General features: G+C 37.6%; 4 protein-coding genes, 1 long non-coding RNA gene and 1 pseudogene across 8 annotated transcripts; 2 read left to right on the forward strand and 4 right to left on the reverse strand.

Moving 5' to 3' along the window:
• Positions 1-1,570: 1,570 nt before the first annotated feature.
• Positions 1,571-2,041, reverse strand: LOC110919526 (classical arabinogalactan protein 4-like). Its single transcript, XM_022163793.1, has one exon. The coding sequence runs from the start codon at positions 2,039-2,041 to the stop codon at positions 1,571-1,573; it is 471 nt and encodes a 156-aa protein (XP_022019485.1).
• Positions 2,042-5,103: 3,062 nt separating this feature from the next.
• LOC110916317 (probable glutathione S-transferase) lies at positions 5,104-9,777 on the forward strand. Of its 3 annotated transcripts, none has more exons than XM_022161060.2 (9): positions 5,104-5,308; positions 5,413-5,493; positions 6,590-6,738; positions 7,221-7,401; positions 7,491-7,555; positions 7,755-8,032; positions 8,515-8,714; positions 9,226-9,387; positions 9,459-9,777. In XM_022161060.2, the coding sequence occupies exons 3-7, from the start codon at positions 6,663-6,665 to the stop codon at positions 8,563-8,565; spliced, it is 651 nt and encodes a 216-aa protein (XP_022016752.1). In that variant the 5' UTR covers positions 5,104-5,308; positions 5,413-5,493; positions 6,590-6,662; the 3' UTR covers positions 8,566-8,714; positions 9,226-9,387; positions 9,459-9,777. The 3 variants fall into 3 exon arrangements, with proteins under 3 accessions (XP_022016752.1, XP_035841097.1, XP_022016753.1); XM_035985204.1 differs by having other exon boundaries at positions 5,170-5,308; positions 6,544-6,738; XM_022161061.2 differs by lacking the exon at positions 6,590-6,738 and having other exon boundaries at positions 5,170-5,308.
• An 18,043-nt stretch (positions 9,778-27,820) lies between these two features.
• On the reverse strand, positions 27,821-29,324 carry LOC110917440. 2 transcript variants are annotated; one of them, XM_022161992.2, is made up of 6 exons: positions 29,193-29,324; positions 28,890-29,113; positions 28,698-28,790; positions 28,512-28,616; positions 28,148-28,423; positions 27,821-28,064 (listed from the first exon to the last, which is right to left on the reverse strand). In XM_022161992.2, exons 2-6 carry the CDS (start codon positions 29,067-29,069, stop codon positions 27,963-27,965), a joined length of 756 nt encoding a protein of 251 aa, XP_022017684.1. In that variant the 5' UTR covers positions 29,070-29,113; positions 29,193-29,324; the 3' UTR covers positions 27,821-27,962. The 2 variants fall into 2 exon arrangements, with proteins under 2 accessions (XP_022017684.1, XP_035841098.1); XM_035985205.1 differs by having other exon boundaries at positions 28,890-29,091; positions 29,193-29,313.
• On the reverse strand, positions 29,258-33,854 carry LOC110917439. The gene is made up of 7 exons (XM_035985487.1): positions 33,723-33,854; positions 32,051-32,249; positions 31,839-31,976; positions 30,287-30,537; positions 30,028-30,211; positions 29,816-29,949; positions 29,258-29,428 (listed from the first exon to the last, which is right to left on the reverse strand). The coding sequence occupies exons 1-7, from the start codon at positions 33,852-33,854 to the stop codon at positions 29,375-29,377; spliced, it is 1,092 nt and encodes a 363-aa protein (XP_035841380.1). The 3' UTR covers positions 29,258-29,374.
• A 3-nt stretch (positions 33,855-33,857) lies between these two features.
• Positions 33,858-36,774, reverse strand: LOC118488093. The gene is made up of 3 exons (XR_004883674.1): positions 36,678-36,774; positions 35,648-35,737; positions 33,858-33,970 (listed from the first exon to the last, which is right to left on the reverse strand). It is a non-coding gene; the product is annotated as an uncharacterized LOC118488093 (long non-coding RNA).
• A 5,235-nt stretch (positions 36,775-42,009) lies between these two features.
• On the forward strand, positions 42,010-45,010 carry LOC110917387 (annotated as a pseudogene).
• Positions 45,011-72,089: the final 27,079 nt, after the last annotated feature.

A 72,089-nucleotide genomic window follows, 5' to 3' on the forward strand; every position in this document is an offset into this window, starting at 1 on the left:
ACCTTCATCCCCGTATACCCCATAACCCGGATACGATTGCTGCGACGGGTAATATGGTTCATCAACAGGTGCATTCTCAACACCGTATCCACTTTGTTGCACGTACGGAGATTCATACCCGTATCCGTAATCTGGACACACTTGATGCGCCGGGTAATTTGGTTCATCAACAGGTGGAGTGGGAGTCTTGTTCAAGTCTGGCAACTGTGTTTCTTGATTAACAGGGACTCCAGACACAACCTCCTCCTCCTCATTGGCAGCATTTGATCCCCATGTGTCGTTAGAATAACGATTACCGAAATAATTATCCTTCCAAAATGATGACATTTTAACAAGGTTGAACCAAAAACTAACAATTTACTGAAGAAGAAGATGAAAAGGAAAGCAAAGTATATGTCGGGTGATGGGTAACAGATATGAATGGAGGGATAAATAGACTTTCATCTGGCATGTCAATACGCAGCGTATTGATCCCTACTCACCGTATTACTTTATTCACGTGCCCTGGACAACATCGTATCAGGTCAAATCAGTCTATCAATACGGTGCGTATTGATCAATACGCACCCTATGTAAGACTGATTTGACATGGTACTAGGTTTGACTGTCTGGTCGTGCACCTACCACTTATATACGCTGCGTATTGACCAATACGCAGCGTATTCAGGTAACCCTATACGCTGCGTATTGACCAATACGCAGCGTATGCAAACCCTAATTGTGCAGATAGCCTGACTTGGTGTGCAGATAGTGAGAGCCTAGTTAAATACAACAGTGATTGATTTTAAGTTAGTGATTTATGTGTTGGTGTAGGGTGTGATAAAGCTGATGGGCTTTTAAGTGATTGGTGGGGGGTATTCTGGGACCATTATACTTCAAAGACACATGCTGGATCTAATGCTGGTCAGGATATATCACGGAATCCTCTGCGCAGGTGATCATTAATGGTAATCTGAGTTGATCTCTGCGCTTGTGTGCTTGTAGATTAATGTATATTGTATGTATTTGTGCATATGTTATGTAGGCTCAAGCTGATTTTCAGGGCCTGTCTCAAGCCCAGGCCCAGACTGAGATTCTGGCTCATGTATGGACTTTAGCCAACAATCGGATGTTAGGTTTTGATACTTATGCTGGGACATTGGGACCAATATGGTACAACAATACTATGCTAAGAATGTGAACATGCTGAGTGAGCCTATGCGGACTTCTACATGGAATGATGATCAGTTTGCCGGAAAAGGATGTTATGTACCAATCGGTTGATAGATAATCCGTTGAGTGGATCAAACTCAAAAGAAATTAGCAAGAAGCAAGAGTAGCAATTTAGAGAGAATATTAGACTTTCATAATTTTCATTCATATCTTTTCATAGCAAACCAATAATACATATATAGGAAAAGCAAAGGAAATATCAATGCCTAAAATAATGCAGGTAATGGAAACGTGAGAGATAAAAGCAAACATTAAGGGAAACATGTAGAAGTGGAAAACTCCACTCCTATTATTATGCATGAAACATGGGTAGGCACATATCATTCCACCCCACTTAAACAATCCTTGTCCTCAAGGATTAAGTCGGATCATTAGCGGTGCACCACGGTGGCCGCCACTCGGTTCTCCCAGCAGCATTCGGAGCAGTTTTAGTGAAGCCCCACGGTGGGCGCCAGTCAAGGTTTGGGGTTGCTTTCGCTGCAGACGGTGTGGGTGATGATGCCCGTTTCACAGCTAGTGTCGGTACAACATAAGGAGCTTGTCTTGGTGTTGGTGTAGGGACTGTTGGTTGCGGTTGGGTAGCGGTTTGTGGTGGTGTGGTGGGAACGGGTGACACGGCTGGTGGTGTTGCGGCAGAAGCGGGTGACAGGATAAGTGGTGCAGTGGCGGAAGCTTGTTTCGGTGGTAGTGAGGCAAATGGTGGTGTCGCGGCGGAAGCGGTGTGGCTGTAGGTTGCCCATCTTTGGGACTCCATTTTTAGAAGATTGATCATCTCTAAAAGAGTCGACTCAATCCGACTAAATGTAGCCTTCACTTCAAGAGCGTCCATTGATAGGGATCAAGACCGCTCTGATACCAATTGTTATGTACCAATCGGTTGATAGATAATCCGTTGAGTGGATCAAACTCAAAAGAAATTAGCAAGAAGCAAGAGTAGCAATTTAGAGAGAATATTAGACTTTCATAATTTTCATTCATATCTTTTCATAGCAAACCAATAATACATATATAGGAAAAGCAAAGGAAATATCAATGCCTAAAATAATGCAGGTAATGGAAACGTGAGAGATAAAAGCAAACATTAAGGGAAACATGTAGAAGTGGAAAACTCCACTCCTATTATTATGCATGAAACATGGGTAGGCACATATCAAAGGAGCTCCCTGAAGGTCTAATCACTCTTGAAGATAATCCTTTCTTCTATCTCAATATGGTGTAATTGGTTCTTGTCATTACAACTAGAAACAAGTGTAGACGGTGTTTGTTTTTACCGCGAATACAATTGGCAAACTTAATTTTTCACCTCCTTGAAGGGACTACAAGTCCAAGAAATTCCTGAGTCATTTGGTACTATGATATTACTAGGAAAATGGGAGATGAAGCATGCTTTACTTTATCTAGTGAAATGCCTAGTCATTTGGTATTTTGATACTCTCCCTAATTTGTAACACCTCTTTTTAGCTCTTGTTTCCTTATTTCTATTTTATTGGATCTTCTTTATTATTGTAACCAGAATTCCATATTGGCTTACTTGTAATAGGTTTGGTCATGAGAACGCTTATAGTAATCATTTATAACATGTTGATTTTTCACAGCGCTAGTACAAGAATCCGGTACTATTTGACTGCACATGGCAATGTTAAACTTTAAAATTCTGAAATTTCATTCAATTCAACTATACCTCTTATATCATTTGTAAATGAATGATGCTTTTACTGTAAACTTTTTTGAGATATTGTTGATTTATTATCTGATTTCGCTTGTACTTTATTAATGGATTGTTGATTCTGGAATATAGACCGTATTCCTATTCCTATTCCTGTACACAATGGTGTGTATGAGCTGAATCCGAAACCCGACATTTTCAACGCATACGAACTGTATGATCCTATGAGCAAAGCTGATACGGTCCGTATTATCCTAAAACTAATAATATGTGGTGACCTCACTATGCGGATCGTAGGGTCTGCTGACCAAAAGTATTATTGTCTGTATTGCAGTGAAATTTAGATTATGTGACAATGTCATAATTAATACAGATCATATGTCCAGATGATCAAACTTGATAGAGTCTATATTATGCTTTTGGCATAAACCAATCTTGCTAGGATAAGCATTTTAAACATGTTTTAAACCCGCAAAAAGATTTAAATTAAATTGTAAATCTGAGACATAAAACACAAGGTTAAGAGGATCAAGGAAACTAAGGAAACACCACACTTGTTTTACTCAATGCCGTTTACAAAAAATAATTAATAAAAAGTGATTTGCCAAAACTTTGGAAAATAAGCCGACACAAAATGGTAGTAGGTATGGACCTAAACAACATCGAGAAGTTTCTTTTTCAAACAATCACAGGTGAAGTGATATTCGAGATCTTTGGTCTGCAACTGCTTTGTGAACGGAAATTACTCGTGTATGAAGAAAACTGTCAATTAGATTTCATCATATGTGCTGTAATACAGATCTTTGATATGCACACAAGTGAACTAACAAATCTAACTCTTTAAGATGACAAATTAGTAATCGGATTTTCATTTCTATAAAATGAGTTAGTAAATTAATCAAACTCATAATTTTAACAATAGGACCGGATTCGGATCTTGAACACAAGGATTGTAGGTCCCGATACGGATTGTTGGACGAACGTGATTTCTTGTTTCGGATGCCGTAGCGAGTGCGGAATCTAAGCTACGACAGAAACCAAGCGAGATAATGTAATACACAATAAGATTCACCCTTAAACGATTCTGTGTATTGATTTCTACCAAGTTTCGGTACAATATTCAAACAATACAAAGCTCCGATCACTCTCACACTCTCAATTTTTTGAATGAATCCTATCCTGTTGTATTTATAGGCGATACATCACGTTACACGCGAAAATAAAATACTACGCATGAAACAAGACGAAGCAGGCACGGAATATTTGCTATATGTTACACGAACTAGACCATGTTCACACATATATTTGGTGTGTCTCATGTATTTGGTGTTGCATGCATGTTTACATATATTTGGTGTGATTTATACAATTCATGCACTCCTGTTTCGTGTGTATTTATAAAGATACAGGCATGTGTTCAATAATCATGACATCATCATCGTGATGTCATGATGATGTCAGTCTCGTTTCGTATCGTATGGTTGTCTTCGTCACTTGTATCTCATATGCCGAGTCGAAGAACTGACGGAGGAGCGCCGTCGACTTCGGTCGCGACTTGAACAGTCTCGAACGTTACTAGTGGCATCCACACTAATTGCATCAACAAACTCTCCCTTGGATGATGCTCATGATGTTCGACTTCACACTGATGGATCTTCAGAACATCTTCACTTGTCACAGACAGTAGGTGCAACAAGTTCCCCCTTGAATGTAGCTTGTGAATCTGTTGATCTTCAAAGCTTCATATCCTCGTGGTGTTGATGAGTGGTCAACTGCAACTTGATTATCTTGATCCACTGATTGCATCCATGTTGTATCGTCAATTCATAGCTTGTGAGGTGGCAACTTTCATGGGAGACCAACTTTCATTCAACAACCAACCGTCAAAATTTTGAAAGTTTCAAAATTGTTCAATTTTAGATCTTTAACTTTCAAAATTTATCAACTTCGACCATTTATGAAGATTCGATTGTTTTCCGGCTTACAAACAGGTTTTAGATGGATATGATTCGAGTTCCAACATCGGCCAATAAAAAATAAGGTAGAACAAAATGGCCGAGTTAGTGAGATACGTGATCTGATAACGATTTGGGTATGGAATATTGCACCTCTCCTCAAATATTCTTTTTTATGTGAGGTGGCATCATCTTTCTATTAAAATCAGAATGCATATAAGTTATCCGCACATATATATATTAATGAACATCCACAAATTTAAGGGGTAAGTGATGAACAAGACTAAAACAAAATATAAAATGGAGGGGGTAGAATAGTAAATGTCACACCTTACCCATACACACGCACAACCATAAAAACCTAGTTTTCAACAATTCGACCTACGTATCTTTTTCAGCCAGTGCCGCCGTACACAACCCTAACTGGTAACGATCATTAACAATGTTAGAGGAAAAGAGGCGACGTGATCTCAGGGTAAACCTTCAATCTTGTTTGCTATTATTATTATGACGAGATTTCCAGTTTTGTATTTTCATAAGCTTTCGGTTTTCTTACTTGTATTTGGTTTAATCATGCAGGGAACTGAAGAACTTACATGTTACTCGATCATAACATGTTGAGAATTCATAGGTTATAACAAGTTTCCTGGACTGCACACGGTAATGTTATTTCTGAAATTTCAGTTCAAGTGCCTTTTAGATCTGTTGAAAATGACTATAGATTTTGTTGATCTTCCATCTGATTTTGCTGCTGCTTAGTTTATTGCAAACAGACCACATTAATTAGAGATCGCTTTGTTTTCACCACCAATTCACAGTAGAATATATCTTAGTTTCTGTCTATGGTTGGTTTCTCATGCTTGAATGGATTGTTGGTTTTCTATGTTTGGATCCATGGATAGCTATGTCGTTAGAGCTTGGTTTTCCTCAGGGATTTTAATTGATTGTTTAATACAATGGTAGTTGAATTTCTAAAGATATGAAGAGAGTTAGATAATCTTTATAAGTAATCTCTATTACTGTATAAAGCATCTCCTTAATCATATTTTTATTGTTTCATCCTGAACTTTTTTATTTTTTTTTATCTTTGGTTTGTATATTGGTATGCTATGGGGATTCTTTCCTCGTATTGATGATGCTAAAGACCCAACCAACTATAATTCAATACTAGAAACACTACTAGAAAAATGATCATTTTTTTCCAACGGAAAAAAATGCGTTAAAAATTTTGGAAAAATTGCAACGCATTGCAACACATTTCCAACAATCACTTATTAGAATATCTCAAACAATGATTAATAAAGCTATCAAAAGTTCCGTTGAAAATCGTCACAATTTGTAACACATCTGCAGATGAATCAGAAAGGATTGATTCATGAGGTTATTTTCGGCCTTTGAGCTGTTAATTTATTATTATTGTGTCATTGAAATTGGAATTCGGAAGTTGTCGATTCATGAGGTTGAGTTGATCAAGGAGGAGTGTGTGGAATTGTTGTATAACTGGTGTTATAGGTAGAATGTTGTTTGGAAGGGTATAGTGTGGGTTTTTGAATCCTAATTAGTAAGTTTCACTGAGGTGGGGCAGAGTATGTAGCATGATTGTCTGATGAACAATGTTTTATGGTGGTGTTTTGTTATCTGGTTTGTTGGCTGTGAAAATTCCCTTTATTTTTTTCATTTTGTATTGTAATTTTGTTTTCATTTTTTCAGTTTCTTCCATCCAAATTCTCAACTATAGTTTGTTCATGCATTGCAGCAAACGAGGGTTGCTGCTTAATGGGAAGACTCTTTTTGATTTTATTCATTTTTCAAAAGAGAATTCACCTAAAATGAGTATAGGAGGGAGAGCTCAGTTTATGTCGACTATCAGCTTGAAGTCGTGTTATATGAAGATAAACTCTTTAAGCACGTTTGGGCTTTCCTTTTCTATTTTTGTTATATTTGAGCTTTCCTTTTTATTTGCTACTGAGATTTCTGTATCCACGATTTGTGCCATAAATCTTTCAGTTAACCTTTCAATAATTGTTTTGATATAGTTTACTACTATTAAAATATTTTTATATTTTGACTTGTTTATATCTTATTTTCTTATTTATAACAGCTTTTATTTTTCTTATATGAATTATATATATATATAATAATTAGATTTTTATTGTATTTGTAAAATAGTATTAATATAATAATTGTTAAGGCCTATTATTAAACTAGCTCTAAACAAGTCTAAAACCCCTAAAACTAGTATTTTTTTACTTTGCGCCTCACTTAAAAAAGCCCTCGCTTTTTTAGCGCCTTGCGCTTAGGCTCCAGGCGAGACATGTGTCTTAAGTGCGCCTTGCGCCTTTGACAACGTAGCTAACACGGGATCAACTTAATGTTTGGTTTTGCAGTTGAGCTGTTCAGATGTGGAGAAATGCCTATCTTTTCGGTTTCCACAAATTCTGAAGCTGTTGTATTGCAACAAGTACGCGTTATTGTTACGGCAGCAGAGCTCGGGGAAAAAGATATATCGCCTTTGGACGTGCATTCATACAACAATACTTCTACTGATAAGCTTCCTGAAGATCAAAGGTAGTTAATGGTTGAAGTTTATGTAATATGTATCTGTTCTCATTGCATTCTCGAAATAAAATTACAGTTTGCTATGCTTTTGTTTTCAGGCCAAGAACAAGAGAGGTCATATTCTTCTACATATACAACAATGATAGGTTGCACAAGACACAAGGTACTTCTTATTTACTGAAGAGTAAGTATGCTTGTACATAAAGCAAAAAAGACCGAATTGCCCTTTACAGCTTGATTGGTTTCAACTTTCAAGCCTTTTAATGAGTCAATCCCTCTATAAAAGAGAGCCATAAAATGAACATTTAGGCCAAGAAAGTTAAGAAATATGGGAGAGGTGAAGCTTTTCTGGACATGGACAGGCCCATATGCTCAGAGGATTGTTTGGGCACTCAAACTGAAAGGCATAGAGTATGAAACAATGTTCGAAGATCTTGCGAACAAGAGTCGTTTACTACTCGAATACAATCCTGTTCACAAGAAAGTCCCGGTTTGGTTGCATGATGGAGCACCCATATGCGAGTCGCTTCTGATTCTCGAGTATGCTGACGATAAATGGAACACAACTGCTCGCTTATTACCCGACGGTCCGCTTGCCAGAGCCACCACACGTTTCTGGGCAAAGTTTTGTGACGACCAGGTAAATCATCAGTGATTGGTCTTTTGTTAATTACCATATGTGTACACAATACGGTTCGGTTTTGATAGTCTGACAGTTAGGTTGCTGTTTGGAACTTGGAGCTCTAATCTATATTAGTTAGTTAATTCTTCATTTTTGGAATGTGCAGATTATAATTATAAATGGAAAATCATCGATTTATCATTTTACAGCTTTAACCAAACTAACGATTTAAAAAAAAAACAGCCAGATTGTCAAAACCATCAAATCGCTAAAACCAACCGACCTGTACCATGAACAAAACTGCAGTTAGCGACTTAGCAACTGATAGTGTTTATCAGGTTGTGTTTGTATCTGCTAAGTTCACTGCATCCTCCTGTGCGGTCATACTTCTGTTTATGCTCTTCAATAATAGTTAATATATGCAGGTTTTTAGACTATGAATGCGTAAAACGGATGCAATTTCTTCTTTTTTAATTACATTCCATTCTTCTTGAAATCAGATAGTTGGAAGAAAGCTTTATCCTCGAGAAAAGGCGTTTAACTTCTGGTAAGTCACGAGCTGTATAAGGCTGTAATCGAGCTCAAGCTCGACTCGTAAAAACTTCGAGCCGTAACTGCAAGAACAAAGAATAAAGAACAAGAGCGTCTTCGTGTTGATAAAGAGCTCGGTAATATCCGCACTCGTTTTTGAAACGAAAAGGTTACTTTCCTCTTTTATATATATGCTATAAGTATTTGAATACTTTTATTTTTGATATATGCATTTTGCACAGTGGTTAGTGTAACTGAAATTGTGAATTAGTTTAGGTTAAATGTTAAGCCAAGTGAATTTTGCAAGTTAGGTTAGGTTTAGGTTGATTGAGGGAAATTTTGCAAGGGGAACGTTTGTAATTGAACTCAATTGACCTAAAAAGGTTGAGTCAACGTAGCTAAGAGATTCAGAATGCTTAATTGTGAATAGAAATAGTGTGTATGTGAGATGAGGATATTTGAAATAAGATTGTTGATCAGTGTGAATAGAAACAGTGTGTATGTGAGATGAGGATATTTGAAATAAGATAGTTGATTAGTGTGACATGAATTGAAATTTGAAAATCAGTTGTGTTTACCTAGCTGAGATGATTTAGTCATGTTTACGGCACACATTTTGGATGCATTAAGATCTTGGAGGTGTAGAACCACTCTTTACATCTCTCACTGGATCTATGCAGTTAATATCACCGGTTTTCTGGTGAGATATTGGATGCGTTGCTGTTGGCACACCCGGACGTGTTTTTGGCATGTTGCGCAGATAGTCCCTTCGTTCTGATTACATCAAGACGTTTGCTCTTGATGAGGCTGATGAAATGGTTTCAATGGGGTTCAAGGATCAGGTATATATGGTCAAATTATTACATTTTAATAGGAATAATCAGTGCGTAAGAAGTGGTTTTTCTTGTTCCAGATCTATGATATCTTCCGGTTGTTGCCATCAAAGGTTCATGTTGACGTGTTCTCCGCAACAAACCAGTTAGGATTCTTGTGAAGCGTGATGAACTCACTTTGGAAGGTATTAAAAAAAGTTCTATTTGAATGTGGAGAAAGAAGACTAGAAGTATGAAACACTCTGTAACCTTTGCGAGACGTTTGTTTTGTGGTTTATCATATGTTTGTCTTTTTAGACATATACGCATGTTAGTTTGTGGTTTAAAAACACTAGAACTTGCGTTATGTATTATTTTCGGGTGAATTTAAAGCAGGTTTTTTTACTCTTTTCTATATAATTTTTTGGTGATTTTTCATGCAATTTTCAGCAAAAAGAAAAAAAAAACAAATTTATACAGTAATTAAATTTTCGAGTTTTTGTTTAAATTTTTTATAAATATTTCGTTACAAATGCGTTGCAAACTCTTTAAGAAATGGCGAAGGAAATGCGTTACAAATAAATTTCCAACGCATATTTCTGTTGCAAACACGTCACAAATCTTATGCAAGAGTAATTAAAGAATTGTAGGAAATGCGTTACAAATTTCCAACACAATATTTTCGTTGCAAATAAGTTGAAATTTGCGTAGTAAATGCATTGCAAAAGGTTTTCCACAGGGCTTTTTCCAACATTAGGTTTTTTTACAAATGCGTTGCAAATTCAGATTTGCGACACATTTGTGACGGAAAAACATGTTGAAAAGTTCCATTTTTCTAGTAGTGAAAGATTGTCCTTAAAGGATTCGTACCATATGTGTAATCAATGAAGTTGGTTGAAGGTGATTATGGAACACATGTTTATAATGACTGATTATGGAACACATGTTTATAATGATTGTTTTGTGATATAGATGGCATTTGAGTAGGTTGAGTGATAACTTGAACTTTTAAATTGTGTAGAAAAATGTAAGTTGCGGTCACCTGTAACCATTTTGATGTTCAACATGGTATTTGACCATGTGTTAGTTGTTGATCATTTGCTTATGATTAGATCATTATATGGTAGGCATTATTTATGTGTGGTTAGCAATTGATATTCAATCTATATATTACGTCCAGCGTTTCTACTTGGAATACCATTGTATATTTTCTTTTTCAAACTCTATTACTAATATGATTGTAAAGGTTTGACTCTCATTTTTAGGAGGTTCATAATATCATCCAATGCCCATCAGCTACACCTCAAAGCCCATCTCCAAATGAACATGACACAAGTGGTAACCATGAAGAGGCACATGTATAAATGTGATTCAAGGAAAGTGATCAAAATCAGTTGAATGATGTGGCGGGAGAAGAACCATAATGAATGATAAGCAAATTCATATTGTGGTAAAGGAGAAGAGGTTTGAAAAGGTGTAGGTCCGGCTAGCGGAGGATCTAGTCGCCTAATCCTTGTTACCGAACACACCCGGTTGTGCGGAAACCAACCGGAGATGCAAACCGAGATCGAGATCGACACGAGAACTACACAGAGATTCACTGATTAACACACTTTATATATATAAGATGAGTTTAAGTTACACGATTACAATACAAGGTTCACACACTAAACTCTCTCTAGTTCTCTCTGGTTCTCACACTTGTGTCTCTCGTTTTCTTCTGTCTGATATGTGCTGTTTATATAGGACCAGCATCGACGAAATAGAAGCAGGTCTCGACGAAATGCTTTGATATCTCGACGATACAAGCAGGTCGACGAAATGACAAAGTCGAGTCTTCAAAGTCGACGAAACACATCCTTGTTTGGTCGACATGCATGGAAACAAATGGGTGTTCGGCCCAGGTGAATGGTTTCGGCCCATGTTGCATTCTGATTGGCCCAAACTCAATTCACATGCACGCACATATAGCAGATTTCTTCATGAACTTGTATTTAGTCAACATGTGACATCATCATGACATCATCATGATGATGTCATGATGATGTGTACACGGGATTTGTTCGCGGCTCTCCGTGCTTCGTGTGTCGAAACTCTGGGGCGCACGACGGAGGAATGTCGTGACGTCGGGCTTGAGCCGGACCTAACCGTGTCGAAACCAAGTTGAACCGAACCGAGTCGAACCGAGTCGAGTCGCGTCCACAAAAGGTGTATCAACAAACTCCCCCTTGGACGCTACTCGTGAGGTTCATCTTCGATGTCTTCCATGTCGGAGGATCTTCAAAGTCTTCACGCGTCGTAAGCAGAAAGTGTATCAACAAACTCCCCATTTTATTTAGGAAGTGTGTTAACAAACTCCCCCTTAAGAAAAGCTCTCCTTTGAATTATGCTCGTGAATCTTTTGATCTTCAATACTTCCTTGTGGTGTTGATGATTGATCAGCGGCAACTCGATCATCTTTATCATTTGAGTGCCTTCACATCGTGTCTTTATTCCGTAGCTTATCATCGAACATGTTCTCCTTGCCTTTAGCATCTGCACATGCAAGAAAGCTAAATGCGTAATGAGAACAAACGCTTGGAATATAGTTAACATAAACAAGCGACACACAAGTGACCACATTTCAATCAACTACCGTCCAACAGTTTGAAAGTTTAACAAATTAATCAATTTTAGTTGTTAACTTTCAAAACTTGCAAATTTCGACCGTTTATGAAGATTTAGTCGATTTGGTTTTCATCAGGTTTCAGGTAACGAAGACTCGAGATCCAACATCATACAATCGAAAATAAGATAGAAATAAAATCTTTTTGGATTTTATAAAGTTTATATTAAAACACACCTAAAATCTTTTTGGAAATTTTGAATATTTCAAATGTAAAGACAGAACGCAGTAAATAAAGATATACAAAGATGCAAAAACTGAAAGCATTAAATAAATATTTATAGACATTCTTTTTGTGAGTTTCGAGGGTAAGAGAATCATATCAGTGTACAGTCACGCCAAAACGCTCTTGTTGTTCAGTTAGTTAACATTTAGATAAGCATCCTATAACGATTATCGGTATTATTGTCCACATAAACTCAACTTATTATATGTAATCATGGCGAGGGGATACATTAAGGTATGATTTATACTTACCGACCGGTGTTCATCCACACACGACACATTCCCGTATCAAGGTATGCACGAGGGTTCGTCTTACTGGTGAGTATACCATTTATTATCTATTTTGATGCATATGAAAATGTGAGATACTCACTTATTGAGATTGAAAACAAGCCCTATGTGATAGAATCACTTATTGATGAGGAACTTGATTTTCAGATGCATGAGGGCACATGAGTAAGTCCGTGAACAGGTCAGTACTTTCGTACAGCAAAGAGACGAACTTGACTCCCGGATAAATGTGATATATTATCACTTATTTTGTTCGGACATGTGATTGTTGATCACTTATTGAGGTCGTATGCAGTATGTACACGTATGTATGGTCTCATGGAAGATCTAGACTTCGTCCCCGTTTTTTTTCAGTAAAAGAAACAACCATGATACCCAGATGATAAACAGCATAAAGACCACATATCTCAGAACCTCGGCAATCTATCAAACGAAATTTCGGTACTAAGACCATATGCCAATGAGCGGTTCCCACCCGGTCTTCAGTCGATTTAGATTTATATCACCCTGCACACTTTAAAATGATTGTGAGCCTACCGATACATCTTATATAGATCTGCTTATCGCTTTTTAGTTTAGGTTTAAAGAGGTTTGGACAGACCACTGATGTACTATCATTTTCTCTTTTGCTCGCCAGGAAACTCATTTTTGTTTTTCTATTGTTTTTGTGTTTTTGAAATTTTTCCATGTTTTTGGATTTTTAAAAATTTGGATTTACTCCCCCTAAAATGTAAAAACTATAACGATAAATTAAAAACACAAAGATATTTACAAAAATGATTTTCAGATGTTGGTTTTACTCTTGCTTGACCTTAATGCTGTTAACCAATAATAAAAAGTCAAATCTTGATTTGTCAAATGCTTTGGTAAAAAGGTCGGCACGTTGGTCATTGGTGTGGACCTTAACAACATCGATTAGCCTTTTATCAAAGCAATCACGTATGAAGTGATATTTGATTTCGATGTGTTTGGTCTTTGAATGCTGCACGGGATTTCTAGTGATCTGTAAGGCAGCAGAATTATCAACGTAAATAGGAGTGTTAGGAATTCAAAACCGTAGTCGCGCATTTGTGTTGGATCCACAGGACTTGGGAACAACAACCTGAGGCAGCAATGTATTCAGCTTCACATGTTGATGTAGCGACACAGGTCCGCTTCTTGCACTGCCATGTGACTAGGCAATTTCCCAAAAACTGACATCCAGCTGTTGTTGATTTGCCGTCAATTTTGCATCCGCCAAAATCAGAATCACTGAAAGCGATCAAATCAAAGTTATTATCCCTAGGGTACCATAGACGGGTGTCAGGGCAACCCTTCAAATAACGAAAAATCCTTTTTACAGCTGTAAGATGTGAGGCCTTAGGGTTGACTTGATATTTGGCAAGCAGGCACGTTGGGTACATTATATCTGGTCTTGATGCTGTGAGGTACATAAGAGATCTGTTGATACATATTTGTGGATGCGACTCGGTTCGACATGACACGGATTAAGCCACGACATTCTTCCGTCGTGTGCTGCAACAACAATGGTGGGCCAAGACATCAAGGACATTGAATTAGTCCTTGGGCTGAAAACAACTCGGCGAAACACTTCTAGTGGGCCTCAACTTTTGGGCCTAAGCCCATAACGGCGAAACAGAAAGGATGTCGACGAAACTAGACTTGTTTCGTCGACTTGATTCCCTTTCGTCGAATGATCTTTTGTTTCGTCGATCTTACATGTGTTTCGTCGAGATCTGATCCGTTTCATGGTGGACCTATGTTGCTGGTGCTATATATAGACAGAAGAAAGATAGAGAGCACACAGAACACACACACGAGAGAGTTAGAGAGAGTTTACAGAGAACATTTGTAAACCTTGTGCTGCAACTGTTTTTCAAGTATTAATACATTGGTATTAATTGTTGAGTCTCGTGTCTATCATTTACGTGTTCGATCTCGGTTTGCTATCTCGGTTGGATTCCGCACAACCGGGGTGGTTTGTACACAAGGATTAGGCGACTAGATCCTCCCCTAGCCGGACCTACAAGTGGTATCAGAGCCTTGGCTCTTCTCCTTGTTAAAACCGAGGTGTTTTCGGAGTGTTTTTGGGGTTTCAAAAGTTTATATTTTCTGAAAAACATTTTAAATCGGGTCTAATCTTGTTGTTTTTGCTGTTTTGTTTTGTTAAGAACCGTGTTAAGCACATGTTTTCATGATAAATATTGGTTTTTATTAAACAGTTCAAGCAAAATCGCGTTTCAGAAAGTTGTCGGGACACCGGAAAACTCATAAGTTTGCCGGAAACTCATCCAGTTAATATCATATTTATAAGCGTTCTTCTATTTTCAACTTTTTGATCTTGGTCAATTATTTGTCAAAGTTGTTAGTGTTTTGAAAATTGTGAGTGGATTAAAATATTGTATAGCCATGCTTTGGTTGGTGAATTGATCATGGTGTAGCCGAAAGCATGTCCTTGTGTCAGTTAGGATAAGATTGAACCAAAAAGTCACAGCAACTTTTCACCAACTCACTGAATTACTTTTCGACGAAACGAACATCGACGAAACAGAATTTCCTTTCGTCATCAACATTCTCGACGAAACAAGTTTCGGTTTCGTCGACATCTTTGGGCCTGGTGTTTCGTCGTTTAGGAGCCCAAAAACATTCTGTTTCGTCATTGGGCTTCGTCATTGGGCTTAATCCTGTTTCGTCAACCAGTTATCAAGTTCTGTTTCATCAACCACCATTCAACTTCTGTTTTGTCTGTCAAAGCCCAAAAAGAGGTTAGGGCCTGGGCTGTTTCGTTGACTGGAGCCCAAAAGAAAAACTCAGTTTCGTCGTCTAATATCTAAACCTGTTTCGTCAAACAAACATTGGGCCTGTTTCGTCAAACATACATTGGGCCTATTTCGTCGCTTAATCAGTTTCTTCACACGTGTTTCGTCGGGATTATTGTCAAATTTTTAACAGAAGGTTTACATAAGTGGTATAACTGTTTGTTTCAAGTGATTTGTTCAGGTATTCGTCATTAAACATCCAAAATGAATCCAAGTTGGTGGGGTACTCCCTCTGTAGATGAAGGAAAGTATAGAAGTACGGGTTTGTCGCCTTCATGGGCCGAGTCTCCCGTACCAGTATCTTCGCAAGCTAATGCAATTTCTACCGGTCAATGGGCATTCGTATCAAACCAAACCCCAAGTATTCAAAGCATTCTCTTAAGCGAGAGTGAAACTGGAAGTTTGAATCGGCCTCCAAAGTTGATGCATTTAAACGAATATCCGGGATGGGTTGATAGATTCTATACATACCTCCTTGGGCAAAATACAGAATTGTGGTTACGTTTCACCACAGATTTCGATCAAGCTATAGAGGTTGCCGCTTCAACTGCTGCTACATTTGCCGATCTTCCTGAAGATCAGAAAAAGACATATGATTTGGAAAAGAAGGCATATGCCATTTTTACTCAGGCATTAAGCAAGGATATTTACCATCAATTTGTCAGTTTCAAAACAACAAAGAAATTATGGGATGCGTTGAAGACAAGAGGGGTAGGAAATGAAGCAACACGCTAATTGCGACACAACTTACTCAAGAAAGAATTTGATGGCTTCACGTGTATGGAAAAGGAATCTTTGGGATATATGACAAGTCGGTTCTATCATTTGCTTACTGAATTGGGTAATTTTGGGGTAGTGACAACTCCAGTAGAGGTAGTGAAAAAGTTTGCAGAGGCGTTGCCACCTCAATGGAATAGTTTCTTGGAGATTCTGAAATACAATGGAGTGTTGGCTACAACAAACATCAATGACTTCGTGCAGCTCTTGGAGAACAAAGATCAGGAAGAAACTCTAAAGGCAAAGAAGGTTCCAGTACCACAGAATCCTAAGATGTATTATGGAACCTCCAGCACCTCTTCTGCAAGACCAGTCTCTTATGCTCCACTTCAAACAGTTTTTGTCACAAGCACAGACTTATGTGGGAATCCAATACAAGTCCCAGTAAAGCCAGCTCCAACAACAAACTTGTATGGAAATCCTCTACAGCCAGCTCCACAACAACAAGTCTATCGGCCATCTACCGTAGCAACTGATCTATATGGGAATCCACTTCCTGTTCAACAACAACAAGCTTGTTATGGAAGCACATCATCTGCTGATCAACCATCAAAGTCAAATACAGTACGACTCGACACTTCAAGCTTTTCGAAAGTAACTGTGGAAGTAGCAAAGGAACATATGGAGCTACTAAACACCTTGGTGAGCGCGTATTGTGGGTTAGTAGAAGGTCAGATTGGGAACATTAATCTGACACAAGAAGACTATCAGCAGATTGATAAGGAGGAGATGGATTTGATGGACATCAAATGGGCTTTCGCAAGTGCTGTAAGGAGGGCAAAGGATTTTATGGAGAGAACGGGCAGAACCAGCTTGGAAAGCAAGAAAGACACCAAGAATGTGTTCGATAAACAGGCTGTCAAGTGCTTTAACTGTGGTGAACGGGGTCATTTTAAAAGGGAATGTACAAAGCCAGCTCAGCATGAGAACCAGAATCCGTTCAGAAATCAAGGCAACCAATAGAATCAGAACAAGAACAATGATCGTACGTTAATACCTGTCAACAACCCAAGTCAAGCGGGACCATCAAATGCCAACCAGGCTCTTGTGGTACAAATAGATGAAGGTTGTGATTGGTCGATTCAATTGGGAAATGATACTCCTGATGGAACAACATGTTTTGCTGAAGTTGTCAAGAATCTTAAGCACGGCAGTGGTGGAGAATCTTCCACCAATGGTGATGAATCTTCTGAAGACGAAGACAGTTCTGGATACAGTAGAAGTTCAGATGAAGAATCCTCGAGTTCAGGCGATGATCATTTGGATGAAACATCAAGTGCGTCAGTCGATGCAGATATTGATGAACTATTGGAGGAAGCTGCAGCAGGAACTCATAGGAGATCTATTTTGGTGGATCAAGCTGCATATTCTTCTTCTTCTTCTCTCCATTCAGCCTTTATGGCTAATGTCTACGCTTCATCAAGTCAGGTATGTGTCGATGAACCCACTGCTGTTAATTGTGATAATTGTGCTAGATTAAGTGTTAAATGTGTTGATCTGGAGGCAAACATGTCTGAGTTGCAAGGCAAACATGATGCTTTAAAAGCTAGTTTGTTTGACTTGCAAGACAAACATGTTTCGTTGAATGCTAAGTGGTGTGAGTTGTAAAGCAAACACGAGGCTTTGCAAGACAAGTATGATGTGACATTCATCCACAACCAAAAGTTGACCGTGGATCTTTCTAAGTGCACAGAAGCCAACATGTTTTATGAAAACCATGAAAAGGAATTTAAATTGGTGATTGAAAAATTAAAGAAAGATAAAACCGAGCTGACAAAAATGGTTTCCAAAAAACAAACTGACATAAATTTGTACATCACTCGCCTTGAGATAATGCAAAAAGAGATGGCTTGTGTTAAAACTGAAAGTGAGGCGATCCAGCTTAAGTTAGACAGTTATTTAAGCTCTAGCTATGTGTTGGATCACATCATTCATGTTCAGAAAGAGAAACGGGATGTCACATGCATTGGTTACAAGAAATGTCCACCACCTGTGAGACACAATTATGATGCCATGCCTGATGAGGAAGACAGAACTTACTTTGAACCATCTGTTCCTTTAGATGTTAAGGAATTTGCAACAGGACTTGGATACAAGAAAGAAGTATCATCAAATTCAGATGTATCAGCAGATACATGTGTGTCTTCTGTTAAACCGAATCAGGATCCTCCAGTTATTATTGAGGATGCTGATTCTTCTGATGATGAATCTGATGATACTAACCCAGCAAAGTCTGATGTGGTAATCAAAGAAGAGGACATACCTCTTGAGAATCATATTCTATGTGATCCTCCTGCAAAACCCGCTAAGACTGTTGCAATCGAGTCCTCGTCTGCAAAAGAGTCGGAGAGTGTGAATTTGCTGTACACACTTGTTGGTGATGATCAAGTTTATTCTGACAAAGATTTTACGATTAAGAATGTAAATCAATCTTTAATCAGTAAAATTTTTGAGGATTCAACAAGTAAGTTTTTGGGAAACACAGGATCACACGTTGTGGTAACACAGTGCCCTCCTATCCCAAAAGCCGAAGTTCGAAAACAATATGGCAATCAGAAATTACCAACAGTGAAAAAGCAGCAAAATCATACCAAACTAAAAGGTGAATCACCGACTCAAGGTCAAAAGAAACAAACCCAAAAGAAGAACAAGAAGGTAAACTTTGTGAAATCAAAGGGTAGGGACAAAATTGAGACTTTTGAGAACAAATCTAACTTAGATTTTGTTAAACAAGCAAAAGTGTTGAAAAGAAATGAACCAAACAGTTCAAAACCTAGTACCTCGGGATCCCAAAGTTCATCATCGACAAGACAATCACATGATACTTCGGGGTTTGTTGAACGAAGATCATGTTTTGAATGTGGCGAAATTGGGCATATAATTTGAAATTGTCCATATCTTCATAAGTTGAAAGCAAAGGTTGATGATCCCCATGAACGAAATCACCAAAAGCGATCTGTTTCTTCAAAACAAGATCCCCGACTTGTAAGAGAAAGGGAAAAGAAACAGAAACGTCAACAAGTCAAGGCGATTGAGAAAGCACTTAAAACTGATGTGGTTCAAAAACAATCTGTTCCAGTTAAACCAGAAGGTTCAAAATTTTCAAAAAACTTCAAACAATCACGAAGTTAAATTTTCAAACAATCAAACTGGTAAAACTCAACAGACATGGAAACCTAAAATGACCACAAATTCAGGGGGACCATCACAATTTCCTAATCATCAAAAAGTGGAAGTTATTGTTGTTGATGAAAATGGAAGACCCAAGACCACAATGGCTTGGGTCCCCATCTCCAACTAATCATGTGAGTTCATGTGCAGGGTGTTCCAGGAGGAACTATCAGTAGTCATTGGATTGTTGATAGTGGGGCATCCAGGCACATGACAGGCGACATGAAGCTTCTCTACGACGTCAAATCTATTAGAGGAGGTTATGTTGCTTTTGCTGGAGATAAAGGTGGATATATTACTGGTGAAGGAATGATATCCAACGGGGTTGTAAGCTTTGACAAGATCAACTTTGTGCAACAACTTGATCACAATCTTCTCAGCGTTTCACAAATCTGTGATAAACAGTTTTCAGTACACTTTGATGCAAATGGATGTTATGTGCTGAAACCCGGCTTCAAGATTCCGAAAGAATGGATTCTCTTATCTGCTCCAAGGATAAATGATTTGTATGTCCTTGATATGAGCCAAGCTATTACAACGTCTGCTCAAGCAACTTGTTTCGTTTCCAAAGCCACAGAAAAAGACTCAATCTCTTGGCACAGACGAATGGGTCACATTCACTTACGCAAAATGAATCATTTGGTGTCAAATGAATTGGTGAATGGTGTTCCTCTTAAAAACTTCCATCTTCAAGATGTCCGTGTTTCGTGCCAGAAAGGAAAACAAACAAAGAAGCGACACCCGACTAAGAAGATCAACACGGTGGCTGTTCCGCTAGAACGTTTGCACATGGATTTGTTCGGTCCTGTCAAGCATAAAAGCATCCGAAATGATCAATATTGCCTCGTGATAACTGATGATTATTCAATATTTTCTTGGGTGGTTTTTATGGCACACAAGAGCGAAACTTTCGGTATTATCAAAAACTTGATCATTCAGATTGAGAATTTGTATAAGTTGAAGGTTAGACGAATACGCAGCGACAATGGTACTGAATTTAAAAATCATGCCATGGCGGAGTTTTGCACCTCAAAAGGCATTCTCCACGAATTTAGTGCGGCTTATACTCCTCAACAGAATGGCGTCGCTGAACGTAAGAACCGTACATTGATCGAGACTGCTAGGACTATGTTGGTAGAGTCGCAGTTGCCCATTCCATTATGGAGTGAAGCTGTGGCCTCCGCATGTTACATGTTGAACCGAGTCCTTATAGTCAAAAGGCACAACAAGACCTGCTATGAGCTTCTTCACAAACGGAAACCAGATTTGTCATATCTTGAACCGTTTGGAGCTCCGTGCACAATAATCGGTCCTAACGGAAAGTTTGGGGCAAAAGCAATTGCAGGATACTTTCTTGGGTATGCCACCCCGAACTTAAGAGTCTGGAATCTAGAGACTAAAAGGGTCGAGGAATGGTCTGAGGTCAGAGTACAAAGGCACACATTGCCAGTCAAATGTCCTGGTCAGCCATGGATGTTTGAGTACGATGACTTTTTCAATCCGATCAATGTTGAAGCAGTTGAAGAAAATGCTGCGGCAAGGATGTTTTTCGAGAGTGACAATGCAACAGATTCACCGTTGGTTTGTCCAATTATTGTCAATCAAGAACCATCTTCAGTGAACAATAATGCTCTCGACAATGAGGATTTTCACGATGCTACCGAATTGAACGAATCTTCAGAGGATAATGAATTTCTCGATGCAGATCAAGCAGCTCCAACAACAGCAGTTCATGGTACTTTAGAGGGTACTCCTCTAGTGGATGCCCCTAGAACAGGTGAAGCTACTGCATCATCCTCTTTGACAATTCTGGGCATTGAACTGGTTGTTGATCTCAATCTCAACAATCTGGGTACAAATATTCCTGTTCAAGATAATCCAAAAACAAGGATTCATAATACCCATCCTCAACAAAACATCATCGGAAATGTACAAAGTGGCGTTCAAACAAGAAACATGTTGCGAAACAACAACAATGCAGGCTTGTATGCAGCTATTCGAGAATCTGGGCAACAAAACGATTGGTCTTTCGCGTGTTATGTCTCACAGGAAGTGCCAAGAACTTGGAAAGAAGCTATGAAATATAACTCTTGGGTTGAAGCAATGCAGGAAAAACTGCAACAATTCCAAAAGCTTGGTGTCTGGAAACTCGTAGAGAAACCTGCTGGTTACAAGAAGATTGGTACCCGTTGGGTGTTCAAATGCAAAAAGGATGACCGTGGAGTAGTTATCTGAAACAAAGCAAGATTAGTCGTTCAAGGTTTTCGTCAGATAGAAGGGATCGACTACAACGAAGTTTATGCACCTGTTGCACGTCTTGAAGCAATTCGGATCTTTCTAGCCTATGCGTCCTTCAAAGGATTCAAGGTTTACCAGATGGACGTCAAAAGTGCATTCTTACATGGTGTGGTGGAAGAAGAGGTGTACGTCGAACAGCCTCCAGGTTTTGAAGATCCTATCCATCCCGATCGGGTTTGGTTGCTCAACAAAGCTCTCTATGGTCTACATCAAGCACCACGAGCTTGGTATGCAACCTTATCTAATTATCTGCTGGAGAATGGATTTCGCAGAGGTCTTATCGATTGTACTCTTTTCATCAAAGAACAAGATGGAGATCTTCTATTGGTACAGGTATACGTTGATGAAATTATATTTGGTTCTACTAATGATGTTTTGTGTAGGAATTTCGAGCGTATTATGCAGGATAAATTCGAGATGAGTGCTATGGGGGAAAAGACCTTCTTTTTGGGCCTACAAGTGCAACAAACTGAGTCTGGGATATTCATCCATCAGACTAAATATGTTGGTGACATCTTGAGCCGGTTCCAGATGTCTGATGCAACGCCCATCGGTACCCCACTGCAGCAAAATCACGGAATTACTCCAGACTTGAAGGGTGAATCTGTTAGCCCCTCATACTACCGTGCGATGATCGGATCTCTTATGTACCTCACAGCATCAAGACCAGATATAATGTACCCAACGTGCCTGCTTGCCAGATATCAAGTCAACCCGAAGGCCTCACATCTTGCAGCTGTAAAAAGGATTTTTCGTTATTTGAAGGGTTGCCCTGACACCGGTCTATGGTACCCTAGGGATAATAACTTTGACTTGATCGCTTTCAGTGATTCTGATTTTAGCGGATGCAAAATCGACGGAAAATCCACAACGGCTGGATGTCAGTTTTTGGGAAATCGCCTAGTCACATGGCAGTGCAAGAAGTAGACGTGTGTAGCTACATCAACATCCGAAGCTGAATACACTGCTGCGTCAAGTTGTTGCTCCCAAGTCCTGTGGATCCAACAACAATTGCGCGACTACGGTTTTGAATTCCTAACTACTCCTATTTACGTTGATAATTCTGCTGCCTTACAGATCACTAGATATCTGGTGCAGCATTCAAAGACCAAACACATCGAAATCAAATATCACTTCATACGTGATTGCTTTGATAGAAGACTAATCGATGTTGTTAAGGTCCACACCGATGACCAACGTGCCGACCTTTTTACCAAAGCATTTGACAAATCAAGATTTGACTTTTTATTATTGGTAAACGGCATTAGGGTCAAGCAAGAGTAAAACCAACATCTGAAAATCATTTTTGTAAATATCTTTGTGTCTTTTAAATTTATCTTAGTTTGTTGATTTTAGGGGGAGTAAATCCAAATTGAAAATCCAAAAACATTGAAAATTTTCAAAAACACAAAAACAATAGAAAAACAAAAATGAGTTTCCTAGCGAGCAAAAGAGAATATGATAGTACATCAGTAGTCTGTCCAAACCACTTTAAACCTAAACTGAAAAACGATAAGCAGCTCTATATAGATGTATCGGTAGGCTCACAATCATTTTAAAGTGTGCAGGGTGATATAAGCCTAAATCGACTGAAGACCAGATGGGAACCATTCATTGGCATATGGTCTTAGTACCGAAATTTCGTTTGAGAGATTGCCGAGGTTCTGAGATATTCGGTCTTTATGCTGCTTATCATCTGGGTATCATGGTTGTATCTTTTACCAAAAAATAACGGGGACGCAAGTCTAGATCTTCCATGATACTATACATACGTGTACATATTGCATTCGACCTCAATAAGTGATCAACAATCACATGTCCCTCAAAATAAGTGATAAAATATCACATTTATCTGGGAGTCAAGTTCGTCTCTTTGCTGTACGAAAGTACTGACCTGTTCATGGACTTGCTCCTGTGCCCTCATGCATATGAAAATCAAGTTCCTCATCAATAAGTGATTCTATCACATAGGGCTTGTTTTCAAATCAAAATAAGTGAGAATCTCACATCATATACGGTCAAACAGATGATAATCGGTATACTCACCGGTAAGATGAACCCTCGTGCATACCTTGATACGGGAATGTGTCGTGATGTGGATGAACACCTGTCGGTAAGTATAAATCATACCTTAACGTATCCCCTCGTCATGATTACATCTGATAAGTTGAGCTTATGTGGACAACAATACCGATAATCGTTATAGGATGCTTATCTTAATGTTAACTAATTGAACAACAAGAGCGTTTCGGCATGACCGTACACTGATATGATTCTCTTACCCTCGAAACTCACAAAAAGAATGTCTGTAAATACTTATTTAATGCTTTCAGTTTCTGCATCTCTGTATATATTTATTTACTGCTTTCTGTCTTTACATTTGAAATATTCAAAAATTCCAAAAAGATTTTAGGTGTGTGTTAATATAAACTTTCTAAAATCCAAAAAGATTTTATTTCTATCTTATTTTCGATTGTACGATGTTGGATCTCGAGTCTTCGTTGCCTGAAACCTGATTGAAAACCAAATTGACTAAATCTTCATAAACGGTCAAAATTTGCAAGTTTTGAAAGTTAAAATCTAAAACTGATAAATTTGTTAAACTTTCAAACTGTCGGACGATAGTTGATTGAATAATGGTCATACGTGTGTCGTTTGTTTATACTAACTATATTCCAAGCAGTTGTTCTTAGTACGCATTTAGATTTCTTGCATGTGCAGATGCTAAAGGCAAGGAGAACATGGTCGATGACAAGCTTCGGAATGAAGACACGACGTGAAGGCACTCAAAAGATAAAGATGATTGAGTTGCTGCTGACCATCATCAACACCACAAGGATCTCAAGTACTAATGATCAAGTCATTCACGAGCATAACTCAAGGGGGAGCTTATGTTAAGGGGGAGTTTGTCAACACACTTCCTACATGAAAAGGGGAGTTTGTTGATACACTTTCCGCTTTCAACGCGTGAAGACTTTGAAGATCCTCCGACATAGAAGACTTGGAAGACGAATCTCACGAGTAGCGTCCAAGGGGGAGTTTGTTGATACATATTTGTGGACGCGACTCGGTTCGACATGACACGGACTGAGCCACGACATTCCTCCGTCATGTGCTGCAACAACAATGGTGGGCCAAGACATCAAGGACATTGAACTAGTCCTTAGGCTGAAAACAACTCGGCGAAACACTTCTAATGGGCCCTAACTTTTGGGCCTAAGCCCATAACGGTGAAACAGAAAGGATGTCGACGAAACAAGACTTGTTTCGTCGACTTGATTCCCTTTCGTCGAATGATCTTTTGTTTTGTCGATCTTACATGTGTTTCGTCAAGATCTGATCCGTTTCGTGGTGGACCTATGTTGCTGGTGCTATATATAGACAGAAGACAGATAGAGAGCACACAGAACACACACACGAGAGAGTTAGAGAGAGTTTATAGAGAACATTTGTAAACCTTGTGATGTAACTGTTTTTTAAGTATTAATACATGGGTGTTAATCGTTGAGTCTCGTGTCTATCATTTACTTGTTCGATCTCGGTTTGCTATCTCGGTTGGATTCCGCATAACCGGGGTGGTTTGTACACAAGGATTAGGCGACAAGATCCTCCCCTAGCCGGACCTACAAGATCCGATCATTGCACGGTAGTATGAGGGGCTAACAACTTCACCCTTCAAGTCTGGATTAATTCCGTGATTTTGCTGCAATGGGGTACCGATGGGCATTGCATCAGACATCTGGAACCGGCTCAAGATGTCACGAACATATTTAGTCTGATGGATGAATATCCCAGACTCAGTTTGTTGCACTTGTAGGCCCAAAAAGAAAGTCATTTCCCCATCGCACTCATCTCGAATTTATCCTGCATAATGTGCTCGAAATTCCTACACAAAACATCATTAGTAGAACCAAATATAATATCATCCACATATACCTGTACCAGTAGAAGATCTCCATCTTGTTCTTTGATGAAAAGGGTACAATCGATAAGACCTCTGCGAAATCCATTCTCTAGCAGATAATTAGATAAGGTTGCATAACAAGCTAGTGGTGCTTGATGTAGACCATAGAGAGCTTTGTTTAGCAACCAAACCCGATTAGGGTGAATAGGATCTTCAAAACCTGGAGGCTGTTCGACGTACACCTCTTCTTCAACCACACCATGTAAGAATGCACTTTTGACGTCCATCTAGTAAACCTTGAATCCTTTGAAGGACGCATAGGCTAGAAAGATCTGAATTGCTTCAAGACGTGCAACAGGTGCATAAACTTTGTTGTAGTCGATCCCTTCAATCTGACGAAAACCTTGAACGACTAATCTTGCTTTGTTTCGGATAACTACTCCACGGTCATCCTTTTTGTATTTGTACACCCAACGGGTACCAATCTTCTTGTAGTTCTCAGGTTTCTCAACTAGTTTCCAGACACCTAGCTTCTGGAATTATTGCAGTTCTTCCTGCATTGCTTCAACCCAAGAATTATCTTTCAAAGCTTCTTTAATAGATTTTGGTTCTTCTTGTGAAATGTAACACGCAAAGGACCAATCATTTTGTTGACCAGATTCTCAAATCGCCGCATACAAGCCTGCATTGTTGTTGTTTCGCAACATGTTTCTTGTTTGAATGCCACTCTGTACATTTCCGATGATGTTTTATTGAGGATGGGTATTGTGAATCCTTGTTTCTGGATTATCTTGAACTGGAATATTTGTACCTAGATTGTTGAGATTGAGATCAACAACCAATTCAATACCCGAAATTGACGAAGAAGATGATGCAGTAGCTTCAGCTGTTTTAGGGGCGTCCACTGGAGGTGTAGCCTCTGAAGTACCATGAACTGCTGTTGTTGGAGCTTTTTGATCTGCATCGAGAAAATCATCATTGAAGATTCGTTCAATTCGGTAGCATCATGAAAATCCTCATTGTCGAGAGCATTATTGTTCACTGAAGATGGTTCTTGATTGACAATAATTGGACGAACCAAAGGTGAATCTGCTGCGTTGTCACTCTCGAAAAAAATCCTTGCCGCAGCATTTTCTTCAACTGCTTCAACATTGATCGAATTAAAAAAGTCATCGTACTCAAACATCTAAGGCTGACCAGGACATTTGACTGGCAATGTGTGCCTTTGTACTCTGACCTCAGACCATTCCTCGACCCTTTTAGTCTCTAGATTCCAGACTCTTAAGTTCGGGGTGGCATACCCAAGAAAGTTTCCTTCAATTGCTTTTGCCCCAAACTTTCCATTAGGATCGATTATTGTGCACGGAGCTCCAAACGGTTCAAGATATGACAAATCTGGCAATTAAGAAGCTCAAAGCAGGTCTTGTTGTGCCTTTTGACTGTAAGGACTCGATTCAACGTGTAACATGCAGAGGCCACAGCTTCAGTTCAGAAGGGAATCGGCAATTGTGACTCTACCAACATTGTCCTAGCAGTCTCGATCAATGTACGGTTTTTAAGTTCAGCGACGCCATTCTGTTGAGGAGTATAAGCCGCACTAAATTCGTGAAGAATACCTTTTGAGGTGCAAAACTCCACCATGGCATGATTTTTAAATTCAGTACCATTGTCGCTGCGTATCCGTTTAACCTTCATGGTATACAAATAATTGGAGGATCATCATCTGAAGAATCAACATCCTCAACAATAATTGGAGGATCCTGATTCTGTTCAGCAGAAGACACACTTGTAACTGCTGATACATCCGAATCTAATGATACTTCCGGTTTGTATCCAAGTCCTGTTGCAAATTCCTCAATGTCTAAAGGAACAGATGCACTACAAAAAAACTGTCATTTAGTGACACACAAAAAGTGCCACAAAAATCCATAAAAGTGCCACCAAAGACCCCTTAAGGAATGAGTGGCACACAAAAAAAGTGTCACTAGAAGCAGTGCCACTAAAAGGCTTTAGTGGCACTTTTTAGTGTGCCTCTATAATTCTTTTAGTTATTAGTGGCACTTTTCTTTTAGCCACAATATAAAAAAACAAACTTTTTGTGGCACAAGTTTTATGCCAGTAAAAACTAATCCTAGTAATATATCTATACTACTTTTAGTGACACATAATTTTTGCCACGAAAATAAAATGCCACTATAAACATTTATCATATTAATTTCATTAATTTAGCTGTTATTTATTTACGATATAATATAGAAATAAAAATGAAAACATGTAGCAAAATAATAATGTCATCACTTCAACTAAAAGTTCGATCCAAAACATACTATAAGTGTTAGAAAACAAATTAATGTCTACAAAAGAAGTCAAAACGTTCTTTCGATACGAATCATACTCTAAAAAAACTTAGTGCCAAGCAATCCATTAATCTTGTTATCTCTATTCCTCCAAGGCTTCACATGTTTTCAGCTCTGTCATCAATATCGTCACTTCTTGAAGATGATAATTCGTTACTAGGTAAAGAGTTGCTAGGAGCCGAAGAACCGACGCGGGGGACCTAAAAAATTTTAATGAGAATAAATGCTAATACAAAGATATATATATGTAAAAGACCACATAGTAGTACATGTATGTAAGTACCTGTATGTTCATATTGCTAAGAACTGTAGGCAAGTTTGCATCGGGGATACGTTCTTGGATAATGTTCATCATAACGTTCACAACACTCTGAAGCTGATGAATAGTATGTGAATTAGTCGAAGAATCACCTTTACTTTTTGTGGCTGGCATTCTTCCAACTAATCGAACATACCCTCTTTTCTCCGGGCCTTTAACTTTTGAGTATTCATCATTTGTAAAATCATGCGGATCTATATGTTTGCTTGCAGAGTCACTTGCAATAGCTTTTAGTGAAGCCTAAATACATAATAATATAGGTAAGCTTATAAAAAAGTGAACACGCACATGATATGTAAAAATATTTTAACGCATAAAAATACATTACCACAACATTAGTTGCTTTATCATCAACAAAACTTCCATCTTTACGAGTGCGAGTTGTTATATACATTTCTCCTCGGGTCGGGTATACACCATCATTCTTCGTTGCCTATAATTTTTGCTTAATGATTAGTAACAGAAATGAAAAACTAAATTTTACAATAATATGTCAAAATAACTAGAATAATACCACTTCATGAGCAAGTCTAGCAAACGACTTTGTCCCGGTTACATGAGGCTCCTTCATCTTTGAGCGACTCAATCTTTTTGCAGCGCATGTAGTCTATAGTAAATGGTAGTTTAACACATGATAGGATTTCTTTCATCTAGTTTCAAAATTATATATATTGCATAAGAAATCAAATTTACATATCATTGTTACCTGAAATTTCGGAGTGAACCAACGAGTAACAAGTTCTTTAAATTGAGTTGGATTCACTCTATTGTCATTATTAGTTTGTTGCGTCACAATTTCGTCAATAGTAAGGCTTGGATCATATCCACGTGACTTTAATACACCTTTCCACGTTCTCCATTTTTTCCCATGTTTTGGAATATCCATTCTTTAATCTCACTTGTTTCAACTGGATGAATAGCAAATTTGGACTACAAAAAGTTGCAATATGTTAGTGTATACCTCTTACCTTAATGAATGGATGCATATCATGTTTGATAAAAGACATACCTTAACAAGCGAATACATATCCTCTTTATTTTTCATAGGAACTTTTCTCCAGTCAGAATACTCAATTGATACATGATCAGCCATCCTCACAAGTGTCCCAAGATACTGAACAAGTTCTTTGCCTTCTTCCCCCACTGGTTGTCCATGGTCGTTAAATGTGACATCTATTCTTTCAGTAGTATTCATTTTCCATATTTCGGCCTTTTGGGTATGACCTCTAACCTTTTTGGGAGCACCTAAACAAGTTTCGATAAAATAAGACCTATAAAAAACATAGTCTATGTGTATTATCATCTTCACGAAGTCACAATAATAATGGTAATTTAGTTATATATAGATAACGAGTCGCTGAAGTAAAAGGTCAATATTTTTGAAAATTGAAAGATATTGTTGGTGTAGGCAACATAGTGAGCTTTTGTACTACCAATTGGACACCAAGTTCTAAAGCAAGTGAAGATAAACAAGTGAAGATGAGTTTGGGGGATGATGCGTGGAAGTGGAATAATTTTGCTTTATGTTTTTACTAGGACCATCGGTGGAATGCATATACCATTAGATGTTCGAAAAAACTTATATGTACTATTGAAAGAGAACATAATTTTGTTAATAAGTTTAATCAGAACCTGTTGCTTTATCTTTTCCAGGGCCATGCAATTGTTCTTGATTATTGTTTTCATCTTCAGAATAGTTGGGATCTGCCATGATTCCATGCTCATCATCTCATCAGCACCATCTACTTCCATATCCACTTTATTACCTTCTTAAAGCATAGAAGAGTATATCAATATAAAAGGTACTTTTAATTGAATAAACTTTATGATTAACAAAATAATACCTTGAAATATTTCCTCGTCCTCGTCATCAATCATCCTTCTCTTTGCTACTTCTTTATTCGGTTTTGTTGCATTTGAAGTAGACAGAACCTTTTGGGAGACATTTGGAGCAAGCACCCGACGTAGTTTCGTTAGATTAGCAGTTCTACTCATGGACATTGGTGGAATATATTGTGAATGGTGTCGCTAAAACATATTTATTTTCATTAGATGTCATTTCTATATAAAATAAAATAAACAAAGTTTGAATAATCATATTACCTTTTTGGGTACTACAATACTTCTACCAACTTGTTGGTTATCTTCCTCACAATCATCACCTGAATCTTCACCTGGATCTGTAATATAATCTACATCCCCCGCACGAGTGTTCCGTTTCACTGGTTTTTTCTTCATTTTGTTACTGTCTACCAAACTTGTCATAGAGTCCACAACGTTTTTAACTCCTAATTCTCGTAGTCTTTTTTGGTTCTCCTGAATCCTCGCTAGTCTAGCTTCCATGTACACATTACCTAGTCAAAGTCAAAAACTAACCAATGAGAAGAGAAAAAAAAATACATCAGAGAATTCGGATAATTTGCATTAGTTCCTTGTGCATCAGAATTTGAATTTGCTGGATAATCTTGTATTTTACTGATGTCGGTAGAAGTGATATGTAGTTGTTTGCGCCTACCCATATTGTCTATTCAAAAACATACAATACAATAACAATATTTAGTATATAATATTATAATAACATGCAAGAAACAAAGTGCGTTCGAAGAAGAAACGAGGGCTGCGCATATCAGGTATCAACATCAAGGAACTGAATATGGGTCTAATCTCCAACCGGTGGTGGCGTATCAAGGCCTTCGGCTCCCAACTTTTGGCCTTAGTAGTTAAGGCGAGGTAACATTGGCTGCATTAAAATGATTCCGAGTAGGGGTGCAAACGAGCCGAGCTACTCGAGCTCGGCTTGAAAAAAAGCTCGAACAAGCCAAACTTTAACGAGCTCGAGCCCGAGTCTAAAAAGAAGCTCGTTTAGTAAACGAGCCCGAGCCCGAGCTTTGCTTACCGAGCTCGAGCCGGCTCGCGAGCCTAAATGAGCTTTCTGTTTATATATTTTATATTAAACATATATTTATATAATAATAATTACCATTTATATAAATAGAAAAAATAACTAAATTATATGTATAATAATTATTAATTAATATAAATTATTTAATAAATACTAAACGAGTCTAGCACGAGCCAAGTTCGAGCTTGAAAAATTATCGAGTCGAACTCGAGTTTAATTAGAATCAAAGCCCGAATCGAGCCGAGCTCGAGCTTTCATATGTTAAACGAGCTCGAGCTCGGGATCGGCTCGACTCGTTTGCACCCCTAATTCCGAGCAGCAATGACGGGGTTTAGACTATACCACAGCAGTTAACAAGGAGCTTGGGAAAGTTAATTTGGATCTCAATAAATACATCAAGTGTGATTGGAAAGGGCGATTCAGCCTTGTTTTGGTATGACAATTGGACCTAGGGAGATGCGCTAAAGGTCCGGTTCTTGTGCCTATTTCAACCGCTTAAAGACAAAGCAGCTTACGTTTCTCATTACTCTAAGGAGATGGGATGGGGGTAGTATAATATCAATGTACTGGTGAGTCAAGGGTGGTTTTATGGGTCATGCTGGGTGCTGGTGCCTTGTTAGCATCTTGCTAATGGGTACTGTTGTAATTCTTTTGACGTGGTGTGGAATAAAAGTTGTGTTTGGCTGTTAAAAATAAGAAATACAAGTATCCTAAATATAATACATACACATGTATAGTAAGTTTAATCAGAACCTGTTGCTTTATCTTTTTCAGGGCCATGCAATTGTTCTTGATCATTGTTTTCATCTTCAGAAAAGTTATGATCTGCCATGTCTCCATGCTCATCATCTTCATCAACACCATCTACTTCCTTATCCACTTTATTACCTTCTTAAAGCATAGAAGAGTAAATCAATATAAAGGTACTTTTAACTGAATAAACTTTAAGATTAACAAAATAATACCTTGGAATATTTCCACGTCCTCATCATCATCCTCATCAACAAGAATCATCCTTCTCTTTGCTCCTTCTTTATTCGGTTTTGTTGCATTTGAAGTAGACGGAACCTTTTGGGAGACATTTGGAGCAAGCACCCGACCTAGTTTCGTTAGATTAGCAGCTCTACTCATGGACATTGGTGGAATATATTGTGAATGGTGTCGCTAAAACAAATTTATTTTCATTAGATCACATTTCTATATAAAATAAAAGAGTAAATTGCTAAAATCCCTGACGTTTGTTCACATTTGCTAGATCCATCTAAAAAAGGTTTTTTTTTCTCATAGGAACCACTGAGGTTTCAAAAAAGTTGCTAAATCCATCCAAAAAGACTAACACCCTAACAAAACTAACTTGACAGAGGGTTAATTTAGTCATTGTCTTAATATATTTAATTTACCCTTAATGGAAAATGCAGCGAAAACATCAAAGCTATTAAAGCTATTATTAGTGGACTTGAATCAAATCAAAACTTATATCAAATCAGTGGACTTAAATTAAATCAATCCTTCGATTGTTGATTTCAAGCAGAAGGCAATGTGCTAGCTAGACATTGTGATTTTTTTAGTTTTATGGTGTTTATAAGATTGCACATCCAAAGGACTTGCTAGCACCAACTTCAATCTTTTCAACAACGAATAAATATTTTTCAATCATCTATTTGGGTGTGCATTATATATTTTCATCAATCATCTATATGGGTCAAACAAACAGGTCTTGAAACAACTTACAGGTCTGTTAGTTGAAGGCCAGCTAGATAGATTACAGGTATGTTAGTTACAGGCCAGCTGATATGGGTCAAACAAACAGGTCTTGAAACAACTTATGATCAGCTGTAATGCAGGTGTTTAACACACCACTGTCGCATCATGCGTTGTTGTAAACGGATACATCGTTGTTTCAAAGAATTTCTATTGACATAATTGAACGAACACAAATGAACAACGATGTATCCGTTTTACATTTATTTGTAAGTTGTAACCACTCATTGCATTTTGAACGAACATTCGAAGTTATAATGTATCCACCACTGCATTTTCAGTACCTATTCGACTCACAGAAAGACACTACTGTCATGAAATGTGGACACACAATGCGCTCTCAATGTTGTAACGAGATGATAAGCCGTAATAAGTAAGTATTTATATGATTCTTTGGTTCATGTATTTATCTTTTTGCATTTTTACTAAAATTTAATTCTTTTTTTTTTCAACAGATTCTCCTGTCCTATATGCTCCAAGTCAGTAATGGATATGTCTATGATTTGGAGAAGACTAGATGAGGAGGCAAGTCTAGTTAATCATTTTTATCTTCGTTGTAAACGGATACATCGTGAGGTCGTAGCTTCAAAAATTGGGTTTTAGGGTTTTGTTTATAAAAGGGTGGGGGGCAAGATATAACTCTTAAAAAAGGGTAAATTATATATTAAGACAATGACTAAATTACCCCTCTATCAAGTTAGTTTTGTTAGGGTGTTAGTCATTTTGGATGAATTTAGTAACTTTTTTGAAACCTTAGTGGTTCCTATGAGAAAAAAAACCTTTTTTGGATGGATCTAGCAAATGTGAATAAACGTCGGGGACGATTTTAGCAATTTACTCAAAATAAAATAAACAAAGTTTGAATAATCATATTACCTTTTTGGATTCTACAATACTTCTACCAACTTGTTGGTTATCTTCCTCAGAATCATCATCACCTGGATCTGGATTTGGAATATAATCTACATCCCCCGCACGAGTGTTCCTTTTCACTGTTTTTTTCTTCATTTTGTTACTGTCTACTAAACTTGTCATAGAGTCCACAACGTTTTTAACTCCTAATTCTCGTAGTCTTTTTTTGTTCTCCTGAATCCTCGCTGGTCTAGCTTCCATGTACACATTACCTAGTCAAAGTCAAAAACTAACCAATGAGAAGAAGAAAAAAAAAATAATACATCAAAGTAGAACTGGCAAACGGATCGGTCGGGTCGGGTCATGGGTCAAAACAGGTTCGGGTCGAAACGGGTTCGTGTCCAAACGGGTCAATTAAAAAAGGGTTGTTTTGGTTCGGGTCGAAACAGGTTCGGGTCAAACAGGTTCGGGTTGGAACGGGTTCGGGTCAGAACGGGTTCGGGTCGGAACGGGTTCGGGTCGGAACGGGTTTCGGGTTGGTTAAAAAAATGATTTTTTTAAAGTGATTGTACATCAAGGGGCAATTTTGTCGGGTTAAAACGGGTCCGGGTTGGTAACCTTCGAAAAAGTTTCTGTGAGATACAGTCCCGCATAACTCCCTTTCACTCTAAATGATAACCGGCTGCAAACACTTGTATCGATCCTAATCACTAATCTTTTCACCCGTTTATTTCAGATTCAGCCGTGAATTCTTTTTTGTTTTCTAATCACAGACGCAAGCTGCAACTATCAAACTAAATCAGTCTTTTTCTACGTTCGAAAACCCGACTACAGAAATCGAGTTAGCTGTCGCAGACGCCATTAACATTGAAAAGTCAGTTGCTGATAGATCAGCAGTAAATTCGTAAAATCCAATATAATATGTCGAGTATTGAACCCAAATCAAATCCAGATTAACTTTGTAAATAACAGCAACAACACAACTCAGATTCATAACTAAAATAAGCCGTGATATGCGTGTATAACTAGATTTTCTTTGATTTAGTTCCTTCTTTGAACCAAACTCAGATCTTAATCATCAAACTGATCTGATTTCGATTCAAAATATTCTTTCAGCCAATTTAAACATACAAGAAACAGATCTAATATCGATGTTCTGATTTTGTTCTTAAAAAAAAACTAAAACTAATCGAAACAATCAACTGAATTCACAATCACTGAAACTTATTTCACTAAAATCAACAGAAACTAATCGAAACAAACTGAATTCACTATGTACTCAATTCAGACTTAAATTTTGTCTGTTATCATTTCGATCAACGACAACAAAATTTAACTTTTCAGTCATTAGTTAGATTCAGTGTATAACAATTTCAGTCGTTACTCATAGAATACTGGGATGTGAATCAGTTTCAGTTGTAATAACGCTTATACAGGTCTGCATGTATTAGGGGTACGGGTCGAAATGGTTCGCGTCGAAAATGGTTCGCGTCGAAACGTTCGAAACTCGTCCCGACCCGAAACTCGTCTCGTGCGGAAACTCGTGTCGGCCCAAAACCCGTTGTGATCCGAAACCCGTCCCATGCAGAAACTCGTGTCGGCCCGAAACCCGACCCGAACCGACCCCGTTCCAATCCAAAACCTACGTCGTGCCGAAACCGTCTCGGCCAGAAACTCAATTTGAACTGAACCCACTCCGATCCGAAACCTGCCCCGTTTATTTAAGACACTAACCCACATCGACCCATTTCTTTAATGTTGTCGACCCGCTTTGACCCGAAAATAACAAGATGGAATTTCAAGTGACCCATTGTGACCCATTTAATTAAAATATCTTAGCCAAACCAACTCACATAATTTTAAAAGCAACCCAAACTGACCCACTTGGAAGGCTTTGGGTCAAGAATGCCCCCTCTACATCAAAGAATTCGGATAATTTGCATTAGTACCTTGTGCATCATGAGAATTTGATGGATAATCTTGCATTTTACTGTTGTCCGTAGAAGTGATATGTAGTTGTTTGCGCCTACCCATACTGTCTATTCAAAAACATACAATACAATAACAATATTTAATATATAATATTATAAGGTTCGAAGAAGAAACGAGGGCTGCGCATATTAGGTATCAACATCAAGGAACTGAATATGGGCCTGATCTCCAACTGGTGGTGGCGTATTAAGGCCTTCGGCTCCCAACTTTGGGCCCTAGTAGTTAAGGCGACGGTAACATTGCCTGCACTAATGTGATTCCGAGTAGGGGTGCAAACGAGCTGAGCTACTCGAGCTCGGCTTTAAAAAAAGTTCGAACGAGCCGAGCTTAAACGAGCTCGAGCTCGAGCCTAAAAGTAGATTGTTTAGTAAACGAGCCCGAGCTTTGCTTATCAAGCTCGAGCCGGCTCGCGAGCCTAAACGAGCTTTCTATTTATATATTTTATATTAAACATATATTTATATAAATAGAAAAAAATAACTAAATTATATGTATAATAATAGTTATAATTAATATAAATTAATTAATAAATACTAAACGAGTCTAGCACAAGCTGATTTCGAGCTTCAAAATTACCTTCGAGTTGAGCTCAAGTTTAATTAGAAATAAAGCTCGAATCGAGCCGAGCTCGAGCCTGGTTGAGCTCGGACTCGGCTCGACTCAACTCGTTTGCACCCCTTATTCCGAGCAGCAATGACGGGGTTTAGACTATACCATAGCAGTTAACAAGGAGTTTGGGAAAGTTAATTTGGATCTCAATAAATACATCAAGTGTGATTGGAAAGGGCGATTCAGCCTTGTTTTGGCATGACAATTGGACCTGATGTAAACCAAAAGAATATGTATATGTATGAACTTATCTACTCATAATGAACACAACAATTGTGTACAGCTCTTTTCAAAATCTACATGGCCGAATTCAGCAAGATTGTTTCTTTGAACATATTTAAATAGAACATAATCATCTATCTTTTACAATTTACTGACCTAAAATTGAAGGTGGTTGAGGTTGCGATTGAACCAATGGTAACCCTTCGATCACTGGCAGTTGACTCCTTCCAGCGAATGAACAAGTTCGTCAAGTTCTAATTTTCCCTGGATCACTGAACTAGGTTGAGAAATGCGGTTTCATAGCGGTTTTAATGAGAAAGAGGGAAAACAAAAGCTTTTAATTCTAATTGCCGCCTAATCTCTTTAATAACCTGCATCCCAGTTAAAAAGATAAGTATTAAAATTTAAATAAACTTTTTTACTCATCTCTATCTATTAATAAACCAAATCAAATAAATAGTGTTTATATTACTATTTGGGGGCGGTCACACCACGCGTCATATTATTATTATTATTATTATTATTATTATTATTATTATTATTATGGTAAATTACTTTTTGAGTCCAGAGATTAATCTTATTCTGAATATCAAATATATGTATTCATTTTTCTTTTATTTTTTATCGTGAGTATTATATAAAAAGATTCTAATATATCACTATACATATAATTTATAAACAACGATTGTGTTAGTAATAATACTATTTTAGTTTCCATCCTTCTACTATATGTTATAACTAGTAATAAGACCCGCGTGCTTTGCGGCACGGGTACCTCGCAAATATCGAATGGATTAATCCAAGCATTATGTGATGTGTTAACGATATGGAAACGCACATTTTGAAGTATCTGATTGAACTCAATCTATCCTATAGTTGTATTGCGATTGAATCAAACGCAATAGAGTATTACTAAACCTGGAAATAGAGTACTAAAAACTCGGAAATAAGGTATAGGAAAACCCAAAAATAGGTTATTTTAATACTCGGTTTCTTAAGAACCGAAAGTGAACCCTACCCGGAACCGTGCACATTGGGTATAGTTTTTTGGTTAAATAACCGGAACTAGAACCCGTTCCAACCCTTAAAACGTGAAACCGAAACTGGTTATTAAAATTACCCAGTTTGTGCTCCTCTATGTGTCACTGGCCACAACGAATTTCTATATGAGCACAAAACAATGGTTTTAGACTATTAATCTAGAGTTAATTGCCATTTTAGTCCCTGTGGTTTGGGTCATTTTGCCAGTTTAGTCCAAAGGTTTCATTTTTAACATCTGGATCCAAAAAGGTTTCGTCGTTGCCATTTTGGTCCAACTAACTTAACCCCATCCAATGAACTCTGTTACTCAGGGGGCAATTTTGTCATTTCATATTTTTTTAAAATTTCACTTTATTTTTATGATTGTTAAAACCATTTCTTTGTTATAATATATAACATATGATTATATACATACAAAGCTATCCCTGATACACTCACCTCCACCTCCGGATTCCCTCTCCACCACCGCCTCCCTCTCCACCACCGCCTCCCTCTCCACCACCGCCTGGTCACTATGCCACACACTGCCACCCATCTCCACCTCCGATTGGCTTTGATACTTGTAGGTTGCAACAGATTCTATGGGCCGATTGGGTTAAACACCTGCGGCTAGGGTTCCACCACCACCGTTGACGGTGGTTCATGTTTCCGGCAATAAACTTAGGGTTCCAGTGAGTTTGCACTGTGCTTTTTTCAGCGACTGGGGTTGTTCTGTGAGTTCCGAGAAACGATCTAGCCAGTGGTAACAGACTAAGAACCCTAAGGCTCCGATAGTTTTCCGACGACTAAGGGTAGGGGTGAGCAAATTAACCACCATAACCGATAACCGAACCATAACCGACATAACCGAACCACTAATAACCGATAACCAATATAACCAATGGTTATGGTTATGAAACTTTGTATAACCGCTCAATCGGTTATGGTTATGGTTATGAAGTTTTGGTTAACCGATATAACCGAAACCGAACCGAACTTGTAATGCTAACTTTATATAATGAATTTGTGTTTTACAAAACCACATAGAAGGTTTTTACTAAGATAAAAGTATGTTAGTAACAAAATGATCTTGATGTAGATGCCATTTATTTTAATAAAGAACTAAGGTGTGATGTCCATAATATTTTTTGTTTGAGAATTACCTTATTAAAAAGAACCCCAAATCGGTAGTTTAACCAAAAAGTTTAGTCTTGGTTATCTTATAAAATAGGCTCAAGCTAAGTTCAAATCGTGCACAACCCTATTTATTTCAAACCTTGCTTGGTTACTTAACCGAAATTAACCAAAACCGAACCATAACCGACTTCATAACCGATTAACCATAACCGAAGTTTGGTTATGGTTATGGTTACCAAAACTCTATAACCGAACTAGCGGTTATGGTTATGGTTAATAGTAAAAACCGAACCAAACCGACCCATGCACACCCCTAACTAAGGGAATCCAAGAGCATCGGTGGTTTGATTTTGGGTCTGATTTTGATATTTGGTTTGAATTTGGGTTTGATTTTGATTTAGGTGAACCGTTCAACGGTGGTCTAAGATGTTGGTGAATGGTGGTGTTATGAGATGGTGGTTAACGATGGGTGAACGGTGGTGTTATGAGATGGTGTCGGATCGGACGCCGAAAGGGTTCGTCGGAGTTCCCAAAGTGGCAAGCAGTGATGGTTTTTCATCAAGAATGATGGGTTTTTTCATCCAACCTGAGGAAGACGATGTGTTGGATGTAAGATATTCAACAGGATTTGGCTCGTCGATGAAAAGGGGTTTCACTAGAAGGGGGATGGGGCGATGGTTTCATGCGGCGGTTGGAGTGGGTGGTGGTGGCGGTGTGGGGTGGGTTCTTGTTGTTGGATCTGAGCAACCATCAACATCTACATCTTCTAGTTTTTCCGGTGGGCCAACGGTTGTGGATGGTGGTGGTTTGTCTTGTAATACAACGAAATGGGTGACCGAAAAATCTATGTGACCTGGGTTTGGAGGGTATCACATGGAAGAAGATTTAGTGGAAGATGAGGCTGAGTTGAGGGTTTTTGTTAAATTTGTTTGATTGTTTTAAATAAATTAAAAAGGAAATGACAAAATTGCCCCCTGAGTAACAGAGTTCATTGGATGGGGTTAAGTCAGTTGGACCAAAATGGCAACAACGAAACCTTTTTGGATCCAGATGTTAAAAATGAAACCTTTGAACTAAACTGGCAAAATGGCCCAAACCACAGGGACTAAAATGGCAATCAACTCATTAATCTATGTTACATAACATGTAGGGATAAATTCGGTACCAGAACCAAAAGTACTAAATTCAAGGTCATGGATGTCCCATTATGGTCAATTAGGATTAATGGTAGTCGATTAGAATCATTGGTGGTGGATTAGTCAATGGTAACCAATTAAGATAAACTTGGTCAACCACAATCAATGTTGGTTAAAATGATATTCTAGTGGTACATTATTATCAAACACAGTGGCTTATAGTCATATGCGGGTGTATATGACCCATTGTGACTTCTTTATGGAGTGTTATTGACTTATAATGGATCCATTACAACCCATCATGCTGATATATCATGATTATAAATAACAGTCAACTAAAAATATTGATGTTAATTTAAGGCAAATGATGGTGAATTAGGGCGGTTGATGTTCTATTATCACCAATAAAGGTAAATCAAGGTCATAGATGGCCAATTGTGGTCAATTAGGATTAATGTTGGTTGACTATGGTTATTGATGATGGATTAGAGTTGGTGGTGACCAGTTAAGGTCAATTAAGTAAAATTTGGTCAACCATAATCAATGTTGGTTAAAATGACAGGCAACAGTGGTAAATTATTATCAAACATAGTAACTCGTAGTCATATACGAGTGTATATAGGGTATACATTTTGAACTTAATACCTGGGACCGAACCAGAATCGGTCATACCCGATTAATGCCCGAAACCGGACAAGAACCAAAACCGATTATACTCGGCTATACCTGATACATGATTCTAATATTTATCCTTTAAATTTATGTTAGTGCATTTATTTTAGTTTTTTTTACATTATACAATGCGTATTTATCAATAACAATATTAATTATTATAATAAACAGAAAGTCGAAAAAATAAGGTAATACAAACGCAATAGAGTATTACTAAACTTGGAAATAGAGTACTAAAAACTCCGAAATAAGGTATTGAAAAACCCAAAAATAGGGTATTTTAATACTCGGTTTCTTAAGAACCGAAAGCGAACCCTACCCGAAACTGTGCACATAGGATATAGTTTTTTTGATTAAATAACCGGAACTAGAACCCGTTCCAACCATTAAAACGTGAAACTAGGGGTGCAAACGAGCCAAGTCGAGCCCGAGCTCGACCAGACTCGAGCTCGAGCTAGATTAACTTATGAGAGCTCGGGCTTGAGCTCATCTTGTTGGTATTTTCTTAAGCTCAAGCTCGGCTTGTTTATTATCTATAAATTAATATATTAAATAAAAATAATATAAATAGACTTTTTAGGCTCGCGAGCTCGATAAATGAAGCTCGAGCTCGTTTACTAAAGAAGCTTATTCTTAGGTTCGAGGTCGGCTTGTAAACAAGTTTAAATAAGCTCGGCTCGACTCGACTCGACTCGGCTCGTTTACACTATGGCTCGTAAGGTTCGACAAGCCTAACGAACTTCACATGTGAGGCTCGAGCTCGATAAACAAACGAGCTTTATTTTAGGCTCAAGCTCGGCTCGGGCTTGATAAGGCTCGGCTCGTTTTGAGCTTTTTCTAGAGCCGATCTCGAGTAGCTCGCGAGCCGCTCGGCTCGTTTGCATCCCTAGTTTCAAACTAATTCAAATCTTCATCGGTTTAAATTTAACCTTTTATTGATATATATATATATACTTAAATTTAGTTTGTAAAATATAATTTATATCTATCATACATTAAAGGAAAATTGGTATTTAATAAACCAACCTTTAACCAGTTGGTAAATAATAATCCAACCTACAGAATTGGTATATAATAATCCTACCTATCAACATGTTGGTACTCAATGAACTTTCGTTAATTTTTTTTAACTTAAGTTAGTTTTTAAGTTTTATTTATTATACAAACAGTCTCTGTAGTTGTAATTTACTAGTTTTAACTATTTTATGAAGCAAAAAAACCACTCGAAAATTCTCCTTTTCCTCGATTTAAGGTTTATAAAATAGTTAAAACTAGTAAATTATAACTACAGAGACTGTTTGTGTAATAAATAAAACTTAAAAACTAACTTCAGTTAAAAAAAATTAACGGAAGTTCATTGAGTACCAACATGTTGATACGTAGGATTATTATATACCAATTCTGTAGGTTGGATTATTATTTACCAACTGGTTAAAGGTTGGTTTATTAAATACCAATTTTCCTACATTAAAATAAAATATTTTCTGAAAGGTTTTGTAATTAGTTTGAAACTAATTTACCTTCCCTCCTTCCCAAATTAATTCCCGCACAATCCTTCCGCCCAATATTTGGATTTCCCACACACCAATATTTGGAATTCCCGCACAATCCTTCCCTTTCCCTAACCTAATTTGTTCACTTCTCCCCAGGACCCCAGCGATTATCTGTGTTTTGCCTCCATGGCATCAGTTCTAGGAAGCAACCATGAAGGAGATTCCAGAGCCTGAAAGACATGTATGCTTCACTATTGCTACTGGTTCTATACTATATTCATTGTTCCTTGTTTTTAATTTGATTCATATAACATTATTTAGAGGACTTTGTTGATGATGTACATAAATTTCTTGGTTACCAACAACATGCCCACCAAGTGTTCGATGATTTGCTTACCACTAGGGCCTTGATTTGTTTGTTTGTAATCCTAAAACACTGATGATTCATGAATGTTTATTCTGATTTTCAAATTGCTACTCGAACTTTGTGTGTTTTTAATAATCTTATCTTACTGTTTTTGTTTATTCCTAATTGTAGTTGTCTTGTGGTACGCTTTCAATGCTTTCAGTTTGTCTACATAGAACTATAGGCACTGATTTTTGTTCTTTTAGGGTTGTGGAAGAAGGTTGTGAGGGTTTTTTTTTTTTTCAAATAGTCACCTTGTAAAAAGACTTTTTTTTTGTAGTACTGGTGTGCTGAGTTGTTCCCAAAAGCAAATCAAAATCGCCGGTGATCCAAGGGATACCAAGCACGACTAGAGGATCGCAACTTCAACTCCTTCAATTTTAGGTCAGTAATTGTTAAAATTTAAAAAAATTATGTTCAAATGGTCAACAATGTGTGATTGTGGGTATATGTGCAACAATCATGATGTATTTCTGTGATTTTTATCGGTTTGAATTGAAACTTCGTTGTTGTTTTGTTTATCAGTGTGTGTGTGTGTGTGTGTGCATGTGCAATAATCAAGTTAGTCGATCATAAATGCCTTTTGTTTGTTCATGAATTATTCACTGAATTTTATAACACCTAGTGCCGGCCAATTATAAATTTAGGTTGTGCTATATGACCCATATCAGTTGTTTGTTCAAATATTTGCTCGTTGGTTCATTTGCTTCAGAACACCAAAAGCTACTTGAGTCACATGAACCAAATGAATAAACAAACAGATCTGACCAAATCCAATCATCTCTATTTTTCAACTAAAAAACCATATTATAGAAATGCTAAGATCAAAGGTGCTGTAGTGATAAACTCCTCCATTTGTCCCAAAGGTCAGAAGTTTGACCCTATTCCACATGTTTTATATTAAATTTGGAATTTGTTTTTTTTTTTTTCTGAGCAAATACAGACAACCTGAAAGTACTGGTCCAATATGGAATTACAAATTACAACACCAGCTTGAAAAACAAACATAATTAAATCAATATTAGCAGCTCTGCATATCTTAACTCCTGGTTTCCATGTAACTGACTTCCATATCGATCAGCACATCCACTAATAGATTTAGTTCACCTACCATAATGTTAGCATGATATTAAGCAATTTAGGTTTATTCTTACAAAGTTTGGCTTCATTCCTCTGTTTGTACTCAGTTATATGTTTTTGTATAATATGTAATACTTACAAAGTTTGTTATTTTTCACTTTGAATAGTAATGGACAGATCATGGATGTACCTTGCACCAAGATCAAGTCAAACTTTTGTTAATGGGGTGCACACGTTCTTGAATTTTGCATTTGAGAGAGCTTGTGTCAATGGGGGGAAAATAAAATGTCCATGTACAAAGTGTCTAAATATGAAATATCAGAGTAGACAAACTGTTCTGGATCACCTCATATGTTCAGGGTTCCGGCCTGAATACTTGAATTGGGTATATCATGGGGAAGGCGCAACGGTTGCATCGAGGAGCACAACCCATAATCTTTTCTCTAGAATTCCACCACATGTGAATGCTTCAGCTTCACTCGAAACTGGAATCCCGATTGTAAATACTATCACGGGTCATCATCATCATCGGGCAAGAACCTTAAATAGACAGGTTAATGGTGCTTTTGGTTTCCCGTATCTATCATCAACAACATTTTCTGGTGGAAGTGAAAGGAGAGGCAGACTTGTAGCAGAGGTATGTTTAATGATTTACAAAGTTATATAAATTATGATTTTATCTTTTTGTTATGCTGAAAACATGTGGTCTTTCTTCGATGCAGATGCACAACGTTTTGGATCGTATACGCAGGGGAGAGGGTCTGCGATTCGAGGATGTTATGCTTCTAAATCAATTTGTCTTTTATGGCTTGGTTGATATTCATGATCGACACACGGATATGCGGCTCGATATTGATAACATGTCTTATGAGGTAATGAAAATAACATTCTTTGTTCATTTTATTTATAATGATGCAATTATGAATAGAGATAATATAAATTTTAATATCCGTTCAGGAGCTGTAGCCGTTGGAAGAGCGGATTGGAAACGTGAATACTGGATTGACCAAAGAAAACATTTATAAACATTTGAAATAGAAAACATACGCGGGTGTAGCGGGTGAGACAGATGCCAAACCTTGCTGCATATGTCAGGTACGCGTATATTTCTTTTATTTGTATCTTGGCGAAAATGTTAGTTTGGTTTGTGTTGGTGTAAACTTTGATGGTTTAACAGGAAGAATACAAGAATGGGAGCACTAGGTTGCGGGCATGAGTTCTACACGGGTTGCATCAAACAATGGCTGCTTTAGAAGAACGCATGTCCGGTCTGCAAGTCCGCGGCTTCAAAATGAGAGATTTAAGAGGAGGTTTTTGTTGAAGATAACAATTACTTCATCATACTGGATTGGATCAAGAATCATGAAGGTGGAGTTGGTAATGTTTATTCAGGCAAATAGTATTCTTCAAATATGAAGTATATTGGTATTCTTTTAATGCCAGTTATTTATGACTAAATAGTTATTAATGACTAAATAGTTAAGAGTTTGTTTACATATCTATACTGGATTTTATTCTCTAGGAATATAGAAGTTTTCATAATTATCTTTTGTCACTCTTGATTTTGTTCCATTTTTTAGGCTAATCGCTGTGGCGTGGCGCCCTCCACGTAGGCTGTCAAAGGCGCCAAACACCGCCCTATCCATAGGCTATTTAATTTGCCCAACCCAAAGAGTCATTGAAGTAGCTGTTTGGGTCCAAAAAAATGGCGACACCGTTATTGAGCTGTTAGTCAGATTGTGTTGTAATATTAAAATGCAATAAGTAAATATTTGTGTTAATAGATTCATTCACATTGTTAGTATATAATAAATCAACGTAACCCGTCCATCGGACGGGTATTAAACTAGTTGATTATAGATAAACCCTAGGTCAAAATTTCCACCTCTAAATTATATACAAATTCAAGACCAACTAAAATCTTTAGACATGCTTAATAATTTCAAGATGTTAATATAGTTTGTTGATGATGCATGCAGGACTTGCAGAAAAAAAAAGTTGAATAATGCGGCACAGAGTCACCCTTTGGTGGCTCACTTACATCTGAATCAAGCATTTACATTGTGGACACATTAGGTTGCAAAGTCATGCTTTCACATTTTTCTTTTCTCCGAGTTAGTTTTGCGATTTATACTAAAATAAGATATGTTTTTAATATATGTAGGTGCAGAGGTTATTTTGCCAAGGAAACAACACATCTTAGACTGTGTACTGACTACACTATTGCCTGCTTACATAAGCAGCGCAACGGATTACCTTTGAAAAACTTGCAACTAATGGGAAACCGTATGCTAATGACAGGAAGTTGTACGCATAAGCGTCTCAAATTTTGTTCGCTGCACTATAAACAACACCATGATAGATTAATGACAAACTATTATTAACATGAGGAATGCTTGTAACCGTACCTAATTGAATCTAAATTGTGATGTTGCGCAACGACTGAAAGGGAATACCCCTAGTTACTTTATATTTGAAAAAGCACGGCTGGAAACAATACCCTTCTTATTTTGGGTCGTCTGATTGTCAATCCACGGTTATAGTTTTAGAGTAGCTTTCTTGTAATATGTATATTGGATGATGGTGAAGGTAAAAGGTTGTAGAGAGAGAGAAAGGAGAGCAGAGAAAACTTCACGCGGTGCCATTAGTTTGTTACCATGACTTGCAAATTATAACTAAACCGAATGTTGAAAGAAACAAAGTTTAGAAAATGAAAAGTTGAAACAAAATGGAGATTAGGTGTGTAGATACCGAATTTAACATAGACTAATGGTCTAAAACCATTGTTTTGTGTTCCTATAGAAATACGTTGTGGCCAGTGACACATAGAGGAGCACAACCTGGTAATTTTAATAATCGGTTTCGGTTTCACGTAGGGGTGTAAACGAGCCGAGCGGCTCGCGAGCTATTCGAGATCGGCTCGAGAAAAAAGCTCAAAACGAGCCGAGCCTTATCAAGTCCGAGCCGAGCTTGAGCCTAAAATAAAGCTTGTTTGTTTATCGAGCTTGAGCTCGAGCCTCACATGTGAAGTTCGATAGGCTCGTCGAACCTTACGAGCCATAGTGTAAACGAGCCGAGTCGAGCCGAGCTTATTTAAACTTGTTTACAAGCCGACCTCGAACCTAAAAATAAGCTTATTTAGTAAACGAGTCCGAGCTTCATTTATCGAGCTCGCGAGCCTAAAAAGTCTATTTATATTATTTTTATTTAATATATTAATTTATAGATAATAAACGAGCCGAGCCCAAGCCGAGCTCGAGCTTAAGAAAATACCAACAAGCTGAGCTCGAGCCCGAGCTCTCATAAGTTAATCTAGCTCGAGCCTGGTCGAGCTCGAGCTCGCCTTTGCTCGTTTGCACCCCTATTTGAAACTAATATAATCACTCCTTTTTATTTTTTTAATATATATTATTTTTAATGTTTATGTGTTTAAATTATGAGTTTAAAAAATGAAAAAAATAGTATAACTTATTTGCATGGATCAGGTTGTCACAAATTGTCATGAATTATGGCTTATCATATCTATTTTTTTGGACATTGATGGATTCATTAGTTAAAGTGGTTCTTAACTAACTATGATGAAATATTGTTTGTTTTTTTATATATTCTTTTTGTTAGTATTGTTTTACATTTTGGAATTAAAGATCAGATATGGGTTTCAATAAAGGAAATTAGAGTTGCTTGAAATTATCAATGATATACGCAAAGTGTCATTATAAACATAAATTAGTGGTATAAAAGGTAAATGCCAGTAAAAGTATGTGTTAAATAAATGTGGCATGCACAAAGTGCCATTAAAAATCTATATTAGCGGCATAAAAACTATATGCCACCAAAAGTGTGTGTTAATCAAATATGGCATACTCAAAGTGCCACTATAAACCTAAATTAGTGGCACAAAGGCTAAATGTCACTAAAAGTGTGTGCCACTAAGTGGCATTTTTTTTGTAGTGATGGTTCAAAATAATTCTATCCTCTTCATCAGGCATGGCATCATAATTGTGTCTCACAGGTGGTGGACATTTCTTATATCCAATGCACGTGACATCCCTTTTCTCTTTCTGAACATCAATGATGTGATCCAACACATAGCTAGAGCTTAAATAGCTGTCTAACTTGAGCCGGATCGCCTCACTTTCAGTTTTAACACAAGCCATTTCTTTTTGCATTATCTCAAGGCGATTGATATAGCAATATATGTCCGTTTGTTTTCTTGAAACCATTTTTGTTAGCTCGGTTTTATCCTTTTTTAATTTTTCAATCACCGATTTAAACTCCTTTTCATGGTTTTCATAAAACATGTTGGCTTCTGTGCACTTAGAAAGATCCACGATCAACTTTTAGTTGTGGATAAATGTCACATCATACTTGTTTTGCAAAGTCTCATGTTTGCTTTGCAAGTCGCACCATTTATCGTCTAGAGAAACATGTTTGTTTTGTAAGTCAAACAATTTAGCATTTAAAGCATCATGTTTGCTTTGCAACTCAGACATATTAGCATCTAAATCGGAACATTTAACACTTAAGCTAGCACAATTATCACAATTAACAACAGTAGGTTCATCGACACATACCTGGCTTGATGAACTGCCAACATTAGCCATAAAGGTTGAATGAAGAGAAGAATAATAAGCAGCTTGATCCACCAATATAGATCTTCTATGATTTCCTGCTGTAGCATCTCCCAATAGCTCATCAATATCTGCATCGACTGACACACTTGACGTGTCATCCAAATGATCATCGCCTGAAGTTGAGGATTATTCATCTGAGCTTCTACTGTAACGAGAACTGTCTTCATCTTCAGAAGATTCACCACCATTGGCGGAAGATTCTCCACCACTGGCGTGATTTAGATCCTTGACAACCTCAGCAAAACAAGCTGTTCCATCTGGAATATCATTTCCCAACTGAATTGACCAATCATAACCTTCATCTACTTGTACTACAAGAGCCTGGTTGGCATCTGATGCTCCTGCTTGATTTGGGTTGTTAACAGGCATCAACGTACGCTCGTTATTCGTGTTCTGATTCTGTTGGTTGCCTTGATTGCCTTGATTCCTAAACGGATTCTGGTTTCCATGCTGAACTGGCTTTATACATTCTCTCTTGAAGTGGCCTCGTTCACCACAATTGAAGCACTTGACAGACTGTTTGTCGAACCCATACTTGGTATCTTTCTTGCTTTCCAAGCTGGTTCTGCCAATCCTTTCCATGAAATCCTTTGCCCACCTTACAACACTTGCAAAAGCCCATTTGATGTCCATCAAATCCATCTCCTCTTTATCAATCTGCTGATAATCTTCCTGTGTCAGATTGATGTTACCAATCTGACCTTCTACTAATCCACAATACGCGCTCACCAAGGTGTTCAGTAGCTCCATATGTTCTTTTGCTACTTCAACACTTACTTTCGAGAAGCTTGAAGTGTCGAGCCAAACTGTATTCGGATTAGATGACGAACCAACAGATGAGGTGCTTCCATAACATGCTTGTTTTAGAACTGGTAACGGATTTCCATACAAATCAGTTGCTACAGTAGACCTTTGGGTTTGCTGCTGGGGAACTGGTTGTAGTGGATTTCCATACAAGTCTGTGGTTGGAGCTAGCTTAACGGGAACTTGTATCGGATTTCCATACAAGTCTGTGCTTGTGACAAACGCCGTTTGAAGTGGAGCATGTGAAATCGGTCTTGCAGAAGTGCTAGAAGCTCCATAATACATATCAGGATTTTGTGGCACTAGAACCCTTTTCGCCTTTAGGGTTTCTTCCTGATCTTTGTTTTCCAAGAGCTGAACGAAGTCATTGATATTTGTCGTAGCCAATGTGCCAGTGTATTTCAGGATTTCCAAGAAACCATTCCATTGAGGTGGCAGTGCATCAGCAAACTTTGTAACAACCTCTGCTGGAGTTGTTGTTACCCTATAATTACCCAATTCAGTCAATAAGTGATAAAACCGACTTGTTAAATCCCCCAAAGATTCTTTTTCCATACATGTAAAACCATCAAACTCCTTCTTGAGTAAGTCATGTCGCAATTGGCGTGTCACTTCGTTTCCTACACCTCTCGTCTTCAATGCATCCGATAATCGCTTTGTCGTTTTGAAGCTGACAAACTGATGATATATATCCTTGCTCAACGCCTGAGTTAGAATAGCATATGCTTTCTTTTCCAAATCATATGCCTTTTATGATCTTCCGAAAGATCGGCAAATGTTGCGGCAGTCGAAGCGGCAACCTCAAGAGCTTGATCGAAATCTGTGGTAAAACGTAACCACAATTCTGTGTTTTGCCTAAGGACATACGTATGGAATCTATCTACCCATCCAGGATATTCGTTTATGTGCATCAATTTCGGTGGGCGATTTAGACTTCCAGTCTCGCCTTCGCTTAGGAGTATGCTTTGAATACTTGGAGTTTGATTTGAAACAAACGCCGATTAACCTGTCGAAATTGGATTTGCTTGCGATGATGCGGGTGCGGGAGATTCGGCCCATGATGGCGACAAACCCGTGCTTCTATACTTACTTTCTGTAGTAGACGGATTACCCCACCAATCCGGATTCATTTTTGATGAATAAAATTGAAAACCTGAATAAACACTTAAAACCAAACTGTTAAATCAATTTTGCAAGTCTTCTATTAAAAATAACAAAGGATCACGACCAAACTCGAAGTGATATCCACTATCGACGAAACTGAATGAATTTTGTTGAACGAAGAAACAGTTGCAAATTTTGATCGACGAAACCGAATGATATGAAACCTCGGCGAAACTCTATGATTGAACTATGTTGACGAAACAATTGGTGATCTTGGCGACGAAACTGTTTTGAATATATGTTGCGACGAAACACAATTCCTGTTTGGTCGACTAAAGTGTATTTGATCTCAGTGTGACGAAACAGTTCTGATCAACCTGGTAAATGACGAAACCTTAATTTAGTTTTGACTGAATTCCTTTTTAAAAAAAGGAAAAAAAGAGAAAATATGTGGGGTTTCGTCAAAAACCAATTGTGAGAAAAGAACTTTGTTGACTAAAGTGTAAAGAAGTTGGTGAGAAATCTTTACAAAGTCTTATCCTTTTGTCTGACACACCTTACTTTTGTCAAACTTACACCTTACTTAGATACAACACATTACCAACCACCCATCATGGTCTCAGTCATGATTTTCAAAGCAATATATATTAATCTTATACACTTCAACAGTAACTTCAACAAGAATCAATGCACAGCAAATACATGAAGATATCAAGAACACTTTGAAGAACACTATGAGCTTGATGAAGATTCCGGTAAACTTATGAGTTTTCCGGTGAACCGAAAAATATCCGAACACGAATTTTGCTTGATACTTCACTAAAAAACTTAACACATCATACATAAAAGAGTTTTAAGCAAGGTTTGCTATGAACTAACAGCAAAAACACCAGAATTTTCGAAGTAATAAGCTAATTTTCCAGAAAATATGAACTACAAAGACCCGAAAAACACTCGGTTTTAACAAGGAGAAGAGCCAAGGCTCTGATACCACTTGTAGGTCCGGCTTGCGAAGGATCTAGTCTCCTAATCCTTGTTACCGAACACACCCGGTTGTGCGGAAACCAACCGGAGATGCAAACCGAGATCGAGATCGACACGAGAACGGCACAGAGATTCACTGATTAACACACTTTATATATATGAGATGAGTTTAAGTTACACGATTACAATACAAGGTTCACACACTAAACTCTCTCTAGTTCTCTCTGGTTCTCACACTTGTGTCTCTCGTTTTCTTCTGTCTGATATGTGCTGTTTATATAGGACCAGCATCGAGGAAATAGAAGCAGGTCTCGAAGAAATGCTTTGATGTCTCGATGAAACAAGCAGGTCGACGAAATGACAAAGTCGAGTCTTCAAAGTCGACGAAACACTTCCTTGTTTCGTCGACATGCATGGAAACAAATGGGTGTTCGGCCCAGGTGAATGGTTTCGGCCCATGTTGCATTCTGATTAGCCCAAACTCAATTCACATGCACGCACATATAGCAAATTTCTTCATGAACTTGTATTTAGTCAACATGTGACATCATCATGACATCATCATGATGATGTCATGATGATGTGTACACGGGATTTGTTCACGGCTCTCCGTGCTTCACGTGTCGAACTCTTGGGCGCACGACGGAGGAATGTCGTGACGTCGGGCTTGAGCCGGACCTAACCGTGTCGAAACCAAGTTGAACCGAACCGAGTCGAACCGAGTCGAGTCGAGTCGCGTCCACAAAAGGTGTATCAACAAAAGGAAATATACATCTAACCAAAGGTGGTTAGAAAAAATTTGGAGAAAGAAAGGATGAGTGGAATTACTGTATGGTTGGTGACAGAAAAAGAAAATAGATACGACGGAGAAAGAGGTTATGCATAATAGGATGATAAACATTGAAATAATGTTAAATATTTAGGTCTCAATACGTCTAGTCATCAAGTTAGGATATAAACACTTTATTTTGTGTGTGTATTATGTTAGGATAATTGTTATATTAAAGAAGGGTCGGAATCATTACCGCAATAGTCGAATGGTAACGCGTCTGCGAATGAACAACAGCTGTCATGCACGGATGAGTTGTAAGATTAAATATAATACGTATTGATATTTAATCTATAGCCATTATAATCATTCACATTATATGGATCAAAATATATAACAATCCTATTAAATAATTAGTTGGTAATTGTTGATGGGCCTAATTACCCTTATTAACTAATTAGGGTTTCCTCTTGGGTGCTTATATAAGGAGACTTATGTGGAGGTTAAGGGGTTACTCAGTTACACAATCAGACACCCTATTAGCCATAACATCATAATGTTTGACCTCCCACTCCTACGGCCGATACCCTTTTCGGTTTTCTTAGCCACCATCATTAGATTGCACCCTAAGGAGGAACCAGACCAAAACTGACAACTATGTCAAACACTATTGCTGCATCTACATCTGGATTCTCTGCTGGCCTGTACTGATGCAATCAAAGGTATGTTTTCATGTTTTCCTTCATGTATAAACAGAACTGAACCAACATGTGGTATCAGAGCATATGTTGATTAGTCTGTTCTGTTTTCGTATCCATAATTCTGGGATTGAAACTTGGAAAACGGATTTTTTGTAACTTTAAAACGGTGACAGCCGGTTTCGAGTCATGAAGATCGACTCGAGATCTCTGTTTTCGGGAAAAAGGATTAATTATATGTTCACTCGATTTCAACTGGGTTATGTTTTGACCGAAATCTGTTTAGAAAAACTATTAAAATTCAGGTTTCGGGTTCCAGAATTTATGTTTTATGTTTTTTAGGGTTCATCATGTTCTTAGGAAAATTCAAAAATTCTATTATGTTTTGGAATGTTTTAGGATTAATGAGTGTTTTTCCATGTTTGATCCAATTTTATTTTTTAAGTTTATTTGAAAACTGTTATTAGATAAACAGTTATAATTTTTGAAATATGCTGATAAAATTAGATCATCTTAAAACAGGAAATAATATCTCATAATCCCTTAGAATTCGAATTTTCAGTTATGCTTTCACATTCACAGCTGTTAACAGGAAGCTTCGAGATCATCAGATTACGATTCGAGACCATAAGGTCTCGACTCGAAATCATCAGGTCCTTAAACCTTCATAACTCGAGACCAACAGATCTCGACTCGAGACCATAAGGTCTCGACTCGAAATCAAAAGGGCTCAAAGGTCTACAACTCGAAATCAAAAGGGCTCAAAGGTCTACAACTCGAGACAAAGGTCTCGACTCGAGACCATAACGTCATAACTCGAGACCATAAGGTTGCGACTCGAGACCATAACGTCATAACTCGAGACCATAAGGTTGCGACTCGAGACCGTGGTTGCGACTCGAGACCTCATCATGACTCGAGATCTCATAAGATATAGTAGTCGAGACCATGGTTCCGACTCGTGACAACAAGGTTGCGACTCGAGACCTCATAACTGACTCGAGATCTCATAACTCAGTCGAAACCTGACTCGAAACCTCATTATTTTAGGCTGTTTAATGTGAACTAAGATTTAGCTCGGGGCTCCGCCCCGAACCCCGTGCGGGGGCACGCCTGCACCCCCAGCGAACTCACCGCGGAGTTCGATCCGCGCTAACGGGTGGTTTGCTATTAAATGATTGGTTTTTGTAATTAATTAGTTAATTAATGAGGATCAAATAATGTTTTACAAAACCAAAATGGCTTAACTTGAATGAGCTTCTGATGTATCACTTCTGGCCAAAGCTGACTTGATACATCTACTTATCGTTCAAGTATTACGAAAGCCAAGTTAAGTGTGCATCATAAACATGAATGTCTTAATATCTGGCCAAAGCTGATTTAATTCCTTCATAGATGGCATACTTAACAAGTGCATAACTAAAGTGATTGTCTCAAGTTCTTGCCAAAGCTGATTTGTTACAACCACTTTGCACACATGCTTAAATGATTACACTTCTGGCCAAAGCTGTTTTGTCTTCGTTTAAGTAGAACTTTAAGTAGTCTATTATTTTGATGTTAGTAATAGACATATCACCACCTCTTCACATAATGATCCTTATATTAATGATCCTCAATTAATTTTTTGTGATCATTTTGTCTGCGTTATTCTTAGTACCCATAATTTTTACTCACTATAATTTTCTTCTATAAATCTATATCTCATCCACTCTAATTTCCTAAACCTAAAATGTTTGCTTTATTTAAAGTTTCTATAAGAATTAGCTCTTAAGTTAAATCCTTGATTATCTCTTAAGACACGATAATTCTATTGCTCTCTTCTGATAAAACACTACAGAAGAAAAGTAGAGCATGATGATTAGGATAAATCGAACATGATGTCTCTTATGATAATCAAGAACTCTCTAACATAATTGCTATCACTAAAGTTATTCCAGATTAAGTTTTTTTTCCTAAGACTAATCTATAATTGTGGAATAATCACAAGAACTCCTAAGGCGCATGTCTTCATTTAAAATTATAAATTATAAGGTTAAGTGGTATATGTGAATATATTATAATGTACAATACCATGACCCATAAAGTTAAGGGCTTACGCTTGGAAATAAGTACATTTTCCAGTACATTACATACTAAGTTTTCATTTGTACAATTTGATGCATTATAAATCAGCTACAACACTCAAAAGTACCAAAGTATAACGAGTGTGTTGATAAGCAACATATGTACATAGAAATAAATGTTTGAAACTGGAAAATAAGATGTTATTCACCTTACAACCACTAAAACTTTAAAAGAGGATTGTTCTAAGGTCCATAGACAAATTACAAGTGCTAATCCCAACGTTAAGGTTCTTCAAGGGAAAAATCTCACTGCATAATTATGTCATTAGACTAGGCATAAGCAACGAGACTATCCATTATTCTAAAGAACAGTTGGATAAATTAATTAGATAGTAACTTCCTAATGATATTTAAGTCTGATAATTTTTAATATTCCAATTAACACATGATTAGTTGACTCTAGTTCCATACGTTTCCTTACCAGAACTCGACAAATAACTAACACGAGAGTTAGTGACAAAAATTAAATGTTAAGGCTATAAGAGCCATAATAAGCAGTCTTCAAACAACGCTTTTCGATACCTTATATATTCTGATTAATCAGAATATAGTATCATAATTAAGCAAAGATATGAAGATTGTGAGGTTTGCATAGTCAACATAAAGTCACACTTACCCAGGGCCGTCTCCGAAAATCACAAAAAAAAATTTGGCCCTGTTCGAGATAAAAAATTTGGGCCCTATTCGCAAATCTTCATATAACATAAACTCATCAATCATTCAATCATATATATATAAATACTAAAAATTCATAATACTACGATAATTGTTATGAAATAGATAAAACAAATTAACAAAAATAGTGTAGCAAAAATGTTCAAAGTATCTAACTTCCTCTTCTTACGTTTTTGATGGCCGGATGGGTATTTGTATTTAGGAACGGGAGGCATAATTTCTAAATATTAACAAAAAAAACATTCATTCAAAATTTCAATCACATTCACAAAACATCACTTAATTTCTGAAAACCCAATCTTTATATCATCAATGTTCTATTTGATTTATTTGGTAGAAACTGAAAAGTGAAAACCGAACAATTTCAGAAAAAAAGTCAAAAGTGAAAATCAAACTAATGAACACCAGATGCTAGTTTCAATCAAATAACAAATAACATTCATGATTTCATTCTATATTTCAATCATTCTATAAAAACATTCAATAAAAATATTCATATGAAATCGAATCGACTGATATTATGAAATCAAAAAACGAAATCAAAAAGACAAAATCACAAAAAACATATGAATTTTCGATAATTCGACTGATATTAGCATACCTGATTGACCGATTCGATTCCGAAATACTTGTCTCCGTGAGTCCGTGCGTGTAATACGATTGAGTAATTGACCGGAATCACCGGATTAAAGTCGAGTAGTCGACCTTTTGTCTCCTCTGCGGCTCTCCGTGCGTGCAATACGATTGAGTAAAAGCCTTTTGGTTTCCTCCCAATTTCCCTCGTCCGCATACGGCATACGTACTGATCAGAATTTTTTTCAAGGATCTGGGCCCTTATTGTTTTGATTTGGGCTTATTTCAATTCATTAAAACATGGGCCTATATAATAACATATATTGCAGAATTTTCGTTGGGCCCCATGCTGGTTTGGGCCCTGTGCAGAGGCCCACTCTGCACATGGGCTTAGCCGGCCCTGCACTTACCGTAAACTCTCATTTTATTTGTTCTAAATATCTGGATAGAAACATTACTAAGATGAAACTAGATGATACCTTACTTTTCACAACTTTTGTCATCATGCAAATGAGAATTTGACAAAAGGAAAATGAGACTTATAAATTTCATCCATTAGAACCAAAATTCATGAGAAATCATAACATGGTTAGTGAGGATGATTTTTTCATCTAATCTCATTTTAAGTTTTTTAAATCATGACGTTAAAGCCATAAAATATGACTTGGCTTAAGGAATAATTATGGGTCCATCATAAGTCATTCATTGACATTCGTGGAACTTATTCTAAATGGAATATTCAGACATAATTCATTTATCATTTAATAGACTATCAACTTGTATCTAAATTTTGTCACATATGGCCCACGGTCTTAGAAGAAATTTATTCATATATGTACTTAATAAGATTTCTATTAAATATGTCCCTAAAGTTTCTTATGATATCTGGACATTAAAGAATCAAATAAAGTCTAACGTATATGTGATAACGTCACGTAGCTCATTGAAACTTCTCTTGTAGCATTCTAGAGATATTAAAGATCAGTGGGAGCATTAAGTGTCTTAATAATAACTTGCAATAGTTGCAAGAGGTGGGGGAGTGAAAATTTTACATTACCTAAATTTGCACCTCTTGTACAAGACACCGCTCCATCATGACACTGTTCCATCAATACTTGTCTCCTTAAAATCTAATGCTACTCTTACAAAAGGTTCATTGTTGCTTAATTGTGGGCACACTTAGATTTCTTACCTAAACTAACATAATCCTCAACAAGAGAAATCATAACGACTAACGTCATTAACTTGTTTCTCTATTAAAATTTGTTGGTCGTTACATATTGACCCTACGCATGCTGAGTTCCTAAAGATTTCTAAGCTCGGTGGGAGCAGTCAAAGTCCTTATCATGATTTGCAAGGAATACAAGAGGCTGGGGGAAGAGTGTCATTAAATTTCACTGCGAATTTAACTCCGATTACACCTCTTGTATATCATACTGCACCAACCCTTACAAACTTAGAATGAAATGATAGCAACCTAACCAAGAGCTAATCCATAAAACTGAAACTTCTAATGACCCAATAATCAACTCAGGAGGTCATCCAGGTTTACAAGCCTACTAACTTTGATGATTACATAACCTCCCTAATTGAAGTTGAAATGGATTTTGGAAATGTTTAATGATCCTATCTCTTAAAATCAAGCCATTAGTGTAAATCAATCATTTGAATGGAATAAAACAGTTTTCTAGTAAAACTGTTTTTTATGTGTTTGTGTAACATTTGGGATTTGATTGAATTACCTTAGAGTGTTCATAACTAAACCAAATCCTAATATAAGCGTTAAGACACTAAGAAGCTTGATTGATTGTCAAAGGTTATACTCAGAAAGAGATAAATTATCAAAGAATCTTTATTACATATCTAACAAAAGATTTCTTTGAGGATCATCACAGTTCTAGTAGCTTATAATAGTTTAAAGCTACATTAGATGAACATTAAAACGATTTTCCCTAACAAATGGCTGACACATTTACATGTTCATTAGATAACAACCTAAAGTTTCAAACTGAAGGTTAAAGAACACTTTATTTGTAAGCCAATAATATCCATGTATGGGTTAATGCAAACATCATAATGTGATGAAAAGCTAACGTAATTATTTTCATCAAGAATCAAGTGGATTAATGTACCTACCTCAAAATGAGTGGGAGCAACTAAGATAAACTTGTCTATATAGATGACATTCTTTTGACAAGTATATGTTACATAAGTCAAAGCATTGTTAACACAAACTTTGATATAATAGATCTCAGAGATATCTCTTACGTGATTGATATCATGACATACCGAGATAGACCCAATGGGACAATAGTTTCGTTCTATAAGTTTAACATTAAATGGGTCCTTACATATGTAACAAACAATACTGCTCTTCTTTAAGAGGATAATAGGATAAATGATATTATTTATTTACGCTTCATTAATTGGAAGCCTTATGTAAGTTTAAGTTTATACTCGTTTAGATATTACTCACATTGCAACACACTAGATATGTCTAGATTAATGTGTAGCATCTAATGGAGTATTACAATATCTTTAAAAGAAACGAGAGACTATAATTTAAAGAAGAAGTGAGAATTAAAACCGGTTTATTACTCTAACTTTGAGATATTCAAAGACGATAAAATGTAATTTCGGGTATATCTTTATGTCAGCAGACAAAACCTATTTCATGGAGGAGTCGTAATGCACTGATATTAACAACCTGAGTTATAACGACATAATATAGTCACTAAATGTTGTTGGAAATTTATCAGTGGACTCATAAGTTTATTAACTCCATATAATTAATGTTTTGAAGAATTAGTGTGATAAAGTCAGCTACCATGACTCCTTGAACAGTAACAGTTCAAGAGGTGCTGCATTAAGTTTCGATACGCAATTAATTATTCGTTTATGAACGAATTGAGGAAACTAAGTTTTGTATCGAATACATTCATGATATGCTTAAGGATCCTATAACTGAAGGGCTATTACCCATAAGTCTTATTAAGTGAGCTCATAGACGGGTATTAATTAATAGTCGTGCGCAATTGCATATCGTACTATGAATGACTAAGTATTAGTTAATTTTCCTCATCAGTTTGATTTTGTATGTCTCTAAGAATATGTCAAGCTAGCATAATGGCATATAGACAAATATAGTTACAAATCAAACAAAGGGCTTACGTGTATTTTGATCATAACGATTAGGTTTTAAATTAAGGCTATAGTATGATTAATGGGGGTCCTGAGTCGCATAATGATTCAACGGCTGTATTTTTCTGCTATAGTACTTGTTTAAGGCTAAAATGAGTGTTAACTCCTGATCAGGCTTATCTAATACTCATAGTAAATGATTACTCGGCTAAGTGGGAGAATGTAAGATTAAATATAATACGTATTGATATTTAATCTATAGCCATTATAATCATTCACATTATATGGATCAAAATATATAACAATCCTATTAAATAATTAGTTGGTAATTGTTGATGGGCCTAATTACCCTTATTAACTAATTAGGGTTTCCTCCTGGGTGCTTATATAAGGAGACTTATGTGGAGGTTAAGGGGTTACTCAGTTACACAATCAGACACCATATTAGCCATAACATCATAATGTTCGACCTCCCTCTCCTACGGCCGATACCCTTTTCGGTTTTCTTAGCCACCATCATTAGATTGCACCCTAAGAAGGAACCAGACAAAAACTGACAACTATGTCAAACACTATTGCTGCATCTACATCTGGATTCTCTGCTGGCCTGTACTGATGCAATCAAAGGTATGTTTTCATGTTTCCCTTCATGTATAAACAGAACTGAACCAACATGAGTGACGTTGGCTGGATCGTGATATGAAATCCATATAAGCGACACCGAAGCTAAATGTGACGTTAATGGAACTGAGTGTGGCCAAGGTCTGCGGCTATATGGTAATATCACTGGTTCGTGGTCCGTGGTGAGTAACGGTGGCGCTGCGGCGGATTACAATCCGGTTATCAACCGAGTTAATGGTAGTTGGGTGATGCTACGGAGTTAGACTGAACGGAAAACCGAGCACAGCACGGAACTGATAAGTTTTCTATAAAGTTCGAATGGGAGGTTCATGGGATTTAAAAGATCGATACGGATGGTGAACAAAAATTCCTTTTCTCTTGTGAAATTGCTATAGATAGCAAGTGGAAGGGATCAAGATTTGTACGATGATTGTGGTGGTTTGCGGCTGGAAGATCTCAATAAAGTGTCTAATGCCATACTTTTCTTATATAGATTTTGATATTCTAAAAACAATGATGGACCTTAAATATTTGATTTATATGTGTTGCAGTGTTTTACTCTGATTTTTACGAACAATAAATTCTGGTTTCATTACCTATATTTCTTCATTTATTTTTTAGAGTAATCATTTTGACGCTAACTTTTGGCTTTAGTGTAAGCTTTCAAATTGGTAACGAATATATTACACTCCCCTTAATATGTTCTCTTTATATCTGTGAAGTTTGGTGATCTTGCTACCAAAATTAGAATGCCATATAAGTTAGACCGTGGGGTATGGTGGGGCTTGGGTTGGGGCATGGCTTGACACGTGTAATTTCAAAACAGTTTTTTTAATATATATATATATATATATATATATATATATATGTATATATATATATATATATATATATATATATATATATATATATATTTATAACCAAAAACTACATAAACATACAAAATAATTATTAAAATAAACATACAAAATAAACATCAAAATAAAAAACTATCATTCTTCGTCGTCTTTGTCGGTTTCGAACCCAGGAATCGTTGAAACATGATCCCCAAATCAGATCGAAGGTTGTGATATATATCCCTTGACTTTATCAAAAATTCATTTGTCGCTTTATCTTCGTCTGTTACGTTACCTGGTTGGGGTTCATCGTCATCATAGTAGGTAACGACCGCTCTACCTTCATCCTCCAAAATCATGTTGTGAAAAATGATACATGTGTACATCACGTTTCTAATCTGATCCTTGTCCCATAGTCGACAAGGCATTGCTAATATTCGCTACCTTTTCCTCAAAACACCGAATGCTCGCGCGACGTTTTTACGTGCAACCATCTAGCCATCTGGACCCTGTTAAACTTTAATCTCTTTGAATCTGTGGTACCGTGTCTTGTGAACGGTTTTTCGAAAACCCCCCACTCTGGGTAAATCCCATCAACTAGGTAGTACCCGTACACGTACTCAACCCCGTTTACAAAGAAAGTTCCTTTGGGTCCTATACCATTTACCTGATAATTGAAAAGGGGCGAGTGGTTTATGATGGTAATATCATTATGTGAACTTGGCATACCGAAGAACGCATGCCATATCCAAAGATCTTGGGACGCAACCGCTTCAAGCATGATGGCTGGCATCCCGTGAAATCCACTAGTGTGAGCGCCTTGCCATTGGGTAGGACAAAGTTCCCAAGGCCATTTCATGCAATCTAAACTACCTAGCATCCCGGGTAGCCCATGATAATCTGCGTGATGTTCCAATATTTGTTGCATGTCACTGAAGGAGGGCTTTCTCAAATATCTTTTTGTATAAAGTTCTAGAAAACACGAACAAAAGTTGTGAAGACTTTCTCTAGCTACACGTGCAGACATTTTTAAATAGTCATCCATAATGTCCGAACTATTGCCATACGCTAACTGTCTAAGTGCGGCCGTGACCTTTTGCCACGTACTAAATCCTAATTGCCTGGTTACATCGGGTTTTTGTTGGAAATAACATACTTCTCCTCAAGATTTCTAGATATCCTTAAAAATAAGTTTCTACTCATACGAAACGACGCCTAAACATTTTTTCATTATACTTAGGTTCCGCTGAGAAGTAATCGCTTACCAACAAATTGTTAGCGGTGTGCCGTTCATGAGCGACGTACCTTCTCCTCCGTTTAGGTTGTTGAGTCTCTTCCTCATCGTCTTCGTCTTCCACTTCCACGATAGCTTTCACCACCGTCGTGATATGTGACGATAATGACGATTCACTATAACTTAAAAAAAAAGGATTTTTGATATTGTGTGATATTGTGTGAGAAAAATGTTAAATATGGTAAGGTATTTATAAAGGATTTTTTTTTAAAGTAGCCCCCAACGGCTAGGCCAACGGCTAGTTTGAATTCGCCATTCACAGCCCGCCATGTCAGCTTGCTCCCCTGCCCCACGCCCGGCTTGAAACCTAAGCCCCAAGGGCCACGCCCCAACCCAAGCCCACCCGGGGTGGTGGCTTGGGCGTTTTCCCCCAACCCACGCCCCAACCCAACCCCATACCCCATAGTCTTATCTACACTTGTATTTTTTTTTTTGAACGGGTATTAAACCCATTACCTCCTCCTATCTAAAAACCTATTTTTCAACAATTAAGCAGACGTATCTTTTCCAAACAGCCGTCCACAACCCTAATTGGTGGCGGTCATTAACAATGTTAGAGGAAAAGAGGCAACTGATCAATCTCAGGGTAACCCTGCAATCTCGTTTGCTATTATTGTTGTTACAAGATTTCCATTTTGGTATTATCATAAGCTTTCCATTTTCTTACTTGTATTTGGTTCAATCATGCAACTGAAAAACGTACATGTTAGCTAATCCTAACATGTTGATTGCTCATAGCGTTAATGGCTTTTGAAAATAGATAGTTAGATAATTTTATGTAGAAATTTTGTAATATAAATTAATGGTTTTTGTTTCATTTTCGTGTTCAATTTGATTAGTAACAACCACCACCCAATTATATTTTGTTCCGTCTTTGGCAAATTTTTCACAAAGGCTCCGGCATAGGCATTAGCGGCGATCAATGTTGCCGCTATTGAACATTCGCCGCATGTAATAGTGGTGACATCATTAGCGGCCACATATGTCGCCAACATTGCTCTAAATCCGAGTAGTGACATGCACAATCGTAAATACTTATTTCTCTTTTGGTTATTTAATCAGTTGTGTCTTTTCTAGACCTCTTTATTTCCCACGGTCGACAACCCTTATTGGTAAGCTTCATTGCCAGTGTTATATTATAGGAAACATACAACGCACTGGCGATGGGATCTCAGGCAAAGCTTTCTTTAATTCTTGTTTCTTTGCTTCTGTTTTCTTTATCTTTTTTCAGAGTTATAGTTACTCGGTTTTGGCTTTAGCTTAAGCTTCCGAGATTTGGGTATGGAATGTTGTGCTCTCCTCAATATATTCTTTTTTATGTGAGGTGGCATCACCTTTCTATAAAAATCAGAATGCATATAAGTTATCCAGACTTATATTAATGAACATCCACAAATTTAAGGGGTAAGTGATGAACAAGACTAAAACAAATTGTAAAATGGAGGGGGTAGAATAGTAAATTTCACACCTTACCCATACCCACGCACAACCATAAAAACTTAGTTTTCAACAATTCAATTCGACAGACGTATCTTTTTCAGCCAGTGCCGCCGTACACAACCCTAGCTGGTAACGATCATTAACCATGTTAGAGGAAAAGAGGCGACGTGATCTCAGGGTAAACCTTCAATCTTGTTTGCTATTATTACTGTGACGAGATTTCCAGTTTTGTATTTTCATAAGCTTTCGGTTTTCTTACTTGTATTCGGTTTAATCATGCAGGGAACTGAAGAGCGTACATGTTACTCGATCATAACATGTTGAGAATTCATAGGTTATAACAAAGTCTTTTGGTTTTTGACGAGATGGAATTAGCCGTTGACGAAAAAGAAAATATTTTGTCCTTTTTGGGCTTTGACGAAACAGGGTGAAAATGTTGGCCCACTTGTTACTTGTTGACGAAATGGATTATTAAGAATGTGGGCTTTGACGAAACACAACTAGGAGGCCCAAATGTGTTTCGTCAACTTTAATAGAATGACTTTTGTGTTTCGTCAACTAGGAGTCCCAAATGTGTTTCGTCAATTTCAACCCTTCTGATGAAATGAATTTCTGTTTCGTTGACGTGTGTTTCGTCGAAAAGTAAGTCAGTGAGTTGGTAAAAAGTTGGTGACAGTTTTCAGCTAAATCTTATCTTTACTGACAACTGTCAGAACCATACCCAACTTACCAACCAAAACAATATTTTAATCCTTTTTCACAATTTTCAACAACAAACAACTTTTACAAAGGTTTGACCAAGAACAACAGGTTGAATTTATGAATAATTGTTTGAAGATATGAAGAACACCACCCAGAAAAATAAGTTTTCCGGTGAACCGAAACTCTTCGAACACGAGTAAATGCACGAAAATTCACTAAAAACCACCTTTTAACATGTAAAAATGAAAAACAAAAAAGGTTTTTATATGAAATTTCAACAAACTACAGTGATCTTTGAAGATTCAAACAAATTTTCAACAAGAACACAAAGTTCAAAAACCCGAAACACACCCGAAAACACTCGGTTTTAACAAGGAGAAGAGCCAAGAGCCAAGGCTCGGATACCAATTGTAGGTCCCGAAATCGGAGGATCGATTTTCACCACAAGATCCTTGTTTATAACAAACAAAGTTAAGTGTGCGGAATCCACTTAACTTAGCCAATCAAACATAGAACACAATGAACACAATGGTTAACCAAAGATTCAATGTCTATTGATTAGGGATGAGAACCATACAAACATATACAAACAATGTTTACTGACTGTCTCACAGCTCTCGTCTCTCGTCGAAGTTTCACACAGAAACTAAGAGACCTATTTATACTAAAACAAAGACACAGACTTGATGAAACAAAAGGGGAGTCAACGAAACACTCAAAGTCGACGAAACACATTCTGTTTCGTCGACATACAATTTAACCAAATCATGTTTCGTCGATTGTAGTGGCCCAAGTATTAGACAATGTCCATCACAAATGTTACGGCCCAAATGACGTTGATTGGCCCAAATGTGCTTTCTGTTGCCAACTTTCAATTAGTCAAAGGTTATGACATCACCATGACATCACAATGATGATATCATGGTGATGTGTAAACGGGACATGGCTTGTGGCGCTCCGTGCTTCGCGTGTCGAACTCTGGGGCGCACGACGGAGGAATGCCGTGACGTCGGGCTTGAGCCGGACCTAACCGTGTCGAAACCAAGTCGTACCGAGCCGAGTCGAACCGAGCCGAGTTGCGTCCACACAAAGTGTATCAACATTGATATATGGTATGTTTGTTGTATGATGTGTACATTAATCATCTGATGTTTGATGATATAGTTCTGTTTTTAGTGTATTGATGGCCATTAATTGGTAATCCATTTTTTGATAAGTAATTCTGTATATATCTCTTGTAGTTTATTAATCTTAAACATTGTGATATATATTATTAGTATATGTTATGTGTGTTGTATGATGTACGCATCAATCATCTGATGTCTGATAATATAATTCTGTTTTTAGATTATTAATGGTTATTAAATAGTATTTTTTTGATCGTTAGAATGAACTCTCCATTGAGTCATGTTCGTGAATCTTTTGATCGTTAATTCTTCAGATCCTTGTGGTGTTGATGAAGGATCAATGGCAACTCGATCGTCTTCATCTTTTGAGTGCCTTCACGTCGTGTCTTCATTCCAAAGCTTGTCCGTTCCTGTCGATTTCACAAAGTTTACATTTTTGTTCTTCTTTTGATTCGGCTTCTTTTGAGCTTGAGCCGGTAATTTTCCTTTTTGCTTGGTGTGATTTTGCTGTTTTTGCACTGTTGGTAATTCCTTATTGCCAAATTGTTTTCGAACTTCGGCCTTAGGGATAGGAGGACATTGGGTTACTGTAACACGTGATCCTGTCTTTCCCAAAAACTTACTTGTCGAATTTTCAAAGACTTTACTTATTAAAGATTGATTAACATTCTTAATAGGAAAATCTTTGTCAGAGTAGATCTTATCATCACCAACAAGAGTGTACAGCAAGTTCACACTCTCCGACCCTTTTCAGACGAGGACTCAATTGCAACAGTCTTAGCGGGTTTTGCAGGAGGATCACATAGAATGTAATTCTGGAGAGGTATGTCCTCATCTTTGATTACCGCATCAGACTTTGCACGGATAGTATCATCAGATTCATCATCAGAAGAATCAGCATCCTCGATAATGACAAGAGGATCCTGATTCAGCTCAGCAGAACTCACACATGTATCTGCTGACACATCTGAATCGGATGATACTTCTTTCTTGTATCCGTGCCCTGTTGCAAATTCCTTAACATCCAAAGGAACAGATGGTTCAAAGAAAGTTCTGTCTTCCTCGTCAAGCATTGCATCATAATTGTGTCTCACTGGTGGTGGACATTTCTTATATCCTATGCATGTGACATCCCGTTTCTCTTTCTGAACGTCAATGATGTGATCCAACACATAGCTAGAGCTCAAATAACTGTCTAGCTTAAGTTGGATCGCCTCACTTTCTGTTTTGACACAAGCCATCTCCTTTTGCATTATCTCAAGGCGAGATATATACAAATTAATGTCAGTTTGTTTTCTGGAAACCATTTTTGTTAACTCGGTTTTATCTTTCTTTAATTTCTCAATTACCGATTTAAACTCTTTTTCATGGTTTTCATAAAACATATTGGCTTCAGTGCACTTTGAAAGATCCACGGTCAATTTCTGATTGTGGATGAATGTCACATCATATTTCTCTTGCAAAGCCTCGTGTTTGCTTTGCAATTCACACCAATTGGCATTCAATGAAACATGTTTGTCTTGCAAGTCAAACAAACTAGCTTGTAAAGCATCATGTTTGCCTTGCAACTCAGACATGTTTGCTTCCAACTCAACACATTTAACACTTAAACTATCACAATTATCACAGATTATAGCAGTTGGTTCATCGACACATACCTGACTTGATGAACTGTCGACATTAGCCATAAAGGCTGAATGGAGAGAAGACGAAGAATAAGCAGCTTGATCCACCAAAATAGATCTTCTATCACTTCTTGCTGCAGCTTCCTCCAAAAGCTCATCAATATCTGCATCAACTGACGCACTAGATATCTCACCCACATGATCATCACCTGAACTTGAGGATTCTTCATCTGAACTCCTGCTGTAACCAGAAGAGTCTTCATCCTCAGAAGATTCACCACCATTGGCGGAAGATTCTCCACCACTGGCGTGACTTAAAGCCTTGACAACCTCAGCAAAACACGCTGTTCCATCCGGAGCATCACCACTTAGCTGGATTGACCAGTCACAACCTTCATCCACTTGAACCATAAGTGCCCGGTTGGCATTTGATGTTCCAGCTTGGCTCTGGTTGTTGACAGGTATCAATGTACGCTCATTGTTCCTGTTCTGGTTCTGCTGGTTGCCTTGGTTTCTGAAGGGATTCTGGTTCCCATGCTGTGCTGACCTTGTACATTCCCTTTTAAAGTGACCCCGTTCACCACAATTGAAGCACTTTACTGCCTGTTTATCGAACCCATACTTGGTGCTTGCTCTCCAAGCTGGTTCTGCCAGTTCTTTCCATGAAATCCTTTGCCCTTCTTACAGCACTAGCAAAGGCCCACTTGATGTCCATCAAGTCCATCTCTTCCTTGTCAATCTGCTGATAGTCTTCTTGTGTCAGATTAATGTTGCCAATTTGACCTTCCACTAACCCACAGTACGCGCTCACTAAAGTGTTAAGCAACTCCATGTGTTCCCTTGCTACTTCCACACTGACCTTTGAAAAGCTTGAAGTGTCGAGCCGTAATGTATTTGGCTTTGATTGCTGACCAGCAGATGATGTATTTCCATAACACGCTTGTTGTTGAGCAGGAGGGGGTGGTTGTAGTGGATTTCCATACAAGTCTGTGGTGGGAGCTGGCTTAACAGGAACTTGTATTGGATTGCCATACAAATCCGTGCTTGTGATAAACGTCGTTTGAAGTGGAGCAAGTGAACCAGGTCTTGCAGACGAAGAACTGGAAGTTCCATAATACATCTCAGGATTGCATGGCACAATGGATTTTGCAGAAGAAGTACTCGGAGTTCCATAATACATTTCAGGATTTTGTGGCACTGGAACTCTTTTTGCCTTTAAGGTTTCCTCCTGATCCTTGTTCTCTTAAAGCTGCACGAAGTCGTTGATGTTTGTAGTAGCCAAAACCCCGTTATACTTCAAAATCTCCAAGAAACTATTCCATTGGGGAGGCAACGCATCAGGAAACTTCTTCACCACCTCTGCTATAGTTGTTACTACTCCAAAATTGCCCAACTCTGTAAGCAAGTGATAAAACCGGCTTGTCATATCTCCCAACGATTCCTTATCCATACATGTGAAGCCATCGAATTCTTTCTTGAGGAAATCGTGTCGCAGTTGACCTGTTGCTTCATTCCCTACCCCTCTGGTCTTCAACGCGTCCCAGAGCTTTTTCGTTGTCTTGAAACTGACAAACTGGTGGTAGATATCTTTGCTTAACGCCTGAGTGAGAATAGCGTATGCTTTCTTTTCCAGATCATACGTCTTCTTTTGATCGTCAGGAAGATCGGCAAACGTAGCAGTAGATGAAGCAGCAACCTCTGTAGCTTGATCAAAATCTGTGGTGAAACGTATCCACAATTCTGTATTTTGACCAAGAACGTATGTACGAAATCTATCAACCCAACCCGGATATTCGTTCAAGTGCATCAACTTTGGAGGTCGATTCAAACTTCCGGTTTTGCTTTCGCTTAATAGAATACTTTGAATACTCGGAGTTTGATTCGATATGAATGCCCATTGACCGGTTGATACAGCATTTGCTTGCGAAGATGTCGACACGGGAGATTCGGCCCATGAGGGAGATAAACTTGTATTCGTGTACTTTCCCCCATCTGGAGCCGGAGTACCCCACCAACTTGGATTCATCGTGATATTGAAAAATGATCACCTGAAAATGACACCTCAAATAACCAGTTAAATAACAATTACAACCTTTCTGTTTAAATTTAAGTGTTTCGACCAAACCGAAATTCCACGAAACAAACTTAGTAATTTTAAACTTGGCGAAACTGATTTATGTATGGTCAATAACGAAACAAAGATCCAATCTTTTCAAAATCGGCGAAACAGAATTTGTTTGCTTTTGGGCTTCACTATTTGACGAAACAAGGTCCAGAATCTTAGGGCCTTTTGTTCAACGAAACAAATGTAATTGTTGGGCTTTTGACGAAAAGAAAGGTTTTCTTTGTGGGCCTCTAAGTCAGCGAAAATAACAAAGTCTTTTGGTTTTTGACGAGATGGAATTAGCCGTTGACGAAAAAGAAAATATTTTGTCCTTTTTGGGCTTTGACGAAACAGGGTGAAAATGTTGGCCCACTTGTTACTTGTTGACGAAATGGATTATTAAGAATGTGGGCTTTGACGAAACACAACTAGGAGGCCCAAATGTGTTTCGTCAACTTTAATAGAATGACTTTTGTGTTTCGTCAACTAGGAGTCCCAAATGTGTTTCGTCAATTTCAACCCTTCTGATGAAATGAATTTCTGTTTCGTTGACGTGTGTTTCGTCGAAAAGTAAGTCAGTGAGTTGGTAAAAAGTTGGTGACAGTTTTCAGCTAAATCTTATCTTTACTGACAACTGTGACATGCTTTCGGCTCAGAACCATACCCAACTTACCAACCAAAACAATATTTTAATCCTTTTTCACAATTTTCAACAACAAACAACTTTTACAAAGGTTTGACCAAGAACAACAGGTTGAATTTATGAATAATTGTTTGAAGATATGAAGAACACCACCCAGAAAAATAAGTTTTCCGGTGAACCGAAACTCTTCGAACACGAGTAAATGCACGAAAATTCACTAAAAACCACCTTTTAACATGTAAAAATGAAAAACAAAAAAGGTTTTTATATGAAATTTCAACAAACTACAGCGATCTTTGAAGATTCAAACAAATTTTCAACAAGAACACAAACTTCAAAAACCCGAAACACACCCGAAAACACTCGGTTTTAACAAGGAGAAGAGCCAAGAGCCAAGGCTCTGATACCAATTGTAGGTCCCGAAATCGGAGGATCGATTTTCACCACACGATCCTTGTTTATAACAAACAAAGTTAAGTGTGCGGAATTCACTTAACTTAGCCAATCAAACATAGAACACAATGAACACAATGGTTAACCAAAGATTCAATGTCTATTGATTAGGGATGAGAACGATACAAACATATACAAACAATGTTTACTGACTGTCTCACAGCTCTCGTCTCTCGTCGAAGTTTCACACAGAAACTGAGAGACCTATTTATACTAAAACAAAGACACAGACTTGACGAAACAAAAGGGGACTCAACCAAACACTCAAAGTCGACGAAACACATTCTGTTTCGTCGACATACAATTTAACCAAATCATGTTTCGTCGATTGTAGTGGCCCAAGTATTAGACAATGTCCATCACAAATGTTACGGCCCAAATGACGTTGATTGGCCCAAATGTGCTTTCTGTTGCCAACTTTCAATTAGTCAAAGGTTATGACATCACCATGACATCACAATGATGATGTCATGGTGATGTGTAAACGGGACATGGCTTGTGGCGCTCCGTGCTTCGCGTGTCGAACTCTGGGGCGCACGACGGAGGAATGCCGTGACGTCGGGCTTGAGCCGGACCTAACCGTGTCGAAACCAAGTCGTACCGAGCTGAGTCGAACCGAGCCGAGTTGCGTCCACACAAAGTGTATCAACAAACTCCCCCTTAGACGCTACTCGTGATGGTTCGTCTTATGTGATTGTTCGTCTTCTGTGTCTTTCATGTCGGAGGATCTTCAAAGTCTTCACGCTTCGTAAAAGTAAGTGTATCAACAAACTCCCCATTTAATTTAGGAAGTGTGTTAACAAACTCCCCCTTAGAATGAACTCTCCATTGAGTCATGTTCGTGAATCTTTTGATCGTTAATTCTTCAGATCCTTGTGGTGTTGATGAAGGATGAATGGCAACTCGATCGTCTTCATCTTTTGAGTGCCTTCACGTCGTGTTTTCATTCCAAAGCTTGTCATCGAACATGTTCTCCTCGCCTTTAGCATCTGCACATGCAAGATATCTAAACGCATAATGAGAACAACTGCTTGGAATATAGTTTCCATAAACAAACGACACATGTGAGATCAAATCTCAATCAAACACCTACCGACAACAGTTTGAAAGTTTAAAAATGTTCAGATTTAAACCTTTAACTTTCAAAACTTGTTAACTTCGACCATTTATGAAGATGCAATTGTTTTCCGGCTTTCGATCAGGATTTTGGGTAGGATAGACTCGAGTTCCAACATCGGTCAATCAAAAATAAACTAGAAGCAAAATCTTTTTGGATTTAATAAAGTTTATATTAAAACACACCTAAAATCTTTTTGGAATTTTCATTTTTCAAATGTAAAGACGGAAAACAATAAATAAATATATACAAAGATGCAAAAACTAAAAGCAATAAATAAATATTTACAGACATTCTTTTTGCGAGTTTCGAGGGTAAGAGAATCATATCAGTGTACGGTCACGCCAAAACGCTCTTTTTGTTCAATTAGTTAACATTAAGATAAGCATCCTATACGATTATCGGTATTGTTGTCCACATAAGCTCAACTTATCAGATGTAATCATGGCGAGGGGATATGTTAAGGTATGATTTATACTTACCGACCGGTGTTCATCCACATCACGACACATTCCCGTATCAAGGTATGCACGAGGATTCATCTTACCGGTGAGTATACCGATTATCATCTGTTTGACCGTATATGATGTGAGATTCTCACTTATTTTGATTGAAAACAAGCCCTATGTGATAGAATCACTTATTGATGAGGAACTTCATTTTCAAATGCATGAAGGGCACAGGAGCAAGTCCGTGAACAGGTCAGTACTTTCGTACAGCAGAGAGACGAACTTGACTCCCGGATAAATGTGATATTTTATCACTTATTTGATGGACATGTGATTGTTGATCACTTATTGAGGTCGGATGCAATATGTACACGTATGTATAGTATCATGGAAGATCTAGACTTGCGTCCCCGTTATTTTTTGGTAAAAGACACAACCATGATACCCAGATGATAAGCAGCATAAAGACCGAATATCTCAGAACCTCGGCAATCTCTCAAACGAAATTTCAGTACTAAGACCATATGCCAACGTGTGGTTCCCACCTGGTCTTCAGTCAATTTAAGATCTATATCATCCTGCACACTTTAAAATGATTGTGAGCCTACTCATACATCTTATATAGAGCTGCTTATCGTTTTTCATTTAAGGTGTAAAGAGGTTGGACAGACCACTGATGTACTATCATTTTCTCTTTTTCTCGCCAGG

This window comes from Helianthus annuus, chromosome 16 (assembly GCF_002127325.2).
Source record: "Helianthus annuus cultivar XRQ/B chromosome 16, HanXRQr2.0-SUNRISE, whole genome shotgun sequence".
NCBI classification, from domain to species: Eukaryota; Viridiplantae; Streptophyta; class Magnoliopsida; order Asterales; family Asteraceae; genus Helianthus; species Helianthus annuus.

Bases quoted from the DNA above. Each gene is read 5' to 3' on its own strand.
- LOC110917439 (XM_035985487.1), bottom strand. From the start codon at position 33,854: ATGAAGAAAAAAACAGTGAAAAGGAACACTCGTGCGGGGGATGTAGAT. The intron at 31,977-32,050 runs GTATTATTTTGT...CTATGCTTTAAG, and splicing joins GGACGTGGAAATATTCCAAG to AAGGTAATAAAGTGGATAAG. The intron at 29,950-30,027 runs GTATTATTTTGT...TGCTTTAAGAAG, and splicing joins GGACGAGGAAATATTTCAAG to GTAATAAAGTGGATATGGAA.
- LOC110919526 (XM_022163793.1), bottom strand. From the start codon at position 2,041: ATGGACGCTCTTGAAGTGAAGGCTACATTTAGTCGGATTGAGTCGACT.
- LOC110916317 (XM_035985204.1), top strand. From the start codon at position 6,579: ATGCATTGCAGCAAACGAGGGTTGCTGCTTAATGGGAAGACTCTTTTT. The intron at 7,402-7,490 runs GTAGTTAATGGT...TTTTGTTTTCAG, and splicing joins AAGCTTCCTGAAGATCAAAG to GCCAAGAACAAGAGAGGTCA. The intron at 8,033-8,514 runs GTAAATCATCAG...TCTTGAAATCAG, and splicing joins CAAAGTTTTGTGACGACCAG to ATAGTTGGAAGAAAGCTTTA.
- LOC110917440 (XM_022161992.2), bottom strand. From the start codon at position 29,069: ATGGATATTCCAAAACATGGGAAAAAATGGAGAACGTGGAAAGGTGTA. The intron at 28,424-28,511 runs GTAATGTATTTT...TTATGTATTTAG, and splicing joins ATAAAGCAACTAATGTTGTG to GCTTCACTAAAAGCTATTGC. The intron at 28,065-28,147 runs GTACTTACATAC...AAAATTTTTTAG, and splicing joins TTAGCAATATGAACATACAG to GTCCCCCGCGTCGGTTCTTC.